Source organism: Rutilus rutilus, assembly GCF_951802725.1.
Source record: "Rutilus rutilus genome assembly, chromosome: 2".
NCBI classification, from domain to species: domain Eukaryota; kingdom Metazoa; phylum Chordata; class Actinopteri; order Cypriniformes; family Leuciscidae; genus Rutilus; species Rutilus rutilus.
Genome location: NC_140210.1, coordinates 42086941 through 42158225, shown reverse-complemented (window position 1 = coordinate 42158225; position 71285 = coordinate 42086941). Strand labels below are relative to the sequence as shown.

At 38.0% G+C, this 71285-nt stretch overlaps 7 protein-coding genes across 36 annotated transcripts in view; 3 read left to right on the top strand and 4 right to left on the bottom strand.

Annotated features, from left to right (window-relative positions):
* Positions 1-1532, top strand: part of LOC311280773 (tetraspanin-1-like) — a 5528-nt gene extending 3996 nt beyond the window's left edge. Inside the window, exon 8 of the mRNA XM_084393209.1 lies at positions 867-1532. Within this exon, the coding sequence (XP_084249335.1) occupies positions 867-935 (69 nt within the window). The 3' untranslated portion in view covers positions 936-1532. The remainder of the gene's footprint in view (positions 1-866) is intronic.
* A 158-nt stretch (positions 1533-1690) lies between these two features.
* Positions 1691-10707, bottom strand: best2 (bestrophin 2). The gene is made up of 10 exons (XM_084388893.1): positions 10645-10707; positions 9103-9297; positions 8791-8885; positions 7921-8154; positions 6405-6559; positions 6178-6255; positions 5941-6093; positions 5703-5783; positions 5459-5613; positions 1691-2931 (listed from the first exon to the last, which is right to left on the bottom strand). The coding sequence occupies exons 2-10, from the start codon at positions 9252-9254 to the stop codon at positions 2241-2243; spliced, it is 1794 nt and encodes a 597-aa protein (XP_084245019.1). The 5' UTR covers positions 9255-9297; positions 10645-10707; the 3' UTR covers positions 1691-2240.
* Positions 10708-13668: 2961 nt separating this feature from the next.
* Positions 13669-22672, bottom strand: get3 (guided entry of tail-anchored proteins factor 3, ATPase). Its single transcript, XM_084401920.1, has 7 exons — positions 22414-22672; positions 21558-21705; positions 19346-19494; positions 17131-17281; positions 16880-16987; positions 16591-16788; positions 13669-15198 (listed from the first exon to the last, which is right to left on the bottom strand). Exons 1-7 carry the CDS (start codon positions 22554-22556, stop codon positions 15070-15072), a joined length of 1026 nt encoding a protein of 341 aa, XP_084258046.1. The 5' UTR covers positions 22557-22672; the 3' UTR covers positions 13669-15069.
* Positions 22673-22919: 247 nt separating this feature from the next.
* rnf11a (ring finger protein 11a) lies at positions 22920-28414 on the bottom strand. The gene is made up of 3 exons (XM_084401921.1): positions 27952-28414; positions 25793-25962; positions 22920-24848 (listed from the first exon to the last, which is right to left on the bottom strand). Exons 1-3 carry the CDS (start codon positions 28048-28050, stop codon positions 24677-24679), a joined length of 441 nt encoding a protein of 146 aa, XP_084258047.1. The 5' UTR covers positions 28051-28414; the 3' UTR covers positions 22920-24676.
* A 222-nt stretch (positions 28415-28636) lies between these two features.
* On the top strand, positions 28637-36360 carry rad23aa (RAD23 homolog A, nucleotide excision repair protein a). Its single transcript, XM_084403084.1, has 9 exons — positions 28637-28941; positions 29335-29496; positions 29597-29775; positions 31043-31089; positions 31265-31392; positions 31509-31584; positions 33937-34067; positions 34154-34333; positions 35107-36360. Exons 1-9 carry the CDS (start codon positions 28876-28878, stop codon positions 35218-35220), a joined length of 1083 nt encoding a protein of 360 aa, XP_084259210.1. The 5' UTR covers positions 28637-28875; the 3' UTR covers positions 35221-36360.
* A 5563-nt stretch (positions 36361-41923) lies between these two features.
* The window catches only part of nfixa (nuclear factor I/Xa), a 93856-nt gene continuing 64494 nt past the window's right edge, over positions 41924-71285 (bottom strand). For 3 of the 30 annotated variants that reach the window (XM_084403050.1, XM_084403075.1, XM_084403077.1), the window contains 11 exons: positions 60035-60097; positions 59746-59820; positions 58337-58457; positions 58144-58179; positions 57889-58016; positions 56324-56404; positions 53680-53811; positions 50093-50262; positions 48910-49066; positions 46077-46171; positions 41924-43090 (listed from right to left, as the gene is read on the bottom strand). In XM_084403050.1, the coding sequence (XP_084259176.1) occupies positions 43076-43090; positions 46077-46171; positions 48910-49066; positions 50093-50262; positions 53680-53811; positions 56324-56404; positions 57889-58016; positions 58144-58179; positions 58337-58457; positions 59746-59820; positions 60035-60097 (1073 nt within the window). In that variant the 3' untranslated portion in view covers positions 41924-43075. Of the gene's footprint in view, positions 43091-46076; positions 46172-48909; positions 49067-49815; positions 49943-50092; positions 50263-53679; positions 53812-56323; positions 56405-57888; positions 58017-58143; positions 58180-58336; positions 58458-59745; positions 59821-60034; positions 60098-71285 lie in introns of those variants that run through there. The other 27 variants (XM_084403061.1, XM_084403076.1, XM_084403078.1 and 24 more) reach the window with 13 other exon arrangements.
* The window catches only part of rnaseh2a (ribonuclease H2, subunit A), a 178276-nt gene continuing 161828 nt past the window's right edge, over positions 54838-71285 (top strand). Inside the window, exon 1 of the mRNA XM_084403086.1 lies at positions 54838-54860. Coding sequence (XP_084259212.1) covers position 54860 — 1 coding nt within the window. The 5' untranslated portion in view covers positions 54838-54859. The remainder of the gene's footprint in view (positions 54861-71285) is intronic.

Here is a 71285-nt window from a genome sequence, read left to right as displayed (position 1 = left end):
GTAACAATATGTGACCCTTGACCTTCCCAAACTTTGAACAATTAGAAAGTGGGAAATGGTCCACTGCAGAATTTTTGTATTAGTTTATAACTGATTTGCATGATTTGATTAAAAAATTGAAATTGCGATTGTATTTTTAGTTTGTTTTCTGAGAAGAGTTTTTAATCAGGCATCTCGTAGGCCTATATTAGTATATATCAGCTGGGATGAATGTTTTAAAGGGGTCATATAATGGTACATGCACTTTTACAAGTTGATTGTACTGAAATGTGTGTTGGCAGTGCCTGTACACGACCATCATAAAATGATAAAAATCCATCCAGTGTTTTTTTTTTTCATCTTCTTATATGTTTTCCCCCATCTCAAATCAAGCCGTTCGATTTTGTGACATTTATTAACCTTTATATTAATATTTATATTAATCTTTGCAAATCGCTTGCTGCACGCTTCACGATGTTTACACTCAGGGTACATTACGGCATGTTTTCTATGTACAACGTTCTCAATATAATTCATAATCCCACATTTATAATGAACAACGCGTTATGGTTATTGTGTTACGGTGTACGCACAGAACAGAGGGGTGGGGTGAGCAAAGCTCATTATCATTTAAAGACACATGCACTTAAACGGCGTGCTGAAAACAGAGCTGTTTTTGACCAGGTAAAATGAGTGTTTTCTTACAATACTAATGAGAATTTGTTATTAAAGTATATTACAAACTTTTAATTTAGACCCTAAAAAATCATATTAGCTTCTACAAAAATGGCATTATATGACCCCTTTAAGAGAGCACTGTACTCAAAACAGCAATCAGTTATTGATCATAAATGATATTTATATTCAACTTCAACCCTGTTTTCCAGATTGTTGCCCTGATAGTTTCCCTGAAAGTCTACCAATGCTTGGGACACGTACCTAACTTCCCTCTTTGAAGATAATCTGTGATAAACTGCTTTTTACAAATGTGTTTTATTGTTTCATTTATATACAGTTCCTTCAGACAAAGATGACATTTTGTTATGTAAGGTGATGTGTGAAAACAAAGAATTTGTTTTTCTTAAAAATATTACTGACAATCATCTACAGAAACTTAGTTTCAGTTTTACAATGTCTAACAAATATATATAAAAAATGTGCATAGCTTATTTTGCTTATTATTTTGCTTAAGAAATGCTTATTTCATTTAATAAACTGTTTCTTCATTGTTTGTAACTTGACAATATAATGCTATTATTACAAAGAACAGCTGTTAATACTTTCCTTTTAATAAAAATGATTAATAAACTTGATAATGTACTCATAAAACCCTGTTGTGAGAAAATCCTGTTGTGCAGTAATTCCTGGTAAACAATTATAAATAACTTCATTATTAAGAGATATTTCTGTTCCTAAAGTAAGTGTTGATCTATGTGATTGTATATGTTCTCTAATTGACTGTGATCATGAAGTTGGTTGAGTAACATACACAGGTGTGCAATCATTAATAAAATGGCCGCTGCTCTCTTGTGTGGGTGTGCAGGCTAAACGCCAGATAATGTCTGAGTTGTAAGTTCTTTAATCCTTCGTCATGCATTACCGGTTACCTAGCTCTAATTGAGATGGCAGCGCCAACAGTAAGCCTACAAATCTTTCTGCTGCTTTAATGTTTATATGTTAATACTGTAAATATAAAAACTGGTTTATGTTTACTGCATATTTTTATTTGCTGTTGTTTCTTTTGCATTACACTTTATTTTAATATATTTAATCTTACAATGCAGCAATACTCATAAGGATTATTTCCAACAGTTCAAATCAACATCAAACCTAATAATCATCTGAACGCTATTATTCATATTCATAAGAGAGTTGCCTGTGTCATTCTTTCACATTATTGTCATATATTCAAAACAGAAAACTAAGTCTTATTTACCACATGTTGCTATTTTATGTAGACATTCACTCTATCTTCAAGAAACTAGGAAAACTAGATCAGTTTCAGTGCTGATTGTTCTGTCACATGATTACTTTATCATAGCATTCACTTTCAGAAGAATCTAAAATTAATCTGCCAAGTATTATAATCCAACAAATTACAGACAAGTGCATCCAAACCTTCTGGTTGCATGTATCAATATGAAATAACACAAAAGTGATCATGTTGCTCAAATATTTGGTCACTCCTTGACCTTACTACTCGACCCTGTGACCTCTGACCCTACAATCACACATTGACTTTGACCATTAGAAGGCAGCCATTATAGCATCTGCTCTCTTTCTGAATTTTCCGGAAATGCTGAGACTTCAAGCGACGGCACAGTCAGTAAAGACACTGCTTCTACTTTGCTATTGGGTGGATTCGGTTTTGGAGTCATGACCTTTGCCGGGTCACGGATAGGCTGGAAAGAGTACAAGTCGGGTACAGAGCGGTTGGTGGTGTTTGAGGAACAGAAATGAGAATTGACTCGTCCCAGAGCGAGAGGACTCTTCCTCCCTGCTGACGCCTGCGCTGTGGGCGGTGGGATTTTTGGCGCTAGTGAGTCTTTCTCCAGCATCCTCTCGTTTTTCTCCTCACCTCTTCCATCTTGCTGGAGGAACTCCACACCTGAGAGCGGAGGACAGGTGCTGACGAGTCCTCCAAAGCTGCAGATGGTGCTCTCTGTGGTGTCCAACCCGAGTCCAGACGGCACGGAGCCGGCCGTTCCCGCGCTCTCCTCTTCCTCATCCTCATCCTCAGCGTCGGAGAAGGAGGGGTCCGGACTGACGGAGCGGGTCAAACGGTGCAGCTGGGCGGAGGTGCGGCGTAAGGCTCCGCTCATGAAGCCTGTGGGAGACGGGGAGCCGAGGAGCCGGTTGAAGAGGGCGAGGTTGTGGGTCCTCGTCACGGATTCCTCCAGGTTCTCGGAAATCTCCTTCAGAGGCTGGAAATGCATCTCCTCTTTAGGAATTCTGAGGGATTTGAAATGTACAAATCTATTTATTTCAACAAAATTGTCAACAAAATATTTCCAACAAATATTTTAGTTTTTATATTAGCATCGACAAGTTTGGAGTTGATAATATTTTTAATACATGATAATGTGTTTTTGAAAGAAGTCTCTTCTGCTCACCAAGGCTGTATTTATTTGATTAAAAATACAGTAAAAACAGTAATATTGTGAAATATTATTACAATTTAAAATATTTTGTATTTGAATAAATGCAATTTATTCCTGTGATCATTACTCCAGTCTTCAGTGTCACATGATCCTTCAGAAATCATTCTAATATGATGATTTTCTGCTCAAGAAATATTCAGGATTATTATCAATGTTGAATACAGTTGTGCTGCTTATTTTTTCAGGATTCTTTGATGAATAGAATGATAAAAAGAACAGATTTTTTTTCTTTACAGTCACATTCGATCAATTTAATGCATCCTTGCTGAATAAAAGTATTAATTTAAAAAAAAAAAAATTTGACGTGTAATTCAACCAAAAATGTACCGTAAATCTCAAAATGTTTCTTTTTTGCAAACTATTCCTTTCAAAATCATAGTTAAATGAGTAGCAGCTATTTATGACTGTAATTCACCATGTCATATTTTCACACAGCAATCCCGGTAAATTACCGTAAAATGAACGGTAGGCTATATGACTTTACCGGTAAATATACACGATTTCACACAAGCAACGGCATTTTGGCTTTTCACCGGTTAGAGACCATTCACACATCAGCACTAAAATACCGGTAAATTCTGTGATGTCAGTCATCGGAAATGATCTTTAAACGCTGCGCAGTTATCTTCATCCGGCCGCATGAAGAGAAACGCTTTTCAGTAGGCTTGTTTGAGATGCGCCTTGCCTCGCCTGAAATGTAGTCGAGAGTAGGCGGCTGCAGTGAGAGGAGGAGTGAAAAAAGATCTCTCTTCTCGTTGTGGATCTGACACCTGCGAGATCAAAGATGGATATCGCGGGATTCACGCTCGTGCACAGTGCTGCTAATAAACGATGTAATTCGAGTTCTGTTGCTTTTATATGAAAATAAATAAAATGAACAAGACACCCAACGTACTTGTTATTTAATTCCATTCCAAATACATGTTTATCAATATTTTTTTTTCTTTAATACAGACATATGTGTTTTTATTTATTTATTTTTTATAAAAAATAAATTGCATAACCCATAGAGATCGCACTGTTAGATAGTTTGGGAATATTCACACATAACGTATACACATAAAACATGATATCAGAGTTTTAAAATCAAACATTTTAAAAGAGAACAATACATCACGGTTGTTTAAACCAATGAACATTAAGCTGTGTCGTCAGCAAGTCGTTTCCCATCATGCTTTTGATCAGCGCAGTCGGTGGAGAGCAACTGCGCTCGACTGCAGAATCCGACAGGTGTGCCTTGCGCTCGCGAGAGATTTTTGACATACGTCAGCATGACATCAGAGCAAGGCGGACCGCACTCGGACACATTTCTAACCGGCATGCATCTCGCGCTGATCACCGGTGATTGATTCTGCGCAGATTTTGCTCATCTCAAACAAGCCTACTATCTGTTCAATTTGACAACATGATGACAACATGATTTCCTTCATGATGAAAGAAAAAGAAGGCCGGGTCTCGAGCGCAACACGTTGAAAAAGCTCAGAGATGTGGCACAATGGTCAAGATTTTTCATTTAGCGCAAATGTACATAGAAAAACTATTAAAAAGCAGCAGAGCTTATTGTAAACAGCACTGAGTAATCACGTTATCTCCATTAGAGCTTTCTGATTGGCCCAAAGCAGAGTTCTTACATCAACACGTTCTGACTTCGTACTCATACCGGTAATCTTCATTCTGCGTTCACCCACAGCATCACACCAATATTTTACTGGTAATGTTACAACTTCCCTCACTGTTAAATTGCCAGAACTGATCTACCGATATTTTTGAAAAGGTCCTGTTCACACACAGGTCCTGATCTCTTAAAGGAGAACTCCGGTCAATTTGAACATTGAGCTCATTTTTTTGTACATTTGGAGTGCTGTCAATACATAGAACAACAACAAAAATCGGGGTTGCCTACACCGTGTTATCCTCTTTTTAAAATGTGCACCCTGTTGACTTCAATGGGGCAAGTTTTAAACCTGCTTTTAGCCTCTTAACATCCTTGATGTGTCATTACAAGTGCACAGGTCATGTGAGTGATTCCTTCAGAGTGATCACGGGTGAATCTGACTGCAGTAGATGTGAAAGATATTAATAAATATGATGTTATTTCAGCCAGCGCACATACCTGTATTTACATCCTGTTTTCGGTCGAAATTTACAAAAAAAATGAGCACAATGTTAAAATTGACCGGAGTTCTCCTTTAACCACCAGTAATTTACCAGGAAAGACTGTATGTGTGAAAGGGGCTATTGTTTGCAGTCGTGATGAGGGGTACAGTAAACTGTCTGGCCTGAAAAGATGAGTGTATCTGTGTTTGGTGAGCACTGACGCCATGTCGAAGGTGGAGCCTTGGAAAGAGGGTTTGCGCAGCACGAAGAGCGTAGCGGCTGTGTACGGCGGACGAGGATTCGAATCATTCCAGTAACGATCTCGCTCCATCACGGGCAAATCTCCATACATCTCATCCACCGCCATCATAGACACCTTTTAAACGCATACAGAGAGAATATCTCAATAGTGACTGTGTGTGAAACGAATATATAATTTGATGTATTGTAAACAGCAAGTAGCACCTGGAAGTTTCTATCTATCAACCAGTTGGACTCAAAGTCATCATCATCCTCTCCAAATGGATTTATGAGCTGCTCTGCCACCTGAGAAATAATTACACGATGACACAAACAAATATTGATACAATTAGTCATGGAATGATACTGGGTTCATGTTTTACACTTGTGGGCGGGGTCATGTATGAAAAGGGAGGGGCATCTAATTAATATTTAAATTATATTAGGGATTCTGATTCCTGACCTTCAACCAGCCAGCATAGAAAAAGAACTGCAGAAGGGTGAAGATGGGGACGTAAAGGTCAAGGTCGTGACCCGGGTAACCCTGACCCGGGTCCAGAAACTGACGGCCAATCAGACACACCAGGAAGAAACTGTACACTGCCAGACTCACAACCTGCGGTGGAAAAAAAGGATCAATTATTCCATCACACGCCATGAAAACCCTTTCAGTCTCTCTCATGTGAAGCATGTTTCTGACCTGTGTGTAGACCAATGGTATGCTGATCATGTCATAGTGAAAAAGCATGCTGCACTTCCCTCTGAAATTGTTCAGCTCCTACAAAAACAACATGAAGAAAATTAGATTTATCCTTTCAAACATGCACTTCGCTTTTACACTAGGCATCAAATCGTTTGAATTTGAATGTTCTTACTTTGGTAAATGCTGTCATGTAAAACCTGCAAAGATCTTTTGAATGTAGTTACCTCCAGTAGAAGTTTATAAGTATTATCATCTTTGATTCTGCCGTCACAGCGGGCGACTGCGGCCAGGTTAGTGAACCACACACACGGGACCCAGTACTTATTATAGGGAGACTGTAAACTCTCAAACTTCTTTCGCTCTTCTCTTGTCATGAAACCTAGAAACAGACAGATGTTATTCGATGTCAGGTTTCTATGGAGGTCAGATTCTGCCAGAAGGATGAAAACATAAAAAAGGTCATTAAGATTTATGTATTTTTACTCACAATTTTGACTATTTCCCACAATTCCAAGTTTATATCTGGCAGTTTTACCATCTTGAAATTCTGGTAATTTTTCTTTTCTGAAATCAGACTTTTTTTTTCTCAGAAATGCAAGTTTATAATGCACAAATTTCTCACTATTCCGAATTTATACCTGCCAATTTTGAGTTAATTCTGAGTGTGTGAGATATTAGCTTACAATTCTATGGAAGCTTGTTTCTGTCAGGGAATAAAACAATTTATAAGGAAATTGCGACTTTTTATCTTACAATTGCGAGTTTACATCATTTTTTTTCTCAGAATTGTGTGATATAAACTTGCGATTGCGTGTTAAGTCATAATTGCGAGATAAAAAGTCACAATTACCTTTTTTATTTGTTATTCTGTAGCAGAAACAAGCAATTTGCCATTTTTACTCAGAATTCTTAGGTTATTTCTCATAATTCTGACTTTATTTCTTGCAATTCCAAGTTTATCTCGAAATTTTGAGTTAACATCTTGCAATTCAGAAATTATTTTCTCTGAATTCAGACTTTTTTCCTCAAAAAACGTGTTTATAATGCACAATTCTTATTTAATTTCTCACAATTCTGATTTATACCTGCCAATTTTGAGTTAACATCTTGAAATTCTGACCAATTTTTGGATATATTAACTCGCAATTCTGACTTTTTCCTCAGAATTCTGATTTAACCGGTTTAAAATTTGGACTTTTTTCCCACTGAGTTTATATCTTTTGTAAGGGATGCCTAATTTGTGGACAAAAGGATCTGTCTGTATCACAAAATTCATACTTCCGGTGCACTCGTTTTCATTCACTCCTTCAGGTGGACTATTTTAGTGGACTCATGTAGGGAATAGTGACTGAGGGTATAGGGGGCGATTTCGAACACACAACAGTACTTGTTATCATTGGTGTCTGAGTACTTTTTGATAAAAGTCACAGTGGCTATAAAAACATTGACAAAAAATATGTTCCGTGGTAACTTAGGAATTGCTGAGAAAAATTGGTGAGTTTAATATCTTTTCCTGGGCTTTTTAACAGTTTGTGGCCTTGCGATATGCAGCAACATTTAAGTTCTTCTTAAATGGTTTTATAAATGGTACCACTAGTTCTTCTCAGTGGTCAAAGACAACAGGCTGATCAGCTGAATAATGGTGGGTTGCGCCACCTAGTGTGCAGGTGTAAAATGCAGTCTTGGTCTCTCTATAGGCAGTTACTACTGTGTTGTTAGAGTGTTGTAAACTCATGTTACCTGCTTCAACTACGTGATCCATGGTGGGGAATCTCTTGAACACGGCAGTGCTGACGGAGCGCAGGATCAGGAGCGCGGACAGACTGGTGTAGCGCATCAGCGTGCGTCTCAGAAGCCGGCCGTGCTCGTCCCCGCCCTGCACGCCACCGGAGAGCGTGCACATGATCCTGTCCGGCAGCGGGATGGAGGTGTACTGACTCCACCAGCGGTTCACTATTAATGTCACGTAAAACCCTGCGTGCGATATAAAAAGTTTTTTTTTTTTATGTATGCTTGTCATCTGCTAAAATCCCTTTAACTTTAACTGGAAAACAACATCAACAACATAAACATCAGTAAGATTAGGCTATTTTTGAAGAAATGAACACTTATTCAGCAATGATGCATTAAACTGATCAAAAGTGACAGTAAAGGCTTTACAATGTTACAAAAGATTCCTACTTCAAATAAATGCTGTTCTTCTGAACTTTCCATTTAAGAATACTGGGGGAAAATGTATCAGTTATGATCATATTAGAATGATTTCTGAAGGTTTCCAGACCTTTAATTCATTGAAAGTCTTTGGGATGTGCTGGAGGAGACTTTACAGAGTTTCGGACTTGCATTGACAACATCAACAATGGATGCACTTCTTGATGGAAATGAATGTTGTAATGTTATTTCCATCAAGAGGTCCATCAGTTTTTCCACATAGAAATAGATATTTCAACCTGCAATAACATTTCACGATATTACCGTTTTTACGGCATGAATAAATGCAGCCTTGGTGAGCAGAAGAGACAAAAACAGGCATCAATCTCAGTAAGTTTTGAACGGTAGTGTAAATTACTGACTGAATTTAGTGGGTATGCTGTCCCAGGACGTGCGTACCTAATACGAAAGACATTGGGATGAGACTGGCGTAGTTGTTGCAGTAAATGGAAAGCTTTTCAAAGTATCTCTTCTGATCATCCACAAGGAAGAATCTGGTGAAGAAAATTATGTAGATAAAATGTGACTCGGTCAAAGCATCAGATGAGGACATTAACACACACACACACACACACACACACACACGCACACACACACACGCACGCACACGCACGCACGCACGCACACGCACGCACGCACGCACGCACGCACGCACGCACGCACGCACACGCACACACACACACACACACACACACACACACACACACACACCTGTATGTGATGCTGATTGCCGTGTACATGGCGAAGAAAGCCAGGAACTCTTTGTACAGGACTTTATAGATGCTTCCCCTCCAGGCCAGCAGGAGTTTGGAGAAGCCGCAGAAGCGCGCGTTTGCCACTCTGGCGGTGTAAGTGACCGTCATCACTCAAACTCAGCGTGTCACAGCGTACTGGAGAATAACTAGCCTTAAAGAGAAGATTAATGTCTCCAGAAACACGCCGCAGGAAAGTCAAGATACATTTTTGATCAGACTTTATATTAGGGTGTTAATATATTACGCAAACCTGGCAACCCTGGTCAGCATTGTAATTACTAATGTAATTACTGAAATTACACAAGCTTTAATTACATGCAGGCATTATTTAAATATAAGTACAATGTAAAAACATGTATGTACACAATACACACATACTTAAGCACTTTATTCTTTTTTTCTTTTTCTTTGTTGTCTACCTTTCTTTAATTCAATTGCTTGTTCTATGTGTCATGTGCTTGACTATGTACAGTTGTACAGTATGTTTTTATTTATTCCTGTAGCCTCTTGGCCAGGTCATGTTTGTAAATAAGAAGTGGTTCTCAAACAGTTCACCTGGATAAATAAAGGTTAAATAAAAATAAAAATAGTTAAAGACACTTTTTGTAAAAAGAAATTGATATGATACACAATTTTAAATGCATTACAAAAAAAATAAAAATAATAATAAAATAATAAAATAATGTAATACTTAACAGATTCAGCATTATATTGTTATTAAGCATGTAGCTCAAGCTCATTCATATGTGAATATATACTGTATGAATGAACATATTTGAAGTTTCATGCCGTTTTAACCAATTTATTAATATACTTTGTTATTATAAGCATTCATTATAGGCCACAAAAAATGTCATAATAATTCAATATCCAAAACTTTTAAAACAATAAGAAATTTTATTTCTAGATACTTCTCTTCATAAGGAAACCTCTTTTTTCTTTATTAGCAAATATAAACAATTGTATTGAAACAAATTTGATTTTAGTTTTTACATAATGTAGATATTATTAGTCTTTAAATAAAAAAAGAACTAATAGCCAACTGTATATCCAAAAATATGGTAATATGCATATCATATAATGATAGTTTTGTTTCAGTCCAATAAGGGCTCTGTGACATAATATTGTTCTTTTTGAGTTTTTATGTATTTGGTTGAGGATCAACGTATGTCTGATATCCTGCTGTGGATCCCATGGGACAAGCGCTTTGTCATCTAAAAGAGGCAGAGGCACAGAGGCAGGTAAATGTGGGTATAAACGCGCCATTCCCGCGGGAAAACATGCTGAACTGCACAGGTGTTTATTTTTCCACGAGATTTCGCATAAGAAACAAACACACAAGCATTTCTGCCACAGTCTGTTATTCGATTTCCAACACATTTCCCTTTTTTTTTTACAATATTGTATACTCAGTATTACAATAAATAATAATAGTAATGACTCTATTCTATAAACTTTATGTAAGACAATGTCTAAATGAAACTACATGTGTTCTTACCTTTTCTCCTCAGCCTCAGAGGAGTAAAATATTTCACTGCATAATTTCCCAAGATGTTCCAGTGGAGCTGCGTGTGTTTCTGTCGTTTCTTATGTCCTGACAGGAGCTTGAGGTCCTGCGTCGGGTCAAACGCACCTCCTCCGTCAGGAGGTGGGACTTTAGGTGAGGAATCATCTCTGCATCTCTCCCAGACGTCTACCATTATGATTATACAATATATCCAGTCACACAAATAACATTCAAACGCAGTATTTCCTCTCTGCAAAAAGTCAGTAACAGTTTACATACAGTATGTGTGAATGTGCAGGCAAGAATGGGGAAAGTTGTCACATGGGCTTTAACTTAGTAACGATCAGGGTTTGAGTCATAAGTCCTAATGCACAAATGTGTTTTTAAAAAAGATAGTAAAAACTGTCTCGAAACATTATAGACTATTTTTATTCGTTTTTGATATCTCTGGGGCACAAGCGAAAGGTTATTTATAAGTGAAAGTTGTCTGGTGTTTATATATGTATATTGTAGTTTTATACAATTCATTACAACAGGCTAAACCGTTTTGAAATTTTGTATGTTATCTTTTAAACGTTTCATTGTTACAAAAGCTGCAGCCTATAAAATATTTGAATACAGATCTGTTGAGGAAGAGGGATTTTGTTACCTTTATTGTTAACTTTTTATTTCATATTTCAAACAAAGTGTTTGCTGTTGTGAATTATGTCCTCGAATCAAAAAAATGTCATTAAAGTTAAATGTTAAATTAAAAAAATTATTATTCAGATCAATGTTTGTGTTTTTGCTGTTTCATTAATTGATGCAATTGTTTGACTATTTAATTAAAAAGCCTTTAAACAGCCAATAAATATTTAAAATGTATATTAAATATTTTTTTGTGGAAGAACTTTTGCCAACTTCATATTCATCATTACTTCATACATCAAACAAATGCATTTATTTTCAAATAATTGCACGCTCCTTTTGTGACATGACTCACACTATAAGCAAAATTAACTTAAGAAACACACTAACTCTAAGGAATATTCACCAAACCAAAAAGTGTGACAACAAGCCCCGGCCTCCCCCTATATTGTTTGGCGTTGTTATTGCACGAAGACAGCCATGACATGCGTGTTCCTCCAGCGGTGTGCTGGACTGCAGCGGTCCGGGCTCCGGGCTCCGGGTTCCGGGTTCACTCCGAGCCCTGCTCATTAGTGAAGACTCCCGCTGAGACTCGCGGCCCTGATGGATTGAGGGCGACAGGCAGGCATTTCACACAGCCTCGACCAAACACTTCCAGAAAGTAACACGCTAATGCATTAATGCAGAACATAGATTAATCTTACTTACCATAATGCACGTCAACGACCCTTCTGAATGTACCGGTATGTTAAGTTAGGTGGTGACGCGTCATAAACAGCAGATAGTCCGTCTTCTCTCTTCTCTCTCTTGTAATCTTCTGGACACCTGTGACATAAACCATTGTTCTGGCACTATGGGGGTCTTGTTTGTGCCGGTTAAGGTCCAGGATGAAAGGAGGCCGCTGTGGCCTCTGTACAGAAACCGTGCCAACACGTGTCTCTAGAGACTACGAACTATGCAATCAAAATGGACATTCTTCTTATTTTAATGGAATATTTTTTTATTAAGTATTTATCCTTGGGCATCATTATTATTATTTTTAATTAATGTGCCTAGTAATCTTAAACTTCCTCTCCCTCTTGCAGCGACATCTCTTTTCTGATGACGTGTTTACTGGCGTGAGGGCGGGGCCACCGTCACTCACATGAGATCGACCAATAGCAAACCACAACCATCCAATCAATTCCCCATGGACAAAATCAAGTGGCGCCCAACATTTGTTCTTGTTTGAAAAGCCGTTCACTCGGATATACATCACAGTAAGGAAGAAAAGACTATTGCATCTTCTGTTTCATGCCAACTTTTGAAAGCATTCTCTAATTATGATAGTGGTTCTTATGTGGAATGAAAAATAAGTTATTTTGCAGATTGCCCATGCTGCTTTTTTCCCGCATGTCAGAGACCAGGTACTGTTGATAGGCACAGAATACCACTAAAAATCAACATAAATGTATATTGCTAGTATTTTTTTAAGAGAGGCACTTCAAAAGAGTCCACACACTCCACAAAAGACGAAGGACGTCAAAAAGTGCTTTTACTGAGAAAAAAGGCTAACTAATAAGGCCAAACTAGTATTTTTTTAAGCCATACAATTGATTTGCGGGAAAGACTGAAATGCAAGTTATTTGTACCGACATCACATAAAAAATCAAATAAAAAAGGCTTAAGAAGATGTTACAAGAAACTGCTTTTATCGTACTTTTTAGGAGCTTGAAATCTGTTGCAAAGACATTCTGAAAGCCTTTAATTTTTTCTCCATGGAAGAAAGAACCAATTCGTATTGGTCTCCAAATTTCTTATTTTTTAGTGTATTTAATATATGGTCGATAAAAGTTTGTTTGTTTTTTCAAAGAAATTAACACTTTAGTTCAGCAAGGATGCATTAAATTGAACAGTGAAAAACATTTATACACTACAAACAAAATTCTGTTTCAAATAAATGCTGTTTTTTCATCAAAGAATCCCCAAAAAATTATCAGAATGATTTCTGAAGGATCATGTGACACTGAAGACTGGAGTAATGATGCTGAAAATTCATCTTTGATCGAAGGAATAAATTACATTTTAAAATATAAAACAATAATTTTAAATAGTAATAATTTTTCATAAAAAAAGTTAAAAAAAATCTTACATACCCCAAACTTTTGAACGGTAGTGTAAATAAACTGTTGTCATTGAAGGTTTCGTGTTAACTTTTATTAAATAAATGTATACGTTTAAAATTTAAAATCATAACCTTCAAGCAGTTCATAGAATAGTGCTTTCAGTGTTTGACCCTGTAACAGTTCTGCATTTTCCACTCAAGATGTTTAGTTGCATGAACATGTTGCCTTGGTAGACACAAAAATAAAAACGCATGCACATGAATAACTGGACAGAAACACCAGCTGCAGTAGATGGAGAATAGTGTTTTATTTGCTTTGAAACTTGGTGTGCTTCTACAAAAAGTCAGAAGCCAAACTTTGGAAAGGCAGTAACAAGTCATAAGAGAATGAAGAAACTTTAGGAAAACTGATAAAGATCCCAAATCTCTCGGTCTGATATACTATCAGGTTTGTGAGTTCTTGCCCCTGCTTCTCATGAACTAAGGAGCCCACATGCCGTGAAATCACAGGATGATAAAAGCAGGAAAACACTCTTAATGTGGTCATAACCAGCGCGGTGTATACTGTGATATTGCCGTCTTGGCTGACAGGTTGCAGTGTTTATGCAGCAGGTTTAAACGAGCATCTGACCTCCTTGTAGGGTGTAAGTGTGTTCCTGTTTTGATGCATGCGGACATTACAGCCAAATGAAAGGAGGAGGAGAACAAGAGAACGGAGAGCATCATCATGTTGTGCTTCAAAAATCAGAACCAGACATCGCTGAAATAAATGTTATAGAAGATCTGAACAGAAAATATCTTAATCATTACAAGTCTATATAAATACATCACTTTAACTAACGGCAAAAATTAAATTAGAATTGAATCACAAGGTTTGTACACGGTAATTACAGTTTGGTTCACTGCAAATATATAAGTTTAAAAGGATAGTTCATCCAGAAATGAAAACTCAGTCATTATTATTTATTTTGTCCATGCAATACCAAAAGAAAAATTTGAAGAATAATCATGTCTCTCATTTCCATACACAATCAAATAATGCTTCAAGATTTCTCCCTGTGTTACACATACATTAAAAAAAAAGAAAATGAACGAAATGATGGTGATTAAATTATGACAATTCTCCTTTTTGGGTGAACTAACCCTTTAACAACCTCACTAAAATATGTATCATCTCCTTAAGTTGGACCCTCTCAATTAACACCACTACTGACCAGTTCATGAACCAAAATAAAGTCTATTAAGACTGAGCAGAATCTCACACAAAGGTTTGTATTGTCCTTCACTGACCCTAAATCAGACGTGCCCGGTTAAACTGAACTAGTGACAGACATTTGTACTGATACTACTCCTGTTCAACCTCTGAATCAGAGTCCTGATGTACATTCCTTCAATCTGAACACGCATCAGGAATGAGTGTTTTTCTTATGCTTAAATACAAACACCATCATCACAAAGCAACGTAAACCATCAAGATCGTTTTATGTTTCTAAGCAGAGGCTGCTTGAACTCTCGGCCGACATTCGTGACGGATCGTTGGAGGGACACAGCAGGACCGGCTAATACACCATCAGAAAACCAGAGAGAGTGGAGGGGGGCAAATGAAGATGTGAACACCAGAGGGATGCATGTATCAGAGACAAGCAGAGGACCAGGGTGTGTTTGATCCGTGGAAATCATTTAAGTCACTTCTTGGGGGGGCTGTAGGGCTCCAGCAGCTGCTTGGAGAAAGTGTTGACCTTGTCCGCTCCTCGAACCTCGTGAGGCAGCAGAGGCAACTTTATTATGTGGAAATCTTCATATAAATCCTCCATCTGAGAGAGAGAGAGAGAGAGAGAGAGAGAGAGAGAGAGAGAGAGAGAGAGAGAGAGAGAGAGAGAGAGAGAGAGAGAGAGAGAGAGAGAGAGAGAGAGAGGGAGGAAAAAAACAGGAAAATGATGAAGACAAAGAACCACAAAAGGAGGAAGAGGAAAGAAATGCAAAGAAAAAGAGAGGAAAAGACAGAGGAAGAGAAAAGGAAAAGAGATACAACATTAAGTATTGATGAAAAACAGGGAAAATAGAGGGAAGAAAAAAAGGAAAGGGAAAATGTAGAAGGGGGGAATTGGGAAGGAGAAGGAAAGAGAAAAGAAAAAGTAAGGTGCGAAAATGAGAAGAATATAAAAGAAACAGGAAGAAAAAGATGGAAGGGGAAAATAGAGAGGAAGGAAAAGTCAAAGAGTAGAGATAGAAGAAAAGAATAAGTATTAAGGAAAACAAGTGGGAAAGGAAAGGGGAAAAGTAGAAGGGGAGGAAAAATTGGGAAGGAGAAGAAAATAAGAAAAGGAAAAACAAAGGAAAGAGGAAGAAACCAAAGGCGGAAAGGGAAAAATAGAAATAATTAAGAAAAGGATAAAGAATAAGGAAGAGGAAAAAGAGGACGGAAAAGAAAGTACAGACAGTAGAAGGGAAGAAAAAAGAAAGGAGAATACAAGAGAACAGGAAAAGTAAGGTCAGGTACGAAAATGTAAAAAAGGGAAAAGGAAAAATCACAAAAGAAAGGAAGAAAACGAAGATGGAAGGGGAAAAGTGTAAAGAAAAAGGAAAAAATAAATGGAAAAAGAGGAAAGTTGAGACAGAACAAGAAAAGAAAAAGAATAAGTATTAAGGAAAAAAAGAGAAAAGGAAAGGTATACAGGAAGAAGAAAAAGTGGGAAGGAAAAGGAAAGAAATAAAACAACAGGAAAAAAATGGGGGGGAAAGCATGAAAGAAAGAAAAAATAAGATGGAAAGGGAAAGGAAAAAATCAGGAGAAGGTAAAGAAAGGAAAATGAATTGATCTTAATCATATCAAGTCTATAGAAATACATCACTTTAACTGCACATATTAAATGAGATAAACTGGCAACACCACAATAAGGTTTAATTGTTAACATTAATAACCCATTACCAAACATGAACTAACAATGAGCAATACATTTTTACACCATTAATTAATCTTTGCTAATGTTAGTTCATGTTATTTCAGTGCATTCATTTGATCTTAATAATGTACAAGTAAATGCTGAGATTTAACATGAACTAGGATTAATAAATGCTCTATAAAGTGTTGTTCATTAGTTCATGTAAACTAATGTTAAGAAATGAAACCTTACTGTAGAGTGTTCCGAATAACCTGAGTCTAGTCAGGGCTTTCATCATGTGTAATTTGTCATAAGTTGTCCCACCTGGTCCAGATACTTGGACTGGATCTTGTGTCGGGCTTCACACATCTTGCAGGGTCTGTCGCTGTCGGGGAAAACCAGCTGGTTGACGATAATGTTGTGCGTGTCGATGCGACACTTGGCCAGCTCCTGAATCAAGCGCTCCGTCTCGTACAGAGACAGGAACTCAGCGATACACACGCAGATGAACGTCGTCTGCTCCTGTGGGCATCATGACAGGAGTCAACATTATACGTCTGCCTTTTGGATTGTTTTATAACACATCTGTGCAGGCATTGCCAGGGACACTCACCGGGTCCTTAAACTGCTCGCTGACTGAGCGGATCACGGGCAGCGTCTCCTCCAGTTTAGACGCCAGCTGATCTGCATTCATGTCTCCCAGGCCCAACATGTTACACATCTGCAACGGGCAGACAGAACTACACTTAAACCCTATATTTAACTCCACTAAATCTCAAAGCAAGAACGTTCTCTACGTTTCATTACAACATTTTTCAATGCTATTTCACAAATATTCCATTTCCCAGAATGCAGTGCTGACACCTGTGAGATGAAGGGGCTGATCTGGTTCTTGATCTGCATGAGGCGGCCCAGTCCTCGCTCCACGATGGTGGGGAAGTTGAGCAGACGCAGAGTGTGTCCTGTCGGGGCCGTGTCAAACACCACCACTGAAAAATTCATGCCTTTCACTAACCTACAGAAGAAGAAAATTAATGAAATAAATTAGTTATTTTAAACATTTTATTAATAATAATAATAATAATAATAATAATAGATTCATCTCATGTATATATATACACAAACACACATTTTATTTATAAGGTAAATGTTATTTTATTAGTAAAAAAGAATTAAAATATATATAAAATTAATATATATAAAATTAATTAAATAAATATATATATAAAAAGTATATATATAAAAAATTTATGTATATATACATACATATATTTTATATATATATATATATATATATATATATATATATATATATATATATATATATATATATTATTTATAAGGTAAATGTTATTTATTAGTAAAAAAGAATTAAAATATTATATATTATATATATATATAAAATACAAAATTAATTAAATAAATATATATACAATATATATATATATAAAATACAAAATTAATTAAATAAATATATAAATAAATATATATATATACACACACACACAAGGGATGGGACGGTATGAAAATTTCATATCACGATTATAGTGACCAAAATGATCATGATTATCAATATTATCACGGTTTTGTTAAAACGAGATGAAAGTGTTCAAAAAGAACTGATGCTCACACTAAAAACAGTTTAATATTTGAAAATCAACAAACAACAAATAAAACAAGCAGCTCTATGCACTTTTTTAAGCAAGATTATATTCTGTGGCATTTCCGTCGTCAATAGCAACGCATTATAACAGCGCACATCCATGTATCGCAACGGACGCGCTCTCTCTCATTTCATTAAAATACAACTTGCCGTCTTACGTCTCCGTTTTTGGACGATTGTTTTGTACGCTGTACACAATGGATTTATAAACAGGTAAGATTTAAACCATTAATCTCAATTCAATATGTCCCCGTAATTATGTGGTAAAAAAAAAAAAAAAAAATCGGTGTAATAAGTGTACAATGATAATACATTATTATCCCTTAAATGTCACTCTTAATAGTCTTGTTTGAACTTGATCGTTTGTCTTTGGCTCAAAGCCACTTGCTGCGAACATTTCTTCGCGGAAGCTTCACGTTTATTTCAAGTGAGTGAGATCAAATATTTCACCTCAAAACAACATTTTGAGCCCAATTATTTCCCAGGCATAGTTTTGGTATTGAGGTCAAAGTTAACTTGCCTTGCGTTCGCTATAAAATGTGGGTGATGGTCACACAAGACGACAGATTTGAAGTGTTTCCCCCCTATTGTAGTGACCAACCATCCTCGATTAAGTTTAACTCAGGACTTTTGTAAAAGCCAAAATATGACCACACCTCAGATTTGGTCCTCTTAAAAGGCTCCCGAGCACGGTCACTGCCTTCCGCCATTCCTTCTCGAATAAAAAACAACAACAACAACATTGCGCCTGCGACTGTTGCTGGCTTACATGGTAATTAAACACGGTTTTAATGATACCGTCAGTACATTTTATCGTGGTTTATAGTGAAACCGGTAATCGTCCCATCCCTAATATATACACACACACACACAATCTTATTTTGAATAATAAATGATTTATCTTGGTTTATTTATCTTTATAAATAATACCATTTTAGATGATAGATCAATACATTTATTTGATTAGTTTACACATTTTAAATATATAGGGATCTATTGAATGTGTTGTGTGAATAGTGTACGCCATCTAGATGTGAAACAATAGTACTGCATAAAAAGGCCACGATAAACAAGAGTTTTATATTGTAGGACTGTTTGTTTGTTTATTGAATTATGTAATTCACAGTACTTCCTTCCCTCATGAAAGACAATAAGTGCACACTTTCACCTTTACCTGATTTTCAAACACTGTTTTGCTTTGAAGAATTTGGGATTCATTTTTGGAGCTTGTTTTTCATTCATGACTTTCTATGCTCTATTGAATAACTGTTTGAAATGCAGATGCTGGAGAAAATGAAAGCTAAATCACATCTGGCCTAAATAACCTCATGACAAGAGCTTTTCAAAACACGCTTTTGAAAGATTTAGATCTACATTTTGAGGTCATTACAGTGGAATAAGTTCAACTCATCTGACCTCATGACCTCCGCGTAGCTCATGGCCTCATCGATGCCGGGGAAAGCACTCATGGCTTCCTGCATCATCTTCTTCCCCATACTGAGCATGTTGTCCTCCTCAAAGAACTCATCGGGCAGCTCTGCCACACCCAGACTGGGGTCGATCTCCTACAGAGACGGAGCACAGTCTCATCTCATGCATTTCATCATCTAAATGCAGTTATGTTCAATACATTTTAAACACAGGCATGTTTAACTAAATCTCAAACAACAAGCGCCATTAAACCAGATAATAATACATGGTTTCTGTAAAGCAATCCTGGTTTCATATCACTCTTTCTTTTTTCTTGCAACATCTTCACGGCCATTTTGTGTTTGTGTGAGGCAAGAACAGCACGAGGTCTAGATGTGAATCACACACGTGTTTAAGCATGTCCCACGTTGAAGTTTAAAAATTCAGCTTTTTGTGTGACACACTGCTTTAAAGGGATAGTTCACCCTAAAATTAAATGTTATCATTTACCCTCATGTTGTTCCAAACCATAGACTGTAAAAAAAAAAAAAAAAAGAGATGGATGACACCCCTTCACTCTCTTCCATTGGTGAAAACTGAAGCCGCCAAAAGTCCTAATATGGCGCTGACATCTTGCACAGATTTGGGACATGCTTCTGCGCAGTAGTGAGCCGGAAGTAAAGCCGCGATATCAAGGTCCCGACCTCACTCTCGCAGAAACCATTAGTACAATTTACTGCAGAACAACTCATTATGTCAGTGTGAAATAAACCGTTATGGACAAGCTGAAGCTCCAATCTCCTCCCGAAAATCCCCCAAAAAGTCTGTTGTGACTAATTCGTTTAAAGAAGCTGTCAATCACAGCTGTCGATCATGACGTCACATTTCCGTTTTTATAGCATCAAATAACTAACTACGGCCAAACTTATTTTAAAAAAATTAACACCTAAATTTACATCAGCATAAAAAAAAAAAAAAGACCTAAAATGACAGAAAACATCTTCTGAAATTTTTATTTGAAGTGTAATTTGATTGTTTAGTTTCCATCGCATTAATTCGACTTCATGGGGAGGCGGGCTTTATGAGCTATACTGGGACCAGCCACCGGGGGGCGATCGAGACGCTTTGGCTTCACTTTTCAGGACTTGTTCGGCACGCTTGTTCCAAACCCGTAAGACTTGTTCATTTTTTGGAACACAAATGAAGATTTTTTTTAACCATTCATAAAGAGATTGTAAAATCCATTTTAATCTAGCGGTTTAATCCATGCCTTTTGAAAAGAAACAATCGCTTTAGTATATTTAGGCTTTTATTTTCATATAAACATTGATCAACAAACATAAACAGAAGCTCAAACGTGCCGCGTAACACGAGAATGAATCTCATTGGTTCTTGCTGAAGCTCAAACGTGCTGCGTAACACGAGAATGAATCTCATTGGTTCTTGCTGAAGCTCAAACGTGCTGCGTAACATGAGAATGAATCTCATTGGTTCCTGCTGAAGCTCAAACGTGCCGCGTAACACGAGAATGAACCTCATTGGTTCTTGCTGAGGCTCAAACGTGATGCGTAACACGAGAATGAATCTCATTGGTTCCTGCTGAAGCTCAAACGTGCTGCGTAACACGAGAATGAATCTCATTGGTTCTTGCTGAAGCTCAAACGTGCTGCGTAACACGAGAATGAATCTCATTGGTTCTTGCTGAAGCTCAAACGTGCTGCGTAACACGAGAATGAATCTCATTGGTTCTTGCTGAAGCTCAAACGTGCTGCGTAACATGAGAATGAATCTCATTGGTTCCTGCTGAAGCTCAAACGTGCTGCGTAACAAGAATGAACCTCATTGGTTCTTGCTGAAGCTCAAACGTGCTGCGTAACACGAGAATGAACCTCATTGGTTCTTGCTGAAGCTCAAACGTGCTGCGTAACACGAGAATGAACCTCATTGGTTCTTGCTGAAGCTCAAACGTGCTGCGTAACACGAGAATGAACCTCATTGGTTCTTGCTGAAGCTCAAACGTGCTGCGTAACACCAGAATGAACCTCATTGGACATGAGGGTGAGTAAATGATGACAACTTAATTTTTGGGTGAACTATCCCTTTAATAAGGTTGTGTATATGGTAATGACTAAATAGGTGATGCTGGTGAATTTAGAGCTGTTGTTTGAAGTGTACACACAGTATTTAGTGAAAACAGTGCGTGTCGTTGATAACGCACCATGGCAAAGAGGTTGTCATAGCCCTTGACTTTGGTGGGCACCTTGGAGAACTTCTGGTCGAAGGCATCTGAGATGTTGTGTGCTGGATCTGTGGATATGATGAGGACGCTCTCTCTCACCGCCGCCAACTGAACCGCCAGACTGCAGCTGTGACAAGCCAAAAACAACACTTAATTGAATTCTAGATCACTTATAAATTCACATCAAGAGAAGAAATCAATTACATTGCATTATTATCGGGACAAACTGTCAATATTGACTTGACAAGCCTTGGCTGTATTTTGTCAGCAAAATAGTATGCTTTCTTTATCAAGCCAACACAAAAACGACAAGTGAACTTAATTATTTATGGTCAATACGAAAAATCTAGGAAATAAGAACAGTTTGTGAATCACGCCATTTATAAACACCTGTTGCTGTGAAATCACATATATTATGATTAAAGTGGCTCTATAGGTGACAGAGGTTTTCAGACAGAAATGTAAATATGAGTTGTTTAGATGGCTAATACCACTCACTTTCATTCATTTATTTGTCTATCTGTGATAGTTGAATAAATTATAATGAATTATTATGAATAATAATAATTATTCACAAGGAAAGAGATTTTAAAAACTACTCGCACGTGACGTGTTTTTCTAAAATTTCAGAAATGACTATTTCGACGTAGGTTTGGATGCAGGTAGATTATACTTAGAGATGTGTTTGATTTAAGTTGCAGAGTGTTTTACCCTGTATTTGAATACAGTAAAACAGCAAATATGTATGAATAATATTCTGTGATGTGTTGCAGCTAAAGCAGCACTGACAGCTAACAGCCTCTAAACAGCAAAACACTGTCGTCTGTTCACCCACCTGCATGTTGTCTTGCCCACGCCACCTTTACCCCCGACAAAGATCCATTTGAGTGATTTCTGCTCTATAATATTCTTCAATGTCGGCTCTAAAGGCTCTACATCAGGCGCATCTTCAAACTCGTCTTCCACTGAAGCTGCCATCTTGCTCTCAAGTCAGTTGGAATACACCAAAGCGGCAACTGCACACTCCGCCATTTTGGCTCCGCAACGGTAGAAACGACGCACTTTAACGGACGGGCATTAGATCCAAAATGGCCAGGGGACGGTGAACAGTGACGAACGGAAGTGTGCTGATTACTCTGATGACTCAGCCGGACTGCACCAACTACTTTCATTGAACAAGAATATTCTAGAAGTGGTCATTTAGATTGATTTCTTATTTGAATGAAATGTAAATACACTTCTAATAGTAATATCACATTTTGGGCGAGTAGTAGCTTGAAACGTTTAATATTTCTCTCATGCATTGTTCATTTGCGAATGGAAGACAGAATCACACAAAACTTTGAAGAATTTGGCAACCTTTATTGTGTTATAATCCTATTCTTGTGCCATTATTGCACATGAACAAAACAGATATTTTAATAGCATGTCTGTTATCTTTTGTTGGCAAATGTACATTTATATGGCACCAAGCAACTCTTTTTTTAAAATTTAATTCATTTTATTGTGAAACAAAATATAATGTTGTGATGATTGTACTTCACATATTTATTACATCTTTTTTTACATTTGTGTTGTGCTAGAGCTACGTTTCAATTCTGAATCGAACAACGGGGAAGAAAATTAAAGTACATAACTCATCCAATACGATATCTAAGAGCAGTATAAGTTGATTTCAAGATTTTCAGATGCTGTTTTTGGAATTCAATCACATTTGAAGTCACAATGATTCAGTACAAAGATACAAAGGGAGGCTTGAGCAGAATGGGATATTTTGTGAATGTAGTCTGAGGCCAAACATGGGGTTTTTAACACTGTTCAGTCTGATTATAACATGATTAAGCCAGCACGATAACTGAGCAAACAAAACAACAAAGATGAAAATCTTCCTTTTTGCACAAGCAGTTCAAACTGTGACAGGTATAAGGTCATATATTCAGCTAACATACAGAAAAGACAGTTTGAACAGTATCAAAACTGACTGAAACGTACTAATTGTTTTTTTTTTTCAGTTTGCACGAATCAGGAAAACAACAAGAAACAACTTTAAAGCCTTCACTGTAAATGTCGACTTTCAGTCAGCAACATTTGAAAGGTGCACAAAGTTTGGTGATTGTATCATTATTATTCTCTTCAAAAAATAAAGAAAGGAAACCGACTAAATACGGTCCCCACAGTTCTATCCAAACAGACAAGGCAAGGTCAAGGCGAAGCTAAATGGGGACATACAGGATCCAACATTTAACCAAAAAACCAAGCATTTAGAGTAAAGATGATCCAAAAACCAGTGTAAAAAGGCAACTTACATCCCAGAACCTGGAAAACAGCAGCTGACAAGGCAAAACTCAGAGTCTACCAATAAACAACCTCATCACCAACCCCGTTATGAACACAAAACGATGCATCACGACACACTGGTCATTTATTAAGCTATTTGGGTGCATCTATCCGTAGTGATCAGGGACACAGAACGGAGAAAATCCTGGAAAAATTATGTAAAACTACCACCTCAAACACCTGTTAGTGCATCACGAGCTTGCAAGTAAAACCAAAACCATTATCATGGCACACGTTCTATTGTAAATCAGGTTTGCTCATGTAATTAAGTTTTTTCAGCATTCTAATTTCAGAGCCTTAAGAGGCACATTCACAGCTAGCAGAAATAAAACTCCGCCCACCGGACTCAAATTCAGAAAGGGACAATCTCATTGGCGGAATGGGCGGGTTTCATATCCAAACAGAGGGATGCGATTGCACATTTCATGAATTCGATTAGAAGAAAAAATAATAAAGTACACAATTGATTCATTCAAACCCTAAATGGCTCTTTAAATCGGCCCTTAAAATACTCTATCTTCATTAGAGTTGCTTCAGTGTTTTTTTTTTTCATTTTGCGAAACTTGTACACATGTATATGTGTTCGAAAAGCGCTTTGACATGCAAGTGACAGGCCTCTTAAATGTAACACTGGATCCTGTTTTTACAGTCTGTCAGCACACACACACACACAGTCACGCCACCTTCATTTGTTCATTCTACTGTCCCCAACGTGTTCATTGCATTATCATTGGCATGTCCCTCGGGATGCGCAGGCACTCTCAGTTGGTCTCGTAGGAAGACAGCAGTGCGGCGTCGACCGGCTCCATACAGGAAGGGCAGGTGAAGGAGCGCATGAGCCAGGCGTCAATGCAGTCCACGTGATAGATGTGCATGCAGGGCAGGAACCGGATCGGGTCGCCGTACTCAAAGTCCATCATGCAGATCACACACCTGGGGGCAGACGTCATGAAGTGACAGTTATACTTCATACACACTAAAAACAGTTTCCACACATAATAGGATCAGTGTTGGGGGTAACTCATTACAAGTAACTTGAGTTACGTAATCAGATTACTTTTTCAAGTAACTAGTAAAGTAACGCATTACTTTTAAAATTTACAACAAAATATGTGAGTTACTTTTTCATATAAGTAACACAATTATTTTGTTTTCCCATGTACTGACTGGCAGCTCTCTCGTCCCCATGTTGAGACAAATCGAAGTGCAGAGGCGTGTGTGTGAACATGATGGTTACTGTAGTTCTAGACTAAATGTGAGCGTGCATTTACTCATCTCACTTGCACAAAAAAAAAAGATTCAATATTCCTCAAAATTAATAAAATCAGTGAAATGCAGAATCAGAATACTATGCAAACCACCAATAACTAAATAGGTTAAATAAAACATCATTTTTTTTGCATTTAATCTCACTTTATTGACCAATGTTTTTGCTTCTGACCTTCGATGATTCAGTTAAACCATAATCAAAAATTACTACATATTTCTTTGTTTTTATTGCTAAAGTAAGTGTTGAACTTTTTTCTCCTGCATCCTATTGTTCTGTTCTCCAGAACAGCAGCTGAAAGGTTTGATGAGTGGCGCCCTCTACTGTACACACGTGAATTTGCATTTCTTCAGCCTGAGGCTTATTCATTTCACTTTTGGTGTGAAAGGGTCTTTACATTTGCCCAAAAATACAACTTTTTTGTTATATAAAAAAAAACAAGCCCAGCCCAGGTAAAAAAAAAAGTTACGCAAAAGTAAGGTAACGCATTACTTTTCTAAAAAAGTAACTAAGCAACGCAATTAGTTAGTTTTTAAGGGATGAACGCAATATTGTAATGCATTACTTCTCAAAGTAACTTTCCCCCAACACTGCCCTGGATACCACGTACTCTTTGATCTTCTTGTCGGACGGTTCTGAGCCCGGGTCGAAGATCCCACGGGGCAGGTGTTGGATGAGGCCGATGCGCTGAGCGATCCGGACCTGCTCCTCCTCCGTCAGCTGAGTGGCCAGGCGTGTCTGACTGGGCGTGGGATGGTACACTGGCACCTGCACCTGCTCCTGGGGGGGTCACGAGCGTTTGATCACATCGTTAATAAAGCCCTCGTGTGGTTAGAGCGCGCAGGACGGCTTATTAGAAACAGGAGGAATGGATCAGGGACATGTCTTTGAGGCAGCATCATTCAAAGCATTGCAAACACTCTAGAGAAAGTTCGGTCCTAGAAAGCCACTGTCCTGCAGAGTTTATCTCCAACCCTAATCAAACTCACATGAACCAGCTAATCAATGTCTTCAGGATTACTAAGGCTACAGGCAGGTGATGGGTTTTTCAGGACAGAGGCTCTCCAGGACCGAACTTGCCTACCTCTGCTCTAGAGTGAGACAAAATAAAGGAAATGGCATAAATACATATTCACTGATATTAGTCTGTGAATGCAACCATTAGTAGATATCTTCATGCCATATGTGCTGATTTTTTTTTTTGTATTGCCCTTTCTCTCTCATTTTAGATTAACTTTAAAATGGGCAAGATAGAACATTATTTAAAAGCTTTAGAACCATGTGACATTTTTACTTTATTTACAAATCCCAAACTTTTCTGAAAAATAAAATTAAATCATCAATCTTTTAATTCCTTTGGCAATATGTACTCAAATACACTCATATATTTACTGATTGAATTTAATTTAATTGAGCGGTTTAGTCCAAATTTTCTGAAGAGACACGATCGCTTTATATGATGAACAGATTTAATTTAAGCTTTTATTCACATATAAACATTCATCAACCCACACAACAATTATTATAAACGTAAGCTCAGGCATGTTTACTTGACGTGCGAGAACCAATGAGGTTCATTCTTGTGTTACGCAGCACGTCTGAGGACCAGTGAGGAAGGTTCTTGCGCATCAAGCAGGTTCGGTTAAACTTCTGTTTATGTTCGTCATATTTTTTTATCATATAAAGTGACTGTGTCTCTTCAGAAAATTTTAACCAAACCGTTCACTTCATATGGATTAGTTTTACGATCTCTTTATGGACTTTTTGAAGCGTCAAAGTGGTAGTTGCGTAGACTGTCAATGGAGGGACAGAAAGCTCTTTTTTGACGACGATCCCTTTAAGATGTGCTCTGAAACCCTTTTAAACATCAGAACAAAAAACAAGAAACTTTTGAAAACAATAAAAATTCTTAATTTTTTTATGTAACTGCCAAAACACTAACTTTTTTGTTTGTTAGTTTTTTTTTTACGTTCACTCTGTTATATTATTGTTGTTTTTTGTTCTTTTGTCTTGTTTCAGAGTAATAATTATACATTTAAGTACTGAGTAAAGTCAGTAACAACAGGGTTGTGTTTAGGGTTAGCTGCAAGTATGCATAATTCACTGTTATCACTTCAATAAGTACATGTAATATATGTAAGAAGGACTCTAAAAAATTTTTTTTATTGAATGTAACAAAGTAAATACAATTTAAAAAACTACAGAGTAAATTAGTCATGTAAATGTCATAACAATTATGTTGTGTCGCAAGTTTTGTAGTTTTAATGAAATGAGTGTAGATGTGTTGCACTTTAAGGAAGTATTTCTTTAAAATGTAAAGCAGGCTTTGAAAAATTCTGGCAAAGCTCAGACACTTTGTTTCTTTTAATCATATATTAAACATATGTCATCATAACAATTATGATATGTCTTTATTTATTTAAATTCTTTAACAATATCTTAATATGGTATTTATATCCTAGAATGCCTTAGTAGTACCAAAGCGTCCATAACAATGGTGGTACATTTTTCACAGTCAGAGGTCACAATCAATACAACCTGCTAAAGACCAACTGCTTTTCTCAAAACCCTGCCAAGTGCCAACAGAAAACTTTACTTGCTGTTCTCATAGATCAGAGTGCTCTTTACTACCATACATAACAGTTATCCCAAACAATCTGAGCTTGTCTGCAGTCAGACAGTATTGTGAGCAGCTGAATGTCTGTCGCTCGGACAGAGCTGTGGTTGTTTCTCTCTCTCACACACACACACACACACACACACACACACCTGGTAGGGTGGCGGAGGCTCTCCGGGCAGACTCGCCCCCTCGGACTCGTTCAGCAAGGACAGATCATCAGCGCCTTGAGAAGACAGACAGTTCCCCATTGAGCTGACCCTAAACGGCACGACAAACCCTTCAAATTCAGGCCTATGTGGCCTTTAAAAGACTCAGTTCTGTCCGCGGACCGTCCTTTCTGAAGCCCGTTGTGTCTGGTGTCTGTCTATGTAGAAAAACAAACGCCTCGCCAGCCAACGGTTTCGATTTTCACACACACACACAAAAAATGTTTTAAAAAGCCGTAATCCTGGTAAACGTTCACTTCCCGGTTGGTTTAATCCTCACGGGTGTGGCCGCTTTGCGTGACATATAATATGCAGTTATTATGGCCTGTGCAGTCCAATATTTTTAGGTGAGACCTCTTGACGACTCCATATCTCCTTTCATTGTTTACAAACTCTTGGACCGGAAGTCGGGTGTTCTGGGGATTGTGGGTAATGTAGTTTTTGCACAGAAAGCTGCCATTGAACCCAAATACTTGGGAACATAAGGAAGCCCATTTCGCTTTTGTATATGTAACACTGTTCTAGAAATACATTTGAAAATCTTCATGATATATATATATATATTTATTTATTTTCCGTTCTTGCATTATTCCAAAACTTAATTCAAACTGTCATTCCCCTAAATTCCGAAGGGTGTCAGTGTGTTTCAGAACTCCTTCTTCAGCGCCGCCTGGCTTTCCAAACCGTCACCGAAGAAGATGACGCAGCGCACCTGACAGGCGTGTTTTTAGCTTGTTAGCTAGAGTGCTACATTTCTAATCGCTTATTAACTGTCCCTCGCTTTCAAAACCAAACATTTCCTTGGGATATAAAAGTGTACTAGGGTCCCGAATCAAGAAGAAAGGAGACGGCAGAGGCAGAGCAGTCATGCAGATCACACTGAAGACTTTGCAGCAGCAGACCATTCAAATAGACATCGACGATGACCAGACGGTATTCACGCGTTTATTTACGCGCATTTAAACACGTTAACAGCAAGTAAAAGTACTCTGAGTGAATGAATATCCATGACAGCGGTGTATTTCGAGCGAAGAAGGATGTGAAGGGGTCAATTTAAGACGTTAATTCATTTATGATTCATTGGGGATCAGCTGGGCGATAGATGGATGATAAGAAATATGTCTGTATATTTAAAGTGTAAATTAAATTAATTTGTCAGGTTGGTATTTTACAGTATATGATTTAAGATTTATATATACGTCTAGTATAAATATGTTGTTCTAATAATTTTATGACAGGATGTTTGGTTGCTTAAAATACAGTGTATTCCTTTCTTTTGACGTAAATGTATGATTTGAACAATTATAAATGATCGTTTTTCCTCAGGTGAAGGCACTGAAAGAGAAGATCGAGGCTGAGAAGGGCCGAGACAGTTTTCCCGTAGCAGGACAGAAGCTCATCTATGCAGGGAAAATCCTGCAGGATGACACGCCCATCAAGGAGTACAAAATCGATGAGAAGAACTTCGTGGTGGTGATGGTGTCAAAGGTCAGATGTCAGAAATGTTTTTGACCATCAGAATTGGAAATGAATCATGCAGTTAAAAAGATCAGACTAATTTAATTTGTTTGTTTTTTTCTCCTTCCAGACGAAAGCAGCAGGATCAGCCGCCCCACCCTCAGAACCACCCAAATCTGTCGCAGCGTCTTCTTCTTCCTCGTCTCCTCCTCCTCCTCCTCCTCCGGCCCCTGCAGCCATCCCCATCCCGAGTGACGAGCGTTCAGACGACCCGCCTGCAACCGTCTCACCTGTACAGAGTCCCGAAGAGTGAGACTAAACTATGATTCCTTGCAGAAATTATATATATTTTCAATAGTATTTATCCCGCAGTAGATATATTTGCTTGAATGGGCACGACTGCTTTACATTATTTTCATGTGAGAGCGAAAATATGTTTCCCTAACAAGTTAACGAATCATACTTAATCTTAGATTTCGGTCCATCAAGGCATCTGAAATATTAATCTAAGTGCAATCTAGTGATTTTTCGATACATATTGATACTGAAATATCTGAAACACTTTTAATACTCCTTTTCCGCAGAACAGATACACGATGCCAGCTGCGATACAAACCCGCCTCCTCTCACTCACTCGTTTCACTTGCTCCGGATGAATAGTGTTGCTGTTACAGGGCTTGAATTTCGGCGTTGGATTGCACATATTGCGCATAATTTGACTAATTTCCACAGATTTTGTGCTCACACCCAAAGTGCGGCACATAAAGCCGCCTCTCAGTTACAAAATGAGTTCTTTTTCGCTGCTTATTGCTCTTAAACAGTCAAATACATACAAAATAATGTCAAAATGCCAGTCTTGGCGAGTATTCACATAAACACAGTCAGTTGTGTTTAAGTGAACGTAAACAGTTGAGAAAGAAAACGCATGTGTAACAGTATAATGGATCCGTCAGGTCTTAAAGTGACAGTAGCCTAATATTCCTGCTGCCAAATTATGAGATAGTATGAAAAATATGTATATGGCAGTTTTTTTTATCGGTGTCAAAATTGTGGCCAGTGAAAATGCTGAGTGGCTAGAAACTTTGGAAAACCACTAACCACAGTATTCTAATAGAGGTATTCTAATATATAATGATCTAAAATTACTTTTAGATATACCAATATTTAAAATTACCCTCAGTGCTAGTTAAAATTAAAGTTGGTATGAATCAAGTTGCGATAGACTTTTCTTGTCTATCGTAACGTAAAAAAGCTTCTCGAAACAAGATCAATTGTAGGGCGGGGCTTGATTTTGTCCATAGGGAATTGATTGGATGGTTGTGGTTTGCTATTGGTGGATCTCATGTGAGTGACAGGTGGCCCCGCCCTCGTCATCAGAGAAGAGAAGACGCTGCGAGAGGGAAGGGAAGTTACTTTGGTTAAAGGTTACGAGGACACATGAATAAAAAAAAAATATCAATTGTCGATTTTGATTTCATGGTGACTTTAATGTTTGTCGCTGAACATTTGTACTATACGAACAGCACCCTCAATCATATAAAGTATTAATTATAATGCAAGTTTGTGTGTTTTGCAGGCGCACAGGCCAGGTGGCTGATGGGGAAGATGCGTCTTCAACATTAGGTAATTAGAGAATCAAGCTGAGACCATTGCCTTCATCAGCTTTTCTTTAAAAAAACTCTTCTGGATGGTTAATTTGCAGCAAATGTGTAAAGAAGCATTCATTAACAAACATACAGTTGGGAAAATCCAGTCTCTCTCTCTATCTCAGATGTTCTTGCATGTGTGTGTTTTGTAGTTACAGGTCAAGAGTACGACGCCATGCTCACAAATATCATGTCTATGGGCTATGAGAGAGATAAAGTGGTGGCGGCGCTCAAGGCCAGCTATAACAACCCTCACCGCGCTGTGGAGTATCTGCTCAACGTGAGTGTGGCTTTCTTTCCTGGTGCATTTATAACGCCAGGCACATGTTCTCATTTGTATTCTTGTGCATGTTTTACGAACACTACATGATTGTGAATCTGAGTGTGTTGTTTCAGGGGATCCCTACTGTCCCGGTGCAGGAGACCCGTCCCGCTCGAGTCCAGCTCCCCACAGACACACAGCCCACTGAAGGTGAGCTGCTAAACACATGTGCTTTCTTTACAATCAGAGGAACCATCATTTCAACACTTTTACATCATCTTATCAGTGGTGAAAACAGTTGCTTAATACAGGGTTTCTGTGCGTCTTAACCCCGGTTTCACAGACGAGGCTTAAGTCTAGTCCCAGACTGAAATGCATGTTTGAGCTGTTTTGACTGAAAGCAACTTGCACTGATTTATCTTAAAATATGTCAGTGCCATTGTTTTGTCTCAAGATGCACACCAGCAATGTTTTTTTTAAGGCACGTTTATAAAAGCTGCTTAAATGTCCTAGGCCTAATCCTGGCTTAATCTAAACCCTTTCTGTGAAACCAGGCTTTTAAGTCTTAATTCATCCTTACACAAATGAAGACCTTTGAAAGGGTTTAAATCAGAGCAGAAATAAGGCGTGGCATTTAATGTTGCGTGCAATTTTTTGTCCTGTCTTCCAATACAAATATACATTTGTTTGAGATGCAATTGTTAAAATGAAGTCTTGGAAAAATGAACAAAATTAAGTGAGTCTATGCTTAAAAAAACAAAACAAATATCTGTCAATGAGTTATCAAAACTTCCCTTTGAATTAAGTAGATTTTTCTGAGCCCATTGGCAGATGTGTGTTCTTGTTTTAATCATAAACGTGCTTCACAGTAAACAAGACTTCGTATTTTAAATATTCATATATTGCTGTGGGTTTTTTTGCAGTTGGAGAGTAAAAGCTTTTCTTTTTTGTTGGATATCTGCTGGGAGTTGCTAATAAAACTCATTGTGTTTCTCCCTAGACATTTACATTGAGAGAACATATTGAAGTATTGTGTTCCATTCAACTTACTCCTCATCCTTACTTGGTCTTTAAAAAAGTCTTACATTTACCTTCATAAAACCTGCAGAAAAAAACCTGTTCATATTTTTGTGGAAACCGCGATACACTTTTTTTTTGTCCAATAGAAAGACAAAGAATTTATTTGAAATAGAAACTTTTGAATGGTTTTATACATTAATCAAGGCAAATTTCCACACGGTTCTTTAATAAGTTGGCACAAAAAGAACGTAATAATTTGTACATAAATGCAACAATATGATATGTAATATGTTATAGTTTAATCAATAGAAAAAAAATCACGCCGAGACTTTCATGACTATTGAGTAATAACGCAAGCAAATATAGAAGTTTGAATTATACAGGTGAAACTCGGAACAATTTGAATATTGTCCAAAAGTTATAATTTTGATGATTATGGCTTACGAAAAGCTTATGAAAACCCCAAATTCAAAATCTCAGAAAATTTGAATATTACATGAAATCAATAAAAGATTTTAAATACAGAAATGTCGGCCCTCTGAAAAGTATAATCATGCATATGTATATAGTTATATATACTAAATATATTAGTTTCACCTTTTGAATTATTGAAATACACAAACTTTTGCACGATATTCAATTTTTTCGAGTTTCACCTGTAGTTGAAAATGAATCAATGCAAACTTACAAACTTTAAAGCTATTTTTACTGCTGAATTTCAACGTTGGGTAACACTTTATTTTAAGGTGATGTAGTTACACATCACTACATGTACTTACTATAGTAATAACAGTAAATCATGCATAATTATAAGTAGGGTTGCAAAATTTCCAGAAATTTTGGAAACTTTTCAGGATTATTTGGAAACTTTCGGAAACTTTTCAGGATTATTTGGAAATTTTCAGTTTTTGCTATTCACTTTTAGAAAGTTTCTGGAAATTTACCAGAAATATTCAGCCCCTTTGCAACCCTAATTATAAGTAACTCACTCTAAAACAAACCCTAGCCATAACTCTATAGTAAGTGCATGTAGTTAATTAATATTACTCAGTACTTATTTGAGTAAGTACAATGTAACTACATCACCTTAAAATAAAGTGTAACCAAAAGTTTTGAAAACATCTCTTGGTTGTAAAAAACCAATAGAAAAACTTTTAATGGGGATTTAATGATTTTAATCAAATAAAATGCAATGCACATTCAAATCATTGCAATATTACAGTCATTGCACATACATTTTCAGTATCTGTTATTTATCAGTAGTATCATTGAGTAGTATCAATTTATTTTTATATTTTTCATTTTAAATTTTCAGTAATTTTGTTGTGTGTTTTGTCATTTTTATACATTGTTTTTTAAAATTCTATTTTAGTTTCTAGTTATTTTTTTAGTGCATCAAGTTAAACTAGCTGAAAATAAAATGTTGCTTTGACAATTTAATTTTTTTAATATTTTCTTTTCTTTTAGATAGTTTTATTTTAAGCAACAGAAAGTGTTCTCTGGTTGTGGTTGTAGCTTCAGTGAACTCTATTGTTTCTGCAGGCGAGAACCCCCTGGAGTTCCTGCGCTCTCAGCCTCAGTTCCAGAGCATGAGGCAGGTGATCCAGCAGAACCCGTCTCTACTGCCGGCCCTCCTGCAGCAGCTGGGACAGGAGAACCCCGAACTACTGCAGGTGACGAGAACACTCCCCTCAGCCTGTGTGTGTGTGTGTGTGTGAAGCCTTTTACTCACGGTGTGATCATGTGTCACTGACCGCAGCAAATCAGCCAGCATCAGGAGCGCTTCATCCAGATGCTGAACGCACCGGTGGGCGAGGGCGAGGGCGAGGGCGAGGGCGGAGAGGGGGCAGAGTTTGGAGATCTGGGTGCGATCGGTGACGAGGCAACGCCCGAGAGTTACATCCAAGTGACGCAACAGGAGAAAGAAGCCATCGAGAGGGTGAGTGAACGGCATGGAGTCAGATAATAATGAACCGCTTTATTGATTACTAATGGTGAGTTTGAATGCAGTTCCCCTGAAATAACCTTAAAAGATTAGATATTAACTTCCACTCATTTGTGATGCGTCACACCAGTGTTATTTTAGTATATTTTTTTACAGTCTTTTGAAAGAAGTCTTTTCTGCTCACCAAGGCTGCATTTATTTGATTAGAAATACAGTGAAGACTGTAATATTGTGAAATATTATTACCATTTAAAAAACATTTTTAATATATTAAAATAGAAAACAGCTCATTTATTCTTGTGATGCAAAGCTGGATTTTCAACATCATTTATAATAATCATAAATGTTTCTTTAGCATCAAATCATCATATTAGAGTGATTTCTGAAGGATCATGTGACCCTGAAGACTGGAGTAATGATGCTGAAAATAGGAATAAATTACATTTGACAACATATTAAAATAGAAAACAGTTCTTTTAAATTGTAATGATATTACACAATGTTACTGTTTTACTGTATTTGTGATCAACAGCCTGCAACTTATTTCAAAATCATTCCCATAGTATAGTTTTATTAATTTGTATTTCAGTTCTAGCTTTACAACTAAATCAACTAAATGAAAAATGTGTCCTTGCCAACTTGCTGAAATAAAACAGTTTAAAGTTTACATTTTATTTTAAATGTTTTTATGGTTTTATGCTCTGTAATATCCCTGCGTCACACAGACGGGAAGTGAATAATCTCGACTGTCCGTGTGTCTCTTTCAGTTAAAAGCTCTGGGGTTTTCAGAAGCTCTGGCGGTCCAGGCTTACTTCGCCTGCGAGAAGAACGAGAACCTGGCCGCCAACTTCCTGCTCAATCAGAATTTCGAGGACGAATGAGAGTCGTGGAGAGCCCATGTGCCCCTTCCCCCGCCACCCACACAAGCACTGCATCTACTCGGGACATTATTTCTTTGAGTTTACAAGTCGAGGGGAGACTGGCAGACCGGTCGGGGACGGGGCGGATGCAATCACACGGTGAACAAATTCCAATGGAATTGACGGCATTTGGGTTGAATGCACTCTAGCATGTTGAAGGGGTGTGCTTGCACGTGTGTGTGTGTGTGTGTGTGCGCGCGTGTGTTCCCTTAGGGAATATTTGACTAAATCAGCATCAATCGAAAGCAAGCGCTCTCATTGTAGTATTATGGGCTCTGAGGAGGTTAGAGGTAGGCATACGCATTTGCTTGTTTTTAGTTGGGAAAAAGGACTAATAATATGTGTCTAATGGAGGATTTTATATATTTCTCTAAACCCCAGAGCTATTTCTGTATTTCTCCCAGCACACACCTCTAAAGAATGTGTTAATAACATAAAAATATATGAAACAAGTAGTGCAACCGATAGCATTTCTATAACATTATCAGCAACACAAATGACCTGAATTGATGCTGTTTTGTAAATGAATCCATATCGTGTAGAAGAATATCATAATCTGAGTGATGATCGTTTGAATGTAACTGATGGAGGATGTCGTGAAATACAAGACTGTCCTAATACTAACTGTGTTTGTCTCATTTAAAGTCAACATGAAATGGCTGTTGCAAACTTCTGTAATCTGATGAGTTTGCAAGTTAAACCGGAAAATCTAATTACAAAAATGTAGAATGTGTCTGAAAAATAAGGGATTTGTTCCTTCTCGTCTGACAAGTTACTTACAAATCTTGCACGAGACTGTAAATAGTCAATTTAATGTTGACTTTAAAAAAGAACTTCGTATTGAAACTGTTGTCAGAACTGCAAAACAAAGGTCAAGAGTATGAACAAGGATCATTTTCCATAGACGTTAGATCTCGTTATATTTTCTTGTATAACGTGAGTGGACCAACCTGTAGCTTTATACAGCAACAAAGAGGTTTTTGGCACACTAAAGCTCACTATAGAGACCTGTACCAGCATGATGACAGATTCTTAAGTCCTGTCAAAAAGAGATTTTCTTGAAGCTTGATGTGTTCGAAGTAAAGTCTTGTAACGTTCACCTCTTACAGACGGGAAAGAGCCTTCGGCATCAATTCACCATCGTCTTCACTCATAGCGCAGAAATGCTCCTTTTTAATGTAGTAGCCAAACTGCCAGACAATACTTTTGTTTACCTATCAGCAGGCCCACGTGAAATCTGAATATTTGTGGAATGGCTTCAGAAATGGTAAAAACGCAACAGAGTATTATGCTTTTAATCAAATTATTTAATGAAGGAATGTGGTGTAAATGTGTTGAACTTTCTATTGATGCAGATTTCACGTGGGCCTGTTTATTAGGAATTAATAGTTTGATTTACTGTAGTAAAACTCTTCTGGGATCAATAAAACCTAATTGCAAAAGAACAGAGTTGGTGGTGATTTCCCATCATAGAACAAAACCCACACCTTTGTACAGTCAAGAACATCATTTATTCAATCAGGTGCTGCTCTTTACAAACGTTTTAGTTTTTTTATAATGGAAAAGAATCTGTAAATAACACATGCAGATTGCCAAGGGCTCCGGGGGACGGAGAGCACTGGATCAGAGGCGCTGGCTAAACTACTGTACCTAAAAACAAGTCGGCAGCAGAGACACAGTCCGGTTAGATAGATAGGCGTTCGGCTGCATGTGCACGAGTGAGTCGGGGCAGATTCGGGAATAAATAAAAGAATGCAACTAATAATCCATGCCAGTATAGATGGAGGGATGGTCGATAATACTGATTTTGGTGCTACTGACTCTTGAGGAGACAATTAGGTCACTTAACCCTAATCGCTTGAGCATGGCGTGCATGTAAGTACAAGTAAATGAATGATTAATTGAAATATTATTGATGGATTAGTTTAATTTAGATGACACTCATTTAAAGTATAATACGCACATTGCAGGGACACAAGCATCTCAATGGCAGTTGCTCGACTGGCTCATGCAACCCTGAATTAAGGCCTGTTCACACCAAGAACGACAACTGTAATAGCATTCACACACACACTGTAAGGGGCCGTTCACACAGAACGCGTTTTTCCTTTCCAATGTGCTTCTTTTCCATTGTTTTGACTTGCCCGCGTCTCGCGTTTTTGTTCTGTGTGAACGAACCCTAACGCTGTTTATTAAAGCGCGAGCTGCAGATTTGTAGTTGCTGCTCAAGCTTTTTAAAGCAAGATGGAATCTGATTGGCTGTCAATGTTATCATTAATTGGCTGGAAAAAACGTTCTGAAAGTAATTCCAACAATAACATTCGTCGTAGTGTGGACTCCACTATTCTCATTAGAATTGTTATTAAAATGATAAACGTTATAGACAGTTATCATACTTGGTGTGACCAGGCCTTTGTGCATCTTTTATGCTAAAACAATAATTCTATAATGATTAATATGTTGCTTGCAAAAATTCACAGCTGCTTTTGAACTTGAACATGCAACCCGTCTGTTACTAGTCCAAGCCATTGCCAACGAAGCTGCCGCCACATCTGGATCAACACTTCGAAATGCATGGCATGCTATTCTTAGTGCATCATGTCTCCTGATTAAATCCCTCCATAAGGTGCAAATCATCAGTCAAGTTCTTTAAACAGCTAGTCTCAAACAACCACTAAAAAGGTGCTTTAATTATACGAATGCAACTTTTATGAATAAAACTGAAATAAATACAAGACGAACAAGCATGACAGAGCTGTTGTGCATCTCCTGGTCCAGTGCTCTCCACCTACAGCCAAAAAATGAGCGGGACCGCACCGCTTCCCAGGACACGCCGTCACTGCCGGTCTCAGATGTTGGAAGGGTCAGCGGGACGGTCCCGGGTCAGTTTCTACTGCGTTTCACCGAAGAAGGGAGAGAGATGTGTATGATATAAACATGTGAAGCATACAGACAGGGATATAACAGAGTTTACAACATCTTGCTCAAGAGAAAAAGAGGTTCAACATTTTTCATCAAAGAAGGGAGAGGGAGGAAAGGTAAGGATAGACATCTACTAACAGTGCCAAGAGCGAGAGACCGATAAAGACAGAGGTACAGAGAGAAAGGGACCCGAATTAATATTTTTTTTTGCCTTTTTAACTTTTTTTTTTTTTCCATCATTGTACAATAAAAAGAACGAAATCACATCCATTTTCGTGTAGTACTATATACTGTGTATACGGCTTGAGAAAGCTCAGAAGAAGGAAAGACGGGCGTTCATCATTTACAAGATGGTGTCTGTGAACAAAAGGCACTTTGAATGGGACAACCTTTAAATGCTCACCTATACACTACAGCACGAACACTATGGGAGCTCATTTACATACAGGAAGTGTTTCCAGGACGATACGCGGCACTGATCCCCCCACCCCCGCGACGCGTTACTGCCTCTCGTCTTGAACCACGTGTGCTCTAAACTATGACTAACAAAACCCTACTCACGTTTACATCGACACGATCTCACCTAGATTTGGAGCGAATGTGAACTGATTGTAACCAACCCTCTAGTGTGTTCTGAATCTTGACACTTAATAATGGCCGTTCCTCTAAACAAAACATGCTCTAATTTCTGCATGTTCATCTGGTATTTTGGTGCGTTCAAGTCCTCCTGGGAAGTTCGTTTTTACAAGTCGCGAAGCCGTAATGATGACGTCGGGTGCTTTCAATCACTTTGGTCGGAGCATGATGGAGTCTGTACTTTCTTCTTCTTCTTCACAAAAATGTACAGCAAGGTTGTGTTAATACTTAGTGCCCTCACATGCTATCGGAAATTTCCTACTTCCCACTTCTGAAGTCGCGATTACAAACTTGTGGCGTTCAAGTGCTTTGTTGTCGGAAAGAATATGAATCATGGAGGACACCAGGTGTATTCTTGGGGAAATCTTATTGAAGCCAAAATGTATTGAAAGATATTTAATTTTGAATATGCATATTCCGGTCAAATACAGGCTATTTTGACAGGCTGTGTATAAAACATACAATATGCTTAAAATAGTTATACATAGCCTATATGTAAATATTAACTACTTTAAAGAAAAGACCAAATTGATTTCAATAGCATGTGAAGGCAGCATTAAAGGCCTCCTGAAAATTAAGTTAATTTTTTGTATGAATATGTTAGCCTTAAGGTTATGAATAAGCTGGTGTGTTCCAATACAATGACAAAATTCGCATTTAGGAGATTAAGCATTCAAAACTTAGTCTCTCACTTCCGCTAAAATGGATCATGGATTTTTATGACATCACCTTGGACTTCAGCTTCTCATCACATCTTCTGTCCAATCAAATGCTCTCTAGAATCTAAAGCGTCCCGCCCCCTATGCTATAAAAGGGAGGAGCCATTCAATCTGTCCCGCCGTAGCTTCCTGTTTCAGTGGAAATGACATCAACGCATCATACAAAGCTGCGCGTTCCTAGGCGCTTCAGTGGGCCTTTAACTATTTCTACAAAATGACGGATAAAGAATGTGCCTGAGGTGTGTTTTTGCTTTTATTCAGTTTATGGAGCTGCTGTGAACTGAATCATTGGGCTACTATTATTTTGTAATTGTGCAATAGTCATCTTTTTTTGCAAATGAAAATAAAAACAACAAATTTACTGCCAAATACAGACACTGCATCGATTGTGTTTGCTCCATGTCGCGAGTTTTCCATTTCTTTGTGCCTCATAAATACGATCTTTCCGACATGACTTGAACGCACCATATATCTGGACATTTGAAGGAGTAAGAAGGGGCGCTGCTTTCTTAAAGGTTGTAGTAAAATGCCTTTTGTCAGAACCGAGATATATATATATATATATATGTATATATATATATATATAAAATAATCTGAACCCCCCTTAGTGAATACAAAAGAGAAGAAGAGAGAAACAGAGGTTCGTAAAACTCGTCTCATCAGAAACAGTCGTTCTGGTGTGGTATTAATCACTTATGAGTAACAGAAGCACCAGTATTTTCTTGTCTTTTTGTTTGCTGTAATACATTTGCTTTTGTAAAATCGTTCCTTCAGCCCCACCCCTGAAATAGTTTAAAAACAAAAGCTTACAAATAAAACATTAAAAAAAGATAAATGAAAAGTAAAAATTGAATTCCCCAACGCTTACAAAGACTGGGATTCTTTTTGTGGCCCTCGTGTTTAGAGTCCAGGAGCTTGCAGACTTCAACTTGTTTTTTAGGTTTTTTTTTGTCTTTTTTCACTTGCTTCGCTTTCTTAAAAATCTGAAGACAAACACAGATATCTACCCAACACATTGCACACGGCTCAGTCCACATATAACTTTTTTTTTCTCTCAATAATAACACTTTTCAACAGAAAATTGACAAATTTGTTTCTGTTCTGAAGGTGTGTTTGTGTGTGTTTTTTTTGTTTGTTTTTTGCCTGATTCGACACCTGCGCTTCTGAAGAGATGATCTGATGTTTGTGGGTTTTAGTATGTTTGGACATTTTACCGATGACCTCACTGACTCGGGTTAAAGATCAGAAAATAACTAGACTGCCGTAGAGCTAATTTCACAGCGGAAGAACTATACATATGTCCATATATATATATTTATATATATACACACACAGTATGATATGTTCTGGATAACATATATCTATAAATATGATGTTTGCGGTTGCTCATATGTTGTTTGCTAAGCCCATGATACATATTGTACATATTTTCTGTTGCTTATACATGAAGTGAAGACCCTGAATTGCATGTAAAGGGGACACCGAGGCACTTTGATGTGTTTCAAGTGGATGATGAAATCGTCAGCTCTCAGCCAATCAGAGTCCCTGACATGTGATTGACAGCCAGGCAGTCCAGTTATTTAGTGAGGTCAGTGCTTTCGAGTGTATTGAAAATGACACTTTCATCTAAAATCTAAATATGATGTACATTTGCATACTGTTAATCATGTTTGATCGAGGGGTCTGAGTTTAAAGGTTTCCCTTTGTCCTCTAATGACGTGGGTATGTGTCATAGTGCAATGTTTGCGTATGTGTGCGTGTATGTACCACTGAGCTGATAGGCTAAATGAAATGGCAGCCATACGTAGATTGTCTTGTTGTCAGGCTGAACCGGTGAACTGAAACAAAAAGTTGAGTTGTGAACGAACTGTAGAGTGATGGAGAATGTGATTGGTAGGAAGGGCAGAGCACTGTCGAAATCATAGCGACCCCAAACATCCGGTTAATGGAAACTAGAGATTGTCCGTTTGTTCTTAAACTGTTATTCTAAAACTAAAACAAAAAACACTTTGGAAAGCACAATTCAACATGCAGTCCGATCTGCCGGAGCAGGAGCGGCTACGCTATGCAAACTAAAATCGCGCAAAAACCAGAAAACAAACACAAGTGAAAGGGCGAATGTCACAAAAAACATGTCCAGGTCACATTTTACCACTGAATCAAAAGAAATAAAAAGAATTAAGCCTATTTTGGGGTCATTGAGAGGTTTTTTTGTGCACTTTTTTGCACATTTTAACAACAAATTATTTAATAAATAAAAAGAAAATGTTTTGCATTACAATACGCTAATGAGAATGAGATTGTTGCATTATGGTGATGTGAATTATTTTGGGGAAAAGGGCTTAATTATTATGAAAATGATTTCACGATTAAATTAAATCATCGTATTTCTTTTTTATTTCTTTCATTTTTTTTTCTCTTTTCTTTTGGTTTTGGGGTCAAATATGACCTGGAAAGGTTTTATGACATCCACCCAAAAATGTACTGCAAAACCAAACGCAAAGTAAAGCAGAAGAAGCCCTCGTGTTCAGGGCTGACTGTAGGATATTGATGCACAAGCACTCAGATTGATCGATGCTGGTGAAGAGGTCAGCGATGGATGCACCAAAACCCTCTAGTTCATTCCAGTCGATCGATTTTATGACTCAAATCACTGGCCTTTTAATTCATAAACACTACAAAATGAAAAATTATCTTTGAGTCAGAAGCTTGACATTAAGGTCACTCGTGCTTGACCCTTCCCATTCCTGTCATCAGCGGTCTATATGATGCTGTGATGTGTGTTCTATTGCTGTGCTGTGTGTGTGTGTGTGTGTGTGTGTGTTTTACCTTAGACACATGTAGCCTGACTCCACATCTCAAATCTAAGGCCAAAGCATCTGTCATCCCTTATCATTAATCATATAGTGCATATGTTTAGGTGAATTGCACACGGTTAGTGTTATCTGTTGTTTCGCTCACAGTCTATTGCTTGTCAACGTGTAAACAGCGAGAGGATGTCGAGTTCACACTGCGCTGGAGGGCGTCACCAAGATCAGCAAATCCAGAGCCAATCAGAAGGCTCCCGCCGAGTCTCTCCATCCAATCACACGCGTCCGTGATTGACATCATCCAGGTTCCATTTCAAATGTCCCTTTTCGATGAGTTCAACTTCCTAATAGAGTTCTGACTGGGAAGAGATGGATTTTCCTCACCATGGCGTATGACTGGTGGATGAATGAACAAATTAAAAAAAGGATTGGTCTATGTGCTGGATGCCTCAGGAACACGACAAAGACGTTGAGCTGTTGCGTCATTCATTCCTCTGGATGGTTCGGATGGTTCTCTGAGCTCTCCAGACTGGCAGGGTAATGCTGAAGTTTTCCAGATTTGCCAGTGTTTTGGGAATTGTGTGTGTATTTGTGTATGTGTGTGTGTGTGTGTTTGTGTGTGAGTGAGACTTTACAGAGGGGCACGTGGGAAAGTTCCATACTTAGCTTCGTGACTCCATTTCCAGTTTTCATTGCGGATTTTTGTCTGTGTGTTCATGAAAAGTCTTGTCAAAGGAACCATGACTGTAAGAAAAGGAAATCAAGGTGAGTCATCATAAAAGTACAACACTATGTTGAACAGAAACAAACCAGGCAACATTAGTCTCACATTCCTGCCTAATATCTGAGATTTCTAACCAATTCATCTTGAAAAGAATAGTTCACTCAAAAATGAAAATGATGTCAACTTTACTCACACTCATGTCATTCAAAACCCAGGACTTTCTCGCTTCCGCGGAACGTAAAGCTAACATTTAGCATATATTTGTTTGGAAAACAGATACAGTGGAGGGTTTTCAGCAGACCGTTATAAGCAAATCATGACTTAAATGTAATCACAACACTAAACACTTACATTCAAAAGTTTGGGTTTTTAAAAAAGTATTTTTTTTAAAGAAATTAAAACTTTTACTCAGAAAGGAAGCAATGAATTGATCAAAAGTGACAACATTTATGATGTTATAAAAGATTTCGGTAACACTTCAAGCCTTTATGTACAACAAGGCATTATGGTATTCATAATGAATGCATCATAAATGGTTGTAACCAAAGTTAATATGCATTTTGATATTTGCAGATTCCTAGTGACATTATTATCCTTGTGAAAATTCAGCTTTGATCACAGGAATAAATTACACTTTAAAATATAACCGTTCTTTTAAATTGTAATAATGTATCACAATATTACTAGCTTTGGTGAGACATCTTTCAAAAAACATTCAATAACCAAACATTTGAAAGGTAGTGTGTATATATATATATAAAAAAAACACTTTTCCAGTCTTGGAATTCACAATTTTAAAACTCCTTGACATTTCCAGGTTTCAGGCAGAAAGTCATGTGGTTTTGGAAAGACATGAAACCATGCAAACATTTCACTGACATCATTTGCACTGTTAAGAGAACCATTTCTTTAAAGTTCGAGGTTTCCATCAGCGTCCACCACACACTTGAGAGGAACAGTACTCAGAATAACCACTAGAGTACAGTGGACACACTGCTGAACACACACACTTCTACAGACCAGCTCAGAGAGTCATCAATGTCACTGCTTCCCATGACAAAACTAATGGTTAAACAAAGATGCTATCTGAAGAGAAAAACAAGATGTTTTATTGAAGTTTTAAATTACTAGAAGTTTAACTTCTACAATCTGAAGACCCCTGTGGGACCCATATTATCTTTTTGTTTCTCTCTCGCTGTACTCCTCGCCAGTAGTGTCCATCCTTTTTCTTAAGTTCCCTCCTGTTGAAGTTCATGTTCAACTACCTATGACATCATGTCTGGTTGCTGAGGGCAACCAGACAGTCGGGACGTGACACTTTCTCTCTCTCTCTCTCTCTCTCGTCAGTAAGTCAGACTTTCTCTCTTGCATAGATCTGCAAGTTAAAAGCCCTTTGAACACATGTGAACTAGATCACTGTCAGTCCGTCAAAGCACATCCGTCTGCAATAGGTAAAAACCGTATTACTCGCCAGTCAGTAAGTAAAAAATGACAAAAGTAAGAATGACAGTACGGCCCACACTGTGAGCTAAATTTGAGCTAAACTTTTTATTTTCTCTCAGTTGAAATGTTATAACCAGAAGCTTACTAGGATTCATCAAGGACTTTTTTTCCCTGCAGAACTCCATGTGGCGGCACATATGTGGAATATTTCGTTGCAATGAGCGACCAGAACAAGAACAGGAAGAAAATCACAATGGGCCGCCTTCACATTTTTGTGACAGGTGGCGTTTAACCAAGAGATGGAGACTGACTAATCTCATATATAATAGAGCTGCACATTAATTTGTGCCGTCATTACATAATACCAAAGCTATAAGGACAATACTGTATATATGTATATACTGTCCATATGTATATATATATTTCATGTTTTTAAAAGAAGTCTCTTATGCTCACAAAGGCTGCATTTATTTGATAAAAAATGCAACAACAACAACAATATTGTTAAATATTATGACAATTTAAAATAACTGTTTTGTATTTGAATATATTTTAAAATTTAATTTATTCCTGTGATGCAAAGCTGAATTTACAGCATCAGAAAGTGTTTTAATCTGATTTAAAGAGCCATTTAGGGTTTGAATGAATCAATTGTGTACTTTATTATTAGCTCAACTTCATGAGCAGAAAAAAAAACATTAAAACGCCAAAGTTTTGAACGGTACTGTGTTTAAAATCGTACTAAAAGTATTGCAAAATAGACTTTCACTGCTGGTAAATGTTCTCAATTCACCCACCATCAACAGATGAAGTAAAAAGTATGTTTTGGACCCCGCAAGTGTGGAAATGTGTATGCACGATTTACAATACAAAGATGATGACAATATAACGTCACACTTACTTACATAATAAATCTGATGAATCACAAGACATTTGGTTTTGGAGTCAGTGAGGAGTAGGAGGAGGAAACGATTGTTTCCATGTGTTTGGTCTTATTGGTAGTGCTTGTGGTTTCTGTAGCTGGTGCGAGTGGGAACACGGCCACAAAATCCATTTGACATGAGCAGCGTGTCCCTCAGCAAACCCCCAGAGAGCCGCTGACTGCTACCAACCACACGCACTTAACAGCGCTCAGACTCGCTGATCAAAAACACATGATTGATGGATGGGTGGACTGAAGAGCCTGCTATTTTCAATTTAAAGGAATACTCTGGGCTATTTTCAACCCAATGCCTATGCACCGCATCTTTAACATGATGCTGATTACCACAGACTCATCCCTCACAGTATGTATAAACAAACAGGACATGCGTTTACAGTAAATACACTTTCATTAGAAGCCGAGACAAGCAGGCCTGAGGGTTAAAACGCAGAAATGTGCAACTCGTATGTGTGTTCGAGTGAAATCAAAATGGACAAAATGCTCTCCGCTTGCCTGGTAAGCCTAAATTGAAAGTGTATTTACTGTAAACATGTTTCCTGTTTGTTTATACACACACTGTCTGTGCTAGGCTAAGCAACAGCATTACACACATGTCTCCAAGTCTGCGTGTGTGCATGTACCTGAGTCTGCTGTGGGATGTTCAGAAAGTTGTTGTCCCGTGATCCGATGCCGACAAACCTGTTGGAAGCTGTGGAGCCTGGCGCTGGGTATGCTGCTGGGACACACACACGTCTGTCAGCATTCACAGCTGTGATTTACGTGCTTGTATTGTAAAAATTTCAAGCTCATTTTTTAATTACTGGCACTAAAATGCTAAATCAACATGTGGCTTGAAGTGTGCACTGTTGGCACTATATGGAATTGCAATCTGTTTGTTTGAGTGAACCAAGCAATACTATATTCCTGCAATACCGGAGGCTACAGTTTCAGGACCGCAGTTCTAGGACCCTAGTTTGTACTAATAAACGAACTAGTTTGTAGCCAAACAGTTTTACCAATTACTGCACTTTGTTAAGTCGGTCACACACCAGATGAGAAGCGCCACGCCGAGCTGTGGTTAATGAAAAGTCTTGTGTCGTACATACACAGAAAATATCTTACTTCTGTGTTGAAAAATAACTTATCCATCAAAACTGAATTTAAAACCTGAATATAGGGCCTTGTATATTGAAACAAGTTAGGTTCAATATTTCAGGAGGGTTGTGTTTACGGTTGGTTAAGACAATATATCAATATAAATTTGAATAATTAAACAACTCCTTCCTGAAAATGAATAATACAAGTACAGAACTGAATAGTAAGTGCTCTAAAATAGTATAAACTGCTAATACATATAAAAGAAGGGGAAAAAAAGGTCCTAGAAATGCGGTCCCACTCGATTCAACGAGTCGAGGTTTTGCTGGTTAGCACCGCCAGTTTGCCTTCTGCTGCCTTTAATGACACAGCTCAGGATAGTCAATACTGAAGGGCTTGGCTCTGAGAACCCATAATCAAACATAAGCAAGCACACCAGCCAAAAAACTGCCACTGAGATGAATGGGAATGCTAATGGATAGATTTCTCTAGGTATTATAGTCCTTGGACCAATGGCAGACAGGGTGAGTGCTTGAAATATTCAGGTTTTTTTTTGCTGCTGGTTGTGCAGAAATCACATTTTTAACAGTAATAAATGCTACACCACTTGAAAAATATTTCTGTTGAAAAACACCCAAATTTAAAATTCAAAAATTCATTGGGCTTTCAAATTCAAATTCACGGCAGGCGTGTGAAGAAGTAGGAGGGAGGATTTAAATGGAGAAAAATATAAACTTTCAGTTTAAAATTCAAATTCAAACATTCTAAAATTCACTTCCAAATTCAAATTCAGGGCTGTTGTGTAAAATGGGAAGGATGATTTGAATGGGGGGAAAAACATTGTTGAAAACAGCAAAATGTAAAAGATTTTGGGAAAAAATTCACTTTCAAATTCAAATTTCAAATTCAGGGCAGTTGTGCGGAGTGGACTCCATGAAATAGGAGGTGTTTATGAGACTGAGCGTGTTTGCAAGTACGTGAATGTGTGTGTGTATGTGTGTGTGAGTGATTTTTGGAGTCTAAAATATGACTGAAAAAGGCTGTTGTGTGTAAAAGCACCGAAAGATGGAAGGTAAAAAAAAAAAAAATGGAGGGATACGACAGGTTGAGACCGATACACCATTCCATAGATATGAAATGAACGAATGAGAAAACACAGTAAGAAAAAGAACATTGATGTGTGAGAAGAAAAAAAGAAAGAAGGGATGGTCTTCTGAAAGGTTTGCTCGACCAGGCTCCTCCTGTTGCCCACCCGCCCTGCTGACAGCACGCGACACACACACATCCCAAGCAAAGACCCACAACCCAGTGCCGCCCGCTCTCACACACTGCCAGACACATCACAAATCCCTTCACCTGCACGTCTACACACATTTCCTTTTTGTATTTAGCTTGATGTGTCAATGGAAAGGCGCTTAATGTGGGGCGTCATTTTTTTTGTTTGTTTGTTTGGAGTCCATGCCAGCTGCCCTGAATTTGATCTATTGAAGGAAGAAAAGAAAGAAAGAAAAATGAAAAGTGAGAGCGATGAGGAGGGAGGCTGATCTATGAGAATGATTGGCTGTGTTTTTTTGTGCTTTTTTTCAGCCAATGAGAGAGGCAGCAAAGTGTCTCCCATCCCCATTCAATTGCAAAAGTCCGTGACTGATTGCAATCGGATAAATAAATGGAAAAAGCAGGATGAAAAGGGAATTGAACGAGGAAAATGAACAAAGAAAAAAGTCAGATGGAGAAGAGCAGGGCATCTAAAGCCAGAAATATACTTTACGCAAGTATGCAAATACAGACAGGAATGCTTAGTCTGGTACTTTTTTTTTTTCTATTGTACATATTTATTATTATTAATATTTTTTATTATAATTTTACACTGTTTACATTTACATTCTGTACCAATTGTTTACATTAGTTTATATTTATATTTTTGGAATGGGTGTGTGTGCACTTTTCGAATGAGACAATAAACATATTCAATTCAATTCAAATACATCTTAGTGTGTGTTATTGTTGCGTTAACATTTCAGTACTCAAGGAGGCGCTAGAGTTTCCTTAAAATATCTGTACCACTAAACCTGTTATTTTATTATCCAGATAGCTAGATAGATATAAACGTAAACTGTTTAACTAACTTTTAGAGAAAACGGACCATAGCAGACGATATTTTAAGCAAATGCGCACTATGCGCTCTGAAATTTTTTTGAAAACGCAGCGAAAGGTGAAATTAAACTTGCGTAGCTACAACTGTCTGTGTTGGTGTACTTGCGTAAGGTATTTTTCGGGCCTAATAGTCAAAAATCGTGGCCCTAGTTGTTTTAGCGCAGCGGTAGGTAATGGGGCGATTTCAAGGGCTCTGGTGGGTCTGGTGCTTGAGCGGACACTTACAGGGCGAGGCCGGGGAGCCGACTCCGCTCTCGGGGTGTGTGTGGCTGGATTTGTGCTCGGGCAGGGGGAGGGGCATCGGCACCGGTCGCGCTACCGGAGGAGGAGGAGGTGGCAGTAAGAAGGAGCCGGGCAGTTTGTTCTGACCGCTCCCGTTATGCTGCAGATACACACACACACACACATACAGATGATGAGGGGGTGAAAGAGGCACACACACACACACACACACACACACACACACACACACACACACACACAGACAGATACAGAAATGTGGAGGCGTGCAATCACAAAAGGTGAGATTGGAATGTTACAAACGTACAGAGACATTGAAAACTTAATAAACATACACACATCCACTGAGTTATTAAAGTGTCGTCATAAAATTTTGGTTCAGATCATTTATTTATTTATTAATTATTATTTTATACGAATTATTTTAATGCAATTATTATTATATAATCAGTTAATTATTATAAATTAAACATTTATTTTCTATAGTTCATACAATAAAAGTGAATGGAGCTCCGAAAAGGACATAAAAGCATCATAACAGTAGTTAATTTGACATGAGCACTATATTTCGTTTTGTGTGAGGAACAGATTGAAATTTCAGTGTTTCCTCAAAGAAAAACAACCCCTCAAATCTCATGTGTACCTGCGTTTAATCAAAACATAATTACTTCAATTTCAGTCTTTTCCTAACACAAACTATGCTATGACTTGAGATACAATGCACAAGTTAAATGGACTATATTTATTTATACATTTATTTTAAATTAATTTTCCCCTTATTTTAGAGAAATATAACTTTTCTTTTAAGCTTGGCAGTGGTGCAAAGAAAATAGATGCTAAATGAACTGAAGGACTAAACTGATATGGCTTATAATCCACATGATGAACCTTTAATTTAAAAAAATTAACATGCAATCATCGCTCAGCACGACCATATCTGTTTTGAAAAATATATTTTAGTGTTTCATGACACAAGGATGAGAGGATGAAATCAAACTCAAAACATGAAAAACGGAGACTGTCAAGTGTTAGATAATGGAGAGAAAGAGAAAGGAAGAGAAAGAGAGAGGGACTTTAGCAGAGATGTGTGTCAGTGTGTGTGTGTGTCCTGTCCACTGGTGCTGTCTGAATCGTGATGATGGTGTGTGTGTGTGTGTGCGTATGTTACCTGTGCCCCCGGCTGCCCCGAGCCGTCAGCACAGACGAACTGGACGAACTCTTTGAGCGGGTCCTGATGGTGGTGATAGCGGATGGTGGGGTGGGTGAAATATGGACTGGACTGCTGGATGATGGAGGGAGCAGGGAAATGAAGGGCAGAGGCTGAGGCACGCGGACTCCCTGAGAAAGAGAGAGAGGAAGAGTGAGCGATGCATGAGATACACAGCACAATGGGATATTAGCATTTGTGTGTGTGTGTGTGTGTGTGTGTGTGTGTGTGTGTGTGTGTGTGTGTGTGTGTGTGTGTGTGTGTGTTCATATAAACCTAAATTCTTCATCATCCCTCTTAAAATAATGTCCTTTCCTTAAAGGAATAGCTCACCTAAAAATGTACATTTTGAATTTATTCACCCACATGAAACACAAAAGGAGACCTCAAGCAGAATGTTCACGCTGCTGTTTTCCATTCAGTGAAAGTGAATGGGGACTTTTTAAAACCTATTGAAAGACTCTTAAATCTCATTTATTTAATCACAAATCGTGCCTTAAGACCAAGCAAGACAAAGATTCTCAGTAAATTACTTAAAATCATGGAGATATCGTATGCTACCATTCAAAAAGTTTGGAGTCAATACGATTTTTGTTTAGATCCTTTGAAAGAAGTCTCTTCTGCTCATCAAGGCTGCATTGATTTTGATCAAAGATACAGTCAATTTAAAAAATATATTATTACCATTTAAAATAACTGTTTTCTATTTGAATATATTGTAAAATGTAATTTATTCCTGTGATCAAAGCTGAATTTTCAGCATCATTACTCCAGTCTTCAGTGTCACACGATCCTTCAGAAATCATTCTAATATGATGATCTGATGGCTCAAGAAACATTTCATATTATTTTCAATGTTGAAAACAGTTGTGGTATTCTTGTGGAAACCGTGATACTTTTTTGCAGGATTTTTTGATGAATGCAAAGTTCAAACGAAGCATTTATTTGGAATATTAATCATTTATAAATGTCTTTACTGTCACTCTTACCCATTTTAGACTAAATCAACAGTGTAAATGTTTTCACCTTGACAGCTTTCTATTCACTTCTGTTATATGGAAAAGAGCAGCATGGACATTCTGAGTAACATCTCTTTTCTTTATCCACATAAGAAAATAAGTCATACAGGTTTGGAAAGACATGGGGATGAGTAAATGTTGACAGAAATTCAATTTTGGATATACTGTTTGTTTTTTTAAATGCCATTTTCACCATCCTCTCTTTCCTCTTTATCTATCTCATCCTGTCCCTCTTTTTTTGTCTATCTCTAACTCCCTCTTTTTCTTCAGTCTTTCATTTTTTTGGTGCTTCTTAATCTCATTAGGTACTGGGCAGGAGCCAGGCGCTATGGGGTGCCAACACACACACACACACACACACACACACACACACACACACACACACACACACACACACACACACACACACACACACACACACACACACACACACACACACACACACACACACAAATGCACTCATAAACGCCCTCTCACACACACACACACACACACACACACACACACACACACACACACACACAAACAAAAACAGTATCTTCTCAATCTCCAAAGAGTTATTCATCACTCACAAAAGCAAACCACAGTATCTCTTTCACAACAGCGGCCAACATCCATCCATAACTCACACAAACGCATTAGAAACGGCAGCGAGACAGTCTTTCTCATACGCACGCATTCTGCCCTCTTCCCCCGGCCTAACGCAAACCTTGCTTTTTCCACTGTCTCGACTCTGCATAAACATCCTAACCAGAAGCGTCTGCCGTAGAAAAACTTCCATAATCACACGCACGTATAATCCATTTAAAGCTGGCGCTCTCTGTCCCGCTGACCTTTACTTGATTAGGCCTCGCCGGCTGCAGTCGGACCCGAACGGATAGGAATTCTGCGATTTCCCAGGGCCATCGGATGGGATTAAACATCCGGGACGTCAGGGACAACACGGGAGGGAGCTTTGAATCGCTCTCCTTTGGGTGGGGATGGAGATGTTTTGAGTGGCCTGTGAGAGTGCAGTCTTAATGCCTCTGAATATCATCGTTTTACTGACGGGATTTTCATGGCGTTCCGAACACGCCTGCCAAGAAGAGCATCATCCCCCACATACACACACTCCCCTTCACATTTTGTCCTGTGCCAATATGAATGACAGCATGCCTGTATAACAAGCAACATGCTCGCTGGCTAATTTTAAAAACGCAGAGAGCGAAATGCACAGTTTTTATACGATTCTCTTGGCCACGCATCTGTTACGCATTGGGAAGCTTTCTAAACATTCCCTCATGGCTTCTCCCGTTTGTGTCTCCGTCCCTCTCCTTCTCTTTTCTTCAACCGCAAAATAGTCTCTGGTGATTCACATGGAAGTTGAAATAAGAATGTTTGAAATGAGAACAAAATCAGCGAATCAAGAACTCGACTCTGACATTCTGCACACTCTTCTTTAATGATTGAATGAGCACCAATCGTCGCAAAGAGATGTACAAATGTCGTGGAACATTTTCAGTAGGGATTCTGGTTCTGATTGGATTCTTTTAAAAATTCAGATTCCTTATCAATTCTTTTGGTAAATTTGGAGTAAAAAGAAAAACATTTCTTCCTGCATTTACTGCCCTCAGAAGCCTGTTGCCAAATTATAAGATAAGATTTTAACAGAACAGACATAACACATCTGAAACAATTCAATGTGATTCTTGCAAAAGACTTTTGAAAAAGCCTTCAGTACAATGTAACCCAGCATTCTTGGTGTATCGTGGAGTGAAACAGGACGAAAGGAACAACCTGAAATTCAGCAAGCATGTCTAACTGCTCTGAGCCGATTCAGAAGTATTTTTGGTTTACCAAAAATAATCGACTCATAAGTGCCATTGTATATTTTAGTAGTGGCGCAGATAAATACAGATAAATGAGCGGTGCGGGAAACACTGTCCGAGTATTTTAAGTACGATTTTTGTCCACAATGGTCGCAGAATGCACATCTGACATCTGCTAAACAGAAGACGAGAGTCGATACTTGGCCCCAACCCAAGCAAAAGTTTTAAACTCTCAAACTCTAAACTTTCAAAAGTTGAAAAAGATTTGACATAACATCTTTCTACATACAGCGACACATAATTTGCTTAAAATAAAATAAAATGTAGGTCACACATTTAAAGAAACATGAGGACATTTCCACCAAACACACTTGAAAAATGGAGGTAAAAGCTGTGGATGAAATGATGATGAGAGAAGAGAGGAAAAGATGGAGAGCAAGAGGGTACGTAGATGGATGGTGTCGTTCATAAACTGTGGCAGCTCCTCACTCTCTCTGTCTCTCTGCCCAGCCAATCGGAGGTCTCCATCAATAACTCGCCACTGTTTAGAGCCAATCGAATGCCACTGAGGGCAATTTTGGACTAGTGTGGTGCCATGACAGAACTTTTGGACCAATCAGAAGCCTACGCTGCAATCTAATACTTTAAATCCCTCCTTTCCCCCTCCATTCTCTCTCTCTCTCTCTCTCTCTCTCTCCCTGCTGGAGTGTGTCTGTCTCACCTGGTCTCACGCCTGCCAGCATGGGCAGCGGGTGGTGTGTGAAGGCCATTCGGGGGGACCTCGTCTGTGCTGACAGGGCGCTGAAATCGAATTTCCCCGCTGGCTTCTTTAGAGACCCGGGAGAGGACAACCCTGCCAGAAACCACACGTCAACAACAACAACAGCAGCAGGGCACAGCACACACCAATCAAACACTCGCTGACTAGCTCAACTAACTTGACTGATCATTTTTGGTTTTTGAAGGGAGGGGACTGATTTATGACAAACTTAATGAGCATGTTCACTTGTTTCGAGGTGATCGTCTGTCTTCTCATTTTAATACCAGCAATGCTGACGAACGGAAAAAAATCAAAATGGGCGGTATGACCAAACATTGTATTTAAAAAAGCCATTTTATATTACTGTAACAGTATACACATCACAATTTCTTCTAGAATTTTATTTTAAGAACTATTTGGTAATGTCCATTATTGGATAATCTAGTAATCTAAATAAAAGATACTTCATCGTATTTGACAATTTTTTATATTTATTTGGAACTTGATCGACAAGTTTGTGACAATATTTTGTGATATCATTAAAAATGTTAATAGAAAATGAACGATACATGTTATCAGTGAAACGCTTGAGTTAAAAGACTTAAAAACAGCATTAATTCATATTATAAAAATGATAGTTCTGATTCTAAAATCTGGATGAGCCACACTGTAAAATGTACAAAATGCACACACACATGAACAAGTTTCGAAGTTGCTTGCCGACCATGAACAACTAAATTCAGCTTCAAGTTACTCCACGTCTTGGCTTGTTTGGTTCGCGTCCTGCTTTGTATTTTCACATTCCTCCACGTTTCTTTGCCGCCCTTAATGTGTAAATAACGTAAAGCAGTCCTGTCCTCAAATAGCCAAGCAAATATAGCCTGTAGCAGTATAAACGTTGACACATTTCTACCTTCGCAAAGTGTATAGCGTCATGCCACCCAACCGTAGTCTTCTGTAAGTGTTCCTTAACTATTAAATTAGCAACACCTCAACTGGTTCAATCCATCACCAGAAAGATGAAAGAGATGAAAATAACATGAAAAGGTGAGAAATAGCAGGAGAAAGTGATAACAGAACAGGGATGGCTCATAATTGGAAGATAACCAAAGCACACACACACACACACACACACAGAGACACACACAGTCCTCCTGGCACCCATTGCTCACCGTTACTCATACACACAGACTTGAACTTCACTTCAGTTCGATGCTATTTTTTCCTCTCTACATTACAAGGCATTAAATCCCATTTCAGCTTAATTCCCCTTTCTCAGTGCACTTTTGAGTGCGTTTGTTCTCGCATGTGTGTATGCGTGTGTGTGGGAGTGTGCAAATGCGTATGAAAGTGTTAAGTCTGTATATGGATATTTATCACAAAATGTGTACACATGCACACAACACACTCTCGCCACCTGGTTCTTTTGAAATAAGAATTTGATGCACTATAAAAATAGATATTCCCGTTTATTTATTTTTCTCCCAGTTTTAAGCTTAATTTACATATTACTCTGGTATATTTCAAATTAATAAATTGAAATTAATGATGTACTTGCACAACCATTAAAAAGTGACATGAGCCTTCAGAAACATTTCTTATTACTATCAATGTTTAAAACAGTGCTTTTCCATATTTTCTGTGGAAACCGGGATACATTTGTTTCAGGATTCTTTGATGAATAGAAAGTTTAAAATTCAGCATTTGTTTGAAATGGAACAATTTTGCAACATTATGAATGTTTTACTGTCACTTTTGGTTGATTTAATGCATCCTTGCTGAATTCGATTATTAATTTTAGTTCATTTCTTTGCATATAATTGAAATAATCTTACTGACCACCTACTTTTGAATGGTAGTAGATTATGACATCTATACCAGATATATATAACTTGACTGGTTAACATGGTCAAAGAGAGGCTAAAAAAAATATTGTGTAAAACTAAAATAATTTTAGTGCATGAAACCTTTGTTAACATTATAAAAGGATATCATGGGGGAAAATGCAGTGAAAGGCATAGCTATCTGATTATGACATTCACACACAAACGCAGAGCAGATGTCTCCCACTACTGTAGATACACGGAAGAGCCATCTGGGACCAGAACACAGACTGAGAGTGTGTGTGTGTACACGTGTGTGTGTGTGTGTGTGTGTGTGTGTGTGTGTGTGTGTGTGTGTGGTTAATGCATGGACAGAAGATGCACCTGTGTTGTGCATTTTCTCAGTGTTTGTTTGTGTGTTGCTCTGACTTCGACTGTCCCATCTGGGTTCTTCCAACACTGCTTGCTTATTGTGACTACGGTATTCATTTAGTTTAGTGTCTTAGGTACCCCTAAAGCCCAGTAAGGATAAAGCACCCTTCATCAACACTAAACCTCTCATATTATACTGCATAACATCAAACTAATTAATTAAAAGTGACTTCAATGATGGTAAACAACAAACAAATCAATAACATGGGTGAAAAACAGACTAACCAAACATCACTTTTATTCTGCTCTTTAGTTGACACCTGATGCACTGTCCTGTCCTGACCTGACACTGACCTGTCTTCTCCTGCTGCTTGTGTACATGTGCAAGTGTGTGCGGTGTGTGTTCTAACCATGGTATGGAAACTGCACGCCATCATTCTCATGTTTTATCTTCCTCTCTTGAACACCCGTCAAATGGTGCTGTACTGCAACTGGAGAAGGGAATTGTTAACAGGAAAGAAGGTCATGATGGTCATGGTGTGTTTAATGCCTTTTCCACCGACACGGTGCCGGTGCCCAATCTGGCCTCATTCCACACATTTCCACTCAACTCAAAAACCATCTTGTTCTTCGGGACGTCCTCCTTGGTTGTCTTAAAACACAAACTGCTATGATGTCAGTGGCTGACGTGAAGGTTCTCACCATGTATAGTTTTTCAAATCAACAACTTAGTTTGACTGAACTCATGGAAAATAAAACTAGATTCTAGATAAACTAGAATTAATAGGGTTGGGATCCGAGAACAAATTATTCACATAATTTATTCATTTAATTATTATTATTATTTTTTTATATTAGAACTAAATTATTTTCGTGACATTTGGTTCCAATAACAGAGTTATAAAATCAATTTTAAGACTTAAGACCTGGGGCTGGTAGCATAAACTTCTTAGACTAGTTTTACAGGTTAGTCATCTCATTTTCTTTTTTTTCCAAGACTGGTCATAACTTTTTAAATCAGTCACATAAAAAGGTAGATAGTGCAATTTGAATCTGAAAAGTACGGCTAATCAGCCATAACTAACTGCTAGTTGGTTGGACTAGACACAACACAGTTATGCACAGTTATGCAACTGTTCTCATTCACAAGAGTTATAAGCTACAAGAGTTTATGTTAAAATTAAATGTAAGACACAGTTTACTGTGTAACCAAAACACCAATAAATAAAGATTTTATGCATAATGGGGGAGTTTTAATTATAAACAAGTATGAAATACAAAGGGAAACTTTACTATTTCCGGCTGCATTCTACAACAAATTACATAAAGTAAACACTGTCATTATTCATCAAATGTAGATCATAAGCAATCTAGCCAAATTTGTTACGCTTTAGTGTGATTATTATTAAAAAAAGAATTATAATAACAATTCCTGTTTTTCAATCTCCAAATTTAAATCATAATGGTTTCACGGGAATTTGCATACGTCACTCGCCCGTGCCTGTCTTGTCATCAGTAAATAGAGTTAATGAATGTTTTATGAGCAGTATGATAACCATATTCATCCGCAAAGTCTGAAGCAAAAAAAAAAAAAAGGTTCTTCCGCAAAATGCATGCAATTAACCGCAAGAAGGACAAAAGTTACATAGTGCACCTTTAATTTTAGATTAATTATACTTAATATGACTGAATATAAGACATTTTAAGAGTTTTTAAAGGGATAGTTCACCCAAAAATGAAAATTAGCCCACGATTTACTCACCCTCCTGTCATGAACACTTTTTGTAGTGTTTGAAGTCTGTTTGTAGGCAGTTTATGTTGTACAATAGTAATTGAAATCTTTCTTCGGCTTTCAAGTTAGTGGAAATGTGGGCTTGTGCTCAAAGGTGACTGCTACAGTTTGGCAGAGACCAGACTCAGGCATCAGCACCGTTTCAGTGTAAAAGCCGTATTTGTGTGTAAATGCGATGCTCACCTGCATCAACGTCATTTGGCCAGCCACTGGACTGAGAGCTGGTGCCGGCCGGAGAACGACTGGAGTAGAAGACATCATCAACAGGACTCTCCATCTCACTGTCATCTATAGACTTGCGCTTATTAGAGCTGCGGAGAGAGAGGGAGAGACCGAGCGAGAGGTTATTAAATGCCCCTGTGATAGATTCCTGTAGACAGGCAGAGAGAAACACAGAAAAAGGTGCAGAGATACAGAAGACTGTGACAGACTGAGTACCTCCGAGGAAGACTGGCGTACAGCTCCACCTCAGACCTACAGCGCAAGAAGAACGACAGACAAGGGGGAAAACAGAAGGAAGGACAAAAAGGAGAGCAAGACAGATCAAATTTCCACTGAAGAGAGACTGAAACAGGCACAAACAGCAGGTATATGGGTGTGTGTGTGTGTGTGTATGTGTGTGTGTGTTCACCTTGTGGATGGAGGAGAGGCAAGCGAACGTCTGCCAAGTGCTACTTGGTTGATATTGTAGTAACTGGGACTTTCCAGATCCGCAAGTGAGAAATTAGGACCTGATGCTGTTGCAACTGGAGCTGCAGAAGAGATAAAAATGTTGGAAACGTAAAATCTGAAAAGTAAAACTTAGAAATCGAACTTAAGAAGTAACTAATGAATCTATGCTAAATTAATGTAACCAGACGCGATGTGATAAGATTCCAGCGACAAATAATTTGTCTGTCCACACTAGACACGACGTGACTGCGAGATGCGTCGAAATCAATTAAAACCCACAGCCAATCAGAACAGTGTGTGGGCGGAGTCTCGTGGCGAGTGCACAGCTCCAGTAGTAATCTTGATGGCAATCACAAGAAAATGGAAATATTTCAACATTTAAACATTATTAAAAATACATAGGCTACTGAGTTACTTAATCTTTGTCAAAGAATACACTTGTTTGTTCATAGTTTGAACGTTCTTGTTTCCATTTGTTTAATTTCAAGATCTGAGGTGAATTATCCATTGTTGCTTTTACAGCTACAAAGCTGGAGCACTAAATGATATTCAAATCCACATTACACGCTTTTAACTTTAAATAAAGCACATAAACAGTACCTGAGAATATCATTGCCACACTTTGTGTTTGTTGTTTCAGCGCAGAAAAATAGAAACCGTTTCTAAAATCGCCGCGTGTCGCGGCTGGTTAGGACAAAACTCTGATTAACATGGAAAATATACCTTTTATCGCGTTGCGTGTAAGATGTATTTCTTACAGGATTTCCTATAGGATTTTTTATTTATATGTTTTTGCAGACCACATCTCAGAAAAAAAGGTACAAAAGCTGTCATGGGGCGGTACCCCAAAATATATATCTTTGCCCTTAAAGGGTGCATTTTAGTACCTCTGGAAAGGATAATGTCCCAGTAACAGCTTTTGTACCTTTTTTTCTGAGTGTGCCGACCTTACAATTTGAAATAATATAAACATATACTGAAATATAATATATAAAAAAATTAAACAAACATATATTGAAGATACAACAGTAACACTGCTTTTTTCCCTAGTATTTTTTTTTACATATTTTTAATTAAAACACCATTACAACAAAACTCTGAAACTCAGACATAATAACTTCAGTCAGCAAGTGATTAATCTCAAGACGATTCAGTGAGGAAGTAATCTATTTAATTCTTACTACGAATTACATCAATGACTTCTGATTCAGTGTTTACTAAACTGATTCATCCACTGATTCATTAATAAGAACCGCAATAATTGAACGAGTTATTCATGAATTGAGCAACAAAATTTAGCTAAATACAGTATCTGTTGCCGTGGCTCTGCAGATTTAAGAAAACACGGGTGGGTGTTGCAGTACTTACTCTGAGACACTCGTACCAGCTCGGCTACGTTCCACACTCCTGAAGTCACAAAACAGTCCTGAAAACTCAGATGTCCTGCAGAGAGATAAACACGTGCCTCACTCAACTGGAACCTGGGCTCTGTGATAATAGCATGTTTAAAGAGATTTTCAAAGATGCATCAAGCATCAGACTATAGTGAAGTACTTTAATTCAGCAATGATGCATTACATCGGTCAAAAGTGAGAGTAAAGACATTTATAATATCACAAAAAAAGTATATTTCAGTCTGTGTGATTTTTTTTCTCACCGTTTGGTGGGGGTTTGATGTCTGAGTCTCCTTGTTGACTGGAATTGTCTGATTGCCCAGATTCTGCATTGAGACAAAAAGAAAAAAAAATATGCATTTAAATGGCAGAAAATGCTTCATATTCAATTATTACTCTTCGAATTGGATTGTTCAGTGACGTTTAGGCACTTGGACACAACGACATTGTGAGCGGATATTTTCAAAATGAGTGTCTGAGTACATATGCATGCAAGTGTGCGTTATCAGCACAGTTTATGGCAGGCTGCGTGTGCATGTGTGCTTGTGGAGGTGTTTATCGGGCGGTTGTGGGTGATAAGGGAACACACTGGCCCATGCCAGCACGATTTGATAGAGAGTGTGTAGAGATTAGGACAAATACACCCGCACAAACAAAAGAACAGCAGACTGAACGGAGGAGAAAGAGCGAGACGATCTCTTTTCTCTCCATTTAGCATGTAGTCTCCATCTCTGTCTCTCTCTCTCTCTCTTTCTCTTTTTCTGGAGTTCTGGCAGCCATTTTAGTCTTTGGCAGCCATCTTAGTATTGGCGGTGTACACACATTCCTGCTAGCTGACGACACACACACAAACATAGGCCCAAACCCATGAACACGGCTGGAAAATGTGTACAGTAGGTTGTGTTTCATATGATGGCATACAGCATCCCAAGTCCTGTTTGAGCTCACTGATGCTCAAAAAGGGAGGACGATACACTCAGCGACCGTCATTCAACCTCAATGGAGATTTCTGGCGACATGAGCAACGTCTACCATTTTAATATGCTACGAATTCGAAAGAAGCCCTGGCTGGTGTTACTATTTTGGAGCTTGAACACCTTCTACTATCAGTACACAGAGAAGAGCAGCTGGGATGTTCTTCAAAATTTCACCTTTTGTGTTCCACGTAAGTAAGAAAGTCATACGGGTTTGTAACGACGTGAAGTAGAGCTGATAATGAAGGAACTGTCATTGAACTTTTACCTATGAGAGTTTTACTACAGACGAGAGCAGTTGGTGTCTCTCGCTCTAGATGAAACCTTACACATGCACGCAGATCAGTGCAGACTGCAGAGAGTGCAAACTGACTTCACCCACACAAATTATGTTAATACAATGTGTACTGTTCATCTAGAGCAGCTTCATTAACCTTTTGTTTTTGGTGTGCTGTTGTAGGTGAGGTAAGACACAACAAAAGGAGGGAAAACACCTTTTTAACTACTTTTTCTTTAAGGTTTTAGGTCAGTAAACCACCGCCACAACTTAAAAAAAAAACAAAAAAACATATACACTACTATTTAAAAGTTTGAGGTTGGTAATATTTTTTAATGCTTTTGGAAGAAGCGTCTTCTGTTCACCAAGGTTGCATTAATTTGATCCAAAATACACTAAAACAGCAAAATTATGAAACATAAATACAATTTAAAATAACTAAAAAGTTTTCTTTTTGAATATATTGTAAAATGTCATTTATTCCTGTGATCAAAGCATCATTACTCCAGTCTTCAGTGTCACATGATTCTTCAGAAATCATTCTAATATGATGATTTGATGCTCAAGAAACATTTATTATGATTATTATCAATGATGAAAACAGAACAATTTCAGGTTTTTTTAGGACTATAAATGTCTTTACTGTCACTTTTGGTCAATTTAATGCATCTTTGCTGATTAAAAGAAGTAATTTCTATATTTTGTTTAAATTTTACCCTAAACTTTTCTCTCTTATTATGATTTTGTGAAGAAAATCTTTTTCTAAAAAAAAGTTTACCTTAAAAGTTTTATAAAAGTAGACCATATCAATTGTAAACGGCTTTGCGTTTTAAGCAGACCAAAACTTTGAGTTTTATGTTAAAACTTCATCATCCGCGACAGCTGTCAAATGGAATTTGTTGCACGTTGCATTAAGTTTCATCATAAGGAGTGAGAAGATGTCCACACATGTCCTTTTAATTATCATTTATAAAGACATGAGATATGAGACTTTAGGTACGTGTGTGTTTGAACCAATAAAACGATGTCTCTCTCTGACCCAAACAGATGTTAAACCCCATACAGCCACTGTTTTCCTCGCCCCCTCCCTCCGTCCCCGTTTATCTGCATGCAGTTGGGTTTCGCTTAAGAGGTTTAGCATTATGTTGCTAAACATTCTGACCTTTTTTTAATCCATAATGCTCTTAAAGTGTTCCAAAGCACCCTAATCCCCTCCGCCTTCTCACTCCGCACTCATTTATCAGCCAATAGTCATCATTCTCCGGCTTCCTTTCAGCTCTAATTATTTATTTCTCATCCTGAGCTCAGTGTCAGTGAAATATCTCATAGCTCGAGGACATTCGTGTGTGAGCGGTACTGGGTTTTTTGACTGCGCTGGATTACAGATGCTCGAGAGTTACGGAGTCAGACGAGACAAACATCTGTCTGCACTTACACATGAAGAGCTTAAGGGAGCAGCTCGGCGAACGTAAACTCATTTGTGAGGTTATTTCATTAAAAGCAAGCTGGTTTTCAATGTGCATTTGTGTGTGTACATTTTTCTATGTATGCATGTGTAAGTCTGTGTATGAAGGAGCAGGTGTGTGAGATTGGTTTCGGCACAGCCTGTCACCCATCTGTGTGCCCGTCTGCAGCCAGAGTCTGCCAACACAACACACACACACACACACACACACACACACACACACACACACACACACACACATACATACACACACACACACAGAGAATGGAGAAAGAGACACACATAAGCAGAGAGACAAGACAAGAGAGCAGAAAAATAAAAATAGAGATGCATCTTTCACACATAAATCCAAGCATCTCCATCAGTGTGTGGACATAAATAGCTTTAACACACACACACACACACACACACACACACACACACTCACTCACACCAGCGCGATACACCCTGGCTATTGAAGACATGTGATTCGGGCTCTTTACAAGCTTTTGACTGGATCCGAACCCCAGGAGAACCCTTGTCCACAAAGACAGACAGAGACGGATTGAGAAGGTCGAATATTAATCGCACTGTGTTTCTCAAATCACTACAGAAATAATAATCGCCCAATGACAGATCATAATTTGTTTCAAATAAACTATTCTATTCTGTGCTACTCTGCTCTATTTTGTTCTATTCTACTCTTTTCAATTCTATTCTATTGTAAAAGCCTGCCAAGCCTGTCACATTTGAACTCAAATTCAAGAAAAATAAATATTTTTGCGTAGTTATTTACATTAAATTGATCAAAAGTGACAGTAAAGATATAATGTTACAAAATATTTCTATTTCAAACAAATGCTGAACTTTTTTCTTTTTTTTTTAAATGTAACAATTTCCACAAAAATATTAAGAGTACAGTGGTTTTCAAAATGAATAATCAGAAATGTTTTGTGAGCATCAAATGATCACATTAGAATGATTTCTGAAGGATCATGTGACACTGAAGACTGGAGTAATGATGCTGAAAATTCAGCTTTAACATCATAAATGACATTGTAAAATATATTCAAACTAATTTTTATAATATTTCACAATATTGATTAACTGAACATTTTGATCATTTGAGCATAAGAGACCAAAGGAAAAAAGCAAAAAATCTTCCCAACCCTAAAATTTTTAACAATAGTGTACAAAATCATATTATCTTCATAATTTTATTTAAAATGTTATTATATATATATAATTTCATTGAGAATGTACTATTTATGTACAATACTGAACAATTCAGTGGAGAAATATTCTTAATTTCCATCTAATTATGTAAAAAGATGCAATGATTCATGAAGAAGAAGATATAATTTTCTTTATGCTAAATATGAATGGGGGGGGGGGGGGGGGGGGGGGGGTTCATCATTGGATGTGACCTGGTGATGAGTTCCTGAGGCATTTGAAGTCTGTTCTACTTGTGTCCAGTAGGGGGCTCCGGAGGGCATGTAAACAGCGAGGGAAAAGCCCTAGAGCTTTGGGAGACAGCAGGTGATGTGATTTGGGCCATTTCAGGGCCGTCACAGGTGTGCAATTTCACATCAACAAACATCACCTTTCAGTGTCAATAAAAATAAACACAGTTTGTTGACACTTGTGGTTTGTTCGCTGTGGTTGTCTTTCTCAACAGTACAAGCACAAGGCCAATAAATGACATCATAAGCACAATCTTATGCAATACAAACTATCTATCTATCGGCGCTATCTAAGGCCGAATCTGGAGAGATTCAGCAGGATGTGCATCGATTTTTTTGTGTATGTGTGTGAGAGTGTGTCCTCAGAACAACCCATGACCCAGACAGGATGTGACTGTTAAATAGGCTTCACAATAGTTCAGTGTGTGAAGGGCTGCACAGGATACCAGGTATAAAACACACACACACACACACACACACACGTTGGGTTGCCATGTTTTATGGGGACTTTCCATAGACAAAATGATTTTTATACTGTATAAACTGTATTTTCTATATACACTAACCCAACCCATCATAGAAACTATTAATTTGAAAAACAAACTTCTCCATGCTAACACCACACTAGCATCACAGCGGTGAGTTTTGCGCACAGCAGCACCACTTCTAGTTCTTCAGAAAATGCCAAAATCTTTTTGGATGGAGCCACAGAGATCCACCGAACTGATCATGTGATGTAAAAATGCCACTTTGTGCCACAGAAAGAGAAAGAAAGTGATACAAAGAGAAAGAGCCTGAAGGAGGTCTGGGAACAGAAGGTTCTGCCAAAAAAGCCGGGAGAGAGAATTAGGAGGGGGAAGGCAGACGGGATCTGTTGCCAAGGAAAGTGAAGAGAAGAGAGGAGTACACAACATACATCTAGACAAAGAGAACAGAGTGAACAGACAACTAATAGAGGAGGAGAACAAACAGAATAACAGACAGAAGACACACATTGATACATGAACACACATGCACTTTGACCCTAAGTCACGGAGCCAGAAACCTAACATGCTTGTATGTGGAAGGTGGGGTTTTCTTTTCTAGCCAATCACAGAGCTGGAAACCAGATGCACAGGCCAATGAGATATGGGGGTTCCGATCCAAACTCCGCCCCCTCACAGTTCTTTGTGTATTGTGTAGTTGAAGCACACAGATGCTCAATGATGTCATGAGTGTGTGTTCTGCAGCGGGACGTCTGAGGTCACGGAGGGTCAGCGCACTGTCATTCGTGACAGCTGGACAGGGGAAGAAATTTTACACATGGGTACGCATCTTTGAGTTTATCCATGTTGTTTAAAACTAGAAATTGGGGCAACATGCATGCATGCGTGAGTGTTTATGCGCTTATCGGTATGATCCTTTAGCGCTACCGCACTAATAAACCTCACTACATGATAAGAGGATCCAATAAGCTTTTCCCAGAATCCTCAGCGGTCCTAAAAACAAGCAAAAATCTGAGTGTTAACATACACAAACACAACATCTCGACGAGGGAGTGCAGACACAGCTGTTCTGTGCTGACCTGAGCTAAGTGTGTGTGTGGTTTGGCTCTTATCTCATTAAATGAGATAAGAAGCTTGAAGAGGAGTTTGTCCGTCTTGATTCTCACTGTTCGCCACGTCACTAATAATTGGCTGCTGACAGTCTACCAGGTCTTGACGTTGATCTGGGACCTTCGCCTCTCACCCTGTCTGGGGAACGTGGAGTGGGACGGTTCCGGGGTTCAGCAGAGGCCTACAGAGCCCTTTATTAAATCTATTTTGCAATAGTAACACAAAATAGTTGCACTCAGGGCCTCAAGGACAAAAATGTCCCCCTTGAAACCCATTAAAGCTGCAAAAAAAACTTTACTGCAAATCCCAAATCCAACCACTGTGTGCACCAGTACAGCTTTGCTGGCATTTAACAGGGAAAATTTGGTACTGTGCCCAAACATAATCTTACTGAAAGCTCATTTTTTGAGGTATCAACCTCAAATTTGGAACACAACTTATTTAGATTTATGACTTAGATTTTATAGCAGTTTTAGAGTTAAACAAGTTTCATAAAATATATATTTTATATAAAATAATGTTCATAAATCATTTTCATCAACTTAAACCAATATAATTGGTTTAATATATATATGTGCTCCCAAGCTTCAAGTTTTTATGACAGTTTTTGGACATGGACCTATGCGTAACTTTTTTTTAAATTGCCACACAAGGGTTAAAATACTTGGCACCATAATGCTAGAGGGTTTAGTTGGTTGTAAAGGCATTGTTATACAGTTTCTAAAAACACCATGATAATGGTGAAAATTACGATTTGATTCTTTTTGCATTTCATCAGATTTTTAGCATTTTCACAAAAATCAAGTGACCAATATATTTATTATACACTTTAAGAAGCTTCTCTTAAAAGCTAAAATAGTGAAATTCCTAATATTGATACCAATAATTCCAAAGTATGTTTGTATTGAAGCACAGAGGTTGAGTAAAAGCATTTATTCAGCAAACAATATAGTCGAGATAGTCGAGGTTTGGATTATTACAGTGAGTTTCCGAGAAGGCTTGCTCTCAAAATTGAATTGTAGCAAATGGCACATGCAGCCTCGTTTACGTAGAAAACCACAATGGAGATCGCCAAAACTTTCATGTTCTTGTATCTGTGTTTTCAGATCATCAGCAGGGTTTTTTCAGTGCAGGAAGGAGGAGGAGGAGAAATGAATATATTAATACGATTAATCATGCAGTCCTATTTTAAAGTGTACTGGTGTGATATTTAGCGTGTTGCTATGCGGTTGCTATGGGATTGTGGGATGGTTGCTAGGTCGTTACTCGCTGGGCCAAGTCAAAAAATTACTTTCCTTCCCACAAATGGTGCCAGATGCATCTGAAACACATTTTACTTACAGATTTGATTGGATCATTGATTGGATGATGAAAAGTTGGAGCGAAGGGGTTAAACATTAAAAGGACTTGGTGACATCACCTACAAAAGAAAGTCATTTCTGAAGAGGAGCAAATTATTTCATTTTGATGAAAGATTACAAAGATCCACCCCCCCACCCCCACCCCCTCACTAAAGACAGTCAATTTTAATTTCAATTTGAGGTTTAGGGGTTCTGCCATAAAAAAACACCACAAACAACATCAAACTCATTTTGTATGAATGACTAATATTTACGGAGCTGTAGAGGGATCAGAAAGCATCATCCTTTGAAAATCCATCACAAACAGATCCGAGAATGAGGATTCGAGGTGCAGTGTTAAAGTGAACGAGAGCGAAAGAGCCATGAAGGTTTCTCTAGTGGAACTGCAAGTGACTGCATCTGTTTGGCAGCAGCTCAGAAAAGTCTAGTGTTTCAGCCTCCACACACACACACACACACACACACACACACACAGAGAAAGCTCAGAGAGAGCTAGTGTTTCAGGCCTCGGCCTCAGGGACTGCTATTCCAGGCTAGTTTATGAAAAACAGCTTTATGTGGAAAAAAAGAGGAAACGTTGGAAGAGAGAGAAGGAGAGAGAGGTTGAGCCTGCAGTTAGAAACAAAGGCCACGTACGCACTGCAAAGTTTTGGGAGTGATAACCTTATTAAAATGACTCCCCAGAGTTACCCTCACATGTGTGTCTGCGATGCAGGAGTGATTCCTGAACCCATGAAAGCTGACAGTGATTGCCATTAGTGACGGATGGTGCACAAGAAACACCGATGCACACGGTTTACCTGTTTTACCTGCTGGAATTTGTACCAAAAGAGTCAAGACCAACACACACCTCCATTTCAGTGATTTGCTCACATCAAACCAAGAGAATGGAGACATCTGATAATACTTTTAATTACTTAAAATATGAATCTTGCATTTTTGTTAAAACCTTTACATGAATTATTCACGGCAAACCTCACTCAATAGCTATTCTGGTATCCAGGTGCATATCCTTACTGGGTTTAACACACAGAAAAGTTTGGGTAAAAAAAAAAAAAAGTATTATTTTTAATACTATGTATTAATGTATTATATTGGTAAAAATTGACAGTAAAGATGTATAATCTTACAAAAGATTTACATCGAAAAAAATAGTAAAACAGAAAACCGTCACATTAAATTGTAACAATATTTCACAATATTACTGTCCACAATATTATTTTACAGAGGGACATTTTCTCAAGATATCTTAATTTGTGAGTAAATGACAGAATAAAATCTCTTGTAGTCTTGTGGCTATACTATGAAAACAGTATGTATTTTTAATGTTTATTTTGAATATATTTTTCATATTTATAATCTGCTGTCCCCTCACCCCGAAGCGAGCAGGAAGTGAGGCTGGTGTTTAACGTGAGGAATAGAGGAGGAGACTACAGGCCACAGATGCATCGACTCCAGCAGAGCACAGCTGGGCGGCAGGTGCTGTCTATCATCTGGCATGAAGCGAATCACAATAACCTCAAATGAACCGGCTCTATTCCCGCCCTCAGCAGCCCTCAGGATGAGCGGGACAGACCGCCTCTCAGAAACACCTTCAGGCCCAGATGTCATGCACTGCCAGCGATATTTATCATTAAACACTGCTTTCCAGAGCGTGACCACTTCTACGAGATGGATTGATACAAACTGAGCACAGCCAATGTATAGTTTACTTTGTACTTTGTAAGTGTTTCAAAAGACCTATAGCAATAGTTCACCCAAAACTGAAAATGCTTTTATTTACTCACCCTCATGCCGTTCCAAACCTGTATGACTTTCTTTGAAATAAACAAGAATTTTATTTACATTTTTATCCATATAATGAGAGACATTGTGGTCTCATGTTGTTGTGCAGCCCACTGACTTTCACTGTATGGAAAAATTACTGTTAAAATATTCTCCAAAATATCTTATTTTGTGTTTACAGTACTTCACTAGTAGTTGAAAGAAATTCATAGAGGTTTGGAACGACATGAGAAATTTTATTTTGAACTAACCCTTAATAAGACAATCAGAGCAGATCTAAGTACACTACCATTTAAAAGTTTGTGGCTAACAAGAGGCTAATATATATACATTTTTAATGAATCCTTTTATTAAGAAAAAATGTATCCCATTTTCCACAAAGAAATTAAGCAGCACAACTGTTTCAACACTGATAATAATAAATTGTTGCAGCAAGTAGAATAGAATAGAATAGAATAGAATAGAATAGAATAGAATAGAATAGAATAGAATAGAATAGAATAGAATAGAATCCTCATATTAGAAGGATTTCTGAAGGATCATGTGACACTGAAGACTGGAGTAATGATGCTGATTCAAAATTCAAAATAGAATTATTATATATATTTTTTTATAATATTTCACAACAGAGAGAACAGAGTTTCTTTCCTCAGGCCATCTACCTCACTGGGCAATAAACATGTGCAAAATGCAACACTATTTATTTAACATACCTCTTATTCACATTCCCTTGCATTTGTCTATAACATACATGTACATACTATATTGTCTATTTTGTATACGGTGTATTTTTTTATATATATAGGCTATATTTATTTTTATTCACTTATTTTATTTGTATTATCTGTGTCTTGTCCCCAAGACAAAACCCTTGTATATGCAAGCATATGTGGTGATAAAGCTCATTCTGATTCATAAAAGACATTTGAACATTTTTTTGAATGGTACTGTAGGCTACCTTACTATTTTGGTGCTTTCTTGACAGACAAGGTCACTATGAACTATATAAAAAAAATTCTCATTTGAACAGCTAAAAGGTTTGGAACAAAATGAGAGTGAGTAAATAATGACCAATCTTTAATTTTTTTTTGGATGACCTACTCCTTTAATGCTGCCAGAGTTTTCACTTGTTTTCCTTAATTTGATCTGATGCATGTGATTTGATTTCTTTTCAGCTACTAGGAGCCGGAGTCCAACCCTTCAGCTCGCAACACCAGATGCAGCTCAGACATCTAAACATTTGCTTAGTGATTTAGTTTTCTGTTTTAGTTGGGTGGCGTTCACCTCACTGGCAGCAAACGCACATACCCTGCGGCCGAGACGCTGGGTTTTCCCTCCTTTTCTTCCTCTCCTTTTCCATCCCCTGTTCTTTTCAAGGACTATGTTTATTTTCATGTAAAGCATTTATTTTTATTTTATTATATGTATATACATATATGTTTTTTTATTGTATATTATTATAATTTTTTTGTATTGTATAGTGTTATTAATGCTTTGGTAATGTCAAGATTTCTTTCACCATGCCAATAAAGTAATTTGAATCTTGACTAGTATTTTTTGCGGCGCTGTAGCGGCCACACCGACATCTGCAGATTCTCACAGAGAGTGCAGGAATTCAGTCACACACTCACTGTTACAGAAAAGCGTCCCACACACTTCCCCCTTTTCATCAAGGGTGACGAGAGGGGGGTTGGGATTGAAGATGGAATGAGAGGGAAAAAAGAGATAATTGCAGGAAAGTGGGATTATTAGGCCATCAGTATCCTTTCAGGCCGAAACTGCCAGATAAGTGAAATCAGATGGAAAGTGAGAGAGAGAGAGAGAGAGAGAAACACAGGGCTTGTCTGATGTCTGGTTGTGATGGTCAAGTGTCCATCTTAATTATTGTCGTATTGTTGGGTGTTGATCCTAGTCAAACGTTTGGGGTCGGTAAGATTTTTAAAATGTTTGTGAAAGAAGTCTCTTCTGCTCACCAAGGCTGCATTTATTTGATAAAAAAAATACAGTACAAACAGTAATATTGTGCAAATTATTACAATTGCAAATAACTGTTTTCTATTTGAATATATTTAAAAATGTAACTTATTCCTGTGATCAAAGCTGCATTTTCAGCATCATTACTCCAGTCTTCAGTGTCACATGATCCTTCAGAAATCATTCTAATATGACGGTTTGCTGCTCGAGAATCATTTCTTATCATTATCCATGTTGAAAGCAGTTGTGCTGCTTCATATTTGTGTGGAAACTGGGGTTTTGTCTCCAGTATTATACTAAAACTCACCGTGCTTCTGAATACCCTGCTAAAGATGCTCAATTGCATCATTTTGAGGAAGCTGAACATTTTCTCATTAGCTTTGAGTTGAGGTAATTACTTTCTACAAGTGAATTACTCCGTTTGGCATCTCCGCTGAATAACAGCACAGTACGTTCTAAAACAAAAGTGACCCCGAGTTCTGGAATCTCAAAACCTTTTCTGGTTCTCCGATAAGAGCAGCTGGAACCCATTAACATGTTTAGATCCGCATTTAATTTCTCCTGCACGTCTTTCTCTTTACCTCACTAATGTTTCAAGACTCCCTGGGGACCCGCACCAGTGCATGCTGGGATGACTGTGA

Bases quoted from the DNA above. Each gene is read 5' to 3' on its own strand.
- rnf11a (XM_084401921.1), bottom strand. From the start codon at position 28,050: ATGGGGAACTGTCTGTCTTCTCAAGGCGCTGATGATCTGTCCTTGCTG. The intron at 25,963-27,951 runs GTGTGTGTGTGT...TGACCCCCCCAG, and splicing joins AGCCTCCGCCACCCTACCAG to GAGCAGGTGCAGGTGCCAGT. The intron at 24,849-25,792 runs GTACGTGGTATC...GTCTGCCCCCAG, and splicing joins TCCGACAAGAAGATCAAAGA to GTGTGTGATCTGCATGATGG.
- rad23aa (XM_084403084.1), top strand. From the start codon at position 28,876: ATGCAGATCACACTGAAGACTTTGCAGCAGCAGACCATTCAAATAGAC. The intron at 31,090-31,264 runs GTAATTAGAGAA...TGTGTTTTGTAG, and splicing joins AGATGCGTCTTCAACATTAG to TTACAGGTCAAGAGTACGAC. The intron at 34,334-35,106 runs GTGAGTGAACGG...TGTCTCTTTCAG, and splicing joins AGAAAGAAGCCATCGAGAGG to TTAAAAGCTCTGGGGTTTTC.
- best2 (XM_084388893.1), bottom strand. From the start codon at position 9,254: ATGACGGTCACTTACACCGCCAGAGTGGCAAACGCGCGCTTCTGCGGC. The intron at 8,155-8,790 runs GTACGCACGTCC...TATCGCACGCAG, and splicing joins CCCAATGTCTTTCGTATTAG to GGTTTTACGTGACATTAATA. The intron at 6,094-6,177 runs GTCAGAAACATG...TTTCCACCGCAG, and splicing joins TACCATTGGTCTACACACAG to GTTGTGAGTCTGGCAGTGTA.
- get3 (XM_084401920.1), bottom strand. From the start codon at position 22,556: ATGGCAGCTTCAGTGGAAGACGAGTTTGAAGATGCGCCTGATGTAGAG. The intron at 19,495-21,557 runs GTGCGTTATCAA...CCGTCTCTGTAG, and splicing joins ATGACAACCTCTTTGCCATG to GAGATCGACCCCAGTCTGGG. The intron at 16,789-16,879 runs GTGAGTGTCCCT...TGATGCCCACAG, and splicing joins GCGAGCAGTTTAAGGACCCG to GAGCAGACGACGTTCATCTG.